At 33.5% G+C, this 72,089-nt stretch overlaps 1 protein-coding gene across 1 annotated transcript; it reads left to right on the plus strand.

Moving 5' to 3' along the window:
• The first annotated feature begins 10,112 nt into the window (after positions 1–10,112).
• LOC150098848 (synaptic vesicle glycoprotein 2C-like) lies at positions 10,113–59,723 on the plus strand. Its single transcript, XM_090405764.1, has 11 exons — positions 10,113–10,304; positions 24,410–24,557; positions 25,168–25,348; positions 26,312–26,463; positions 27,860–27,993; positions 31,071–31,154; positions 42,014–42,112; positions 49,569–49,657; positions 53,968–54,470; positions 55,611–55,770; positions 59,543–59,723. Exons 1-11 carry the CDS (start codon positions 10,113–10,115, stop codon positions 59,721–59,723), a joined length of 1,923 nt encoding a protein of 640 aa, XP_090261890.1.
• The last annotated feature ends 12,366 nt before the right edge of the window (positions 59,724–72,089 follow it).

Below are 72,089 nucleotides of genomic sequence, written 5' to 3' on the forward strand. Positions count from 1 at the left end.
ATAACAATTAAATATGGCAAGTCACTCCATCTATTGTCGAATGTGTCAACTATGTTAATAAAATCCAGTTGGATTCAAATTGTACAATAAAAACATTATATGCTAATTACATACTTTCTCCTCCTACTTCCTACTAAATACTACTACTTCCTGTGGGTTCTATGTGTACCATTAAAGTGTAAAATAAAGGTCGCTTCCCAAGAGAGTTACGTGCAATCTTTCGCAAATTGTTATTAGTGCATGACGCGTCCAAGAAAGGGTGTGGCAGTAAGGCCAAGGACACTAGCATACGTCAAGTAAACGAAAAATTGCAAATAAAATATACAAACAATAAACATTCGCAATTCATAATTTTAACGTTAACAAAATTAAAACTAAAACATTTGGGAATATTTTCTGTTATTCTTATTATAATTGACCTTGACCCTTAATACTTCAATAATTACTCTGAAAACGGCTTTAGCGTGGCTATTATTATAATACAAGGGAAGTCCCGAATATCTACTAAACACGCAACCATTTACGGGCCATCTGCTAGTCGATAACGAAAGTAATGAAAGTGACTCCGTAAATGTCAGATTTTTCAGCCAAGTGAACTGAAACTTTGTTGGCCATAAAGATAGGCCAAATGATATTTTGTACGATCGCGGTTAATTCCCTTTAGCTTGGAACTGCTGCTTTTGCATAACTACCCGAAAAGTTTATTGAGAGAAAGAGAGAGAATGCCAAAGGTTAATTCATTATTCATTTCTTTTCACTCTAAAACTCGTGATAATGTTTGAATAGTTTTATGACAAATCCCTTTGTGAGGAGAGTCTACTCTGTCGTGCATCTGCACACACACACCTGACTTTATTTCCTATCGTTAATTTTTTTTTGTCATTTTCTTCTTCCCAAACAGTAATCATGTGGAGAAAGGATTTTTTCCATCCTTTCAATAATTTCGAAGTTAATGTTGCGGTATATTATGCTCAAAGGCATTATCAAATACTAAAATTAACTCAGTGGTCTGTGGTATTTCCTCTAAAGATAACATTTAGTCAAAATGAACTTATTATAAAAAATGTTCAGCATGATAGAGAAATCAATACTATGAAAAATATACCTAGTTCATACAGAAGGATGTTATCCAGCAAAAAACTCGTCAAGCACCACAGGCCATGTTGTATGTAAGCCATTTCATGAAATGTACAACCTCTACAGTGATATTTTCAGGAAAAAAAAAATAAGAAAAAGAAGTGTATTTGAGAAAGGTAATTTCAACTCGCTAAAGCATCAAGGGAATTAAGCTATGATTTTCAGTCAGATGAATTAAGGCCAATAAATGCGAAACAAGTTCAGTATTGGTTATTAGGTTCTCCAAATGAAATATTTTTTTCTAATATAAGAACCTTCTATCAAAAATAAATTTTCTATAGAACACATAGAGTATATATGATGTATAATACAATATACAACAAAATGTACAGAAGATTAGAACATAAGAATGAAAACAAAATGAAAATATAAGAAATTAAATCATTTTACTAAACTTTCTCTTTAAAGTACACAAAAAAGTCTTCTCGTTAAAATTTTCGCAACTATGCTACTATGTTCAGAGCGATGACCTTATCTCAAGTGCTGCCCTCTAGATAATTTCTAAATTATTTTTAAAACTCTATCAGAACACATCAAGCAGCCTTTTTCTTTTTTTTGTTTTTCAAGTCGCATTACCTTGGACATGACTGTAACTCATTGGTTGTTTAAGGATTTTATTCTCTTTTTTTATTTAAGCTCTTTCGTTTTTTTTTTTTTCGGTTTTTGCTCAGAAGCATTTCAATTATTCTGATTAACAGAGTTGTAATAAATACATTCGCTCATGAAAATTAAAAACTTCATGACAATCTAAATTCTAATTTTTTTCTAAAAGCTAATTTTTGTAGTTGGGTTTTTAATTTGTTCCTAAAATTCCAAAATTAACAAAGAAAAATCGTTTCAACGTACTATATCTCATTCAACGTACTATTCTTAGGTACTACTAAGCTCCCAAAACTTATTAGTGATAGTACACTTAACACTGTATACATATTGATATTGCTGGTTCGTTATAATTAATAAACTTTAGGAAGAGCATCACAGAGCGATACAACGTCATCTATTTCATTCTTGTTTTCTTTTTCTGATCAAAACAGCATTTGTAGTAAGGTGTATAAGTCGTATAGCTGAGTGATCAAAACCAACACCGTTTGAAAACAATAAACGAGGCTTTTATCACTCAGCTACTAAATGCAAAATTATGGCTGGCATGAAACTGTTAAACCACATTCATCTATCTCATCAAACGGAACATATATTATTATTATTATTATTATTATTATTATTATTATTATTATTATTATTATTATTAAAGAGACCTTAGAGATTAAAAAAAAAACTTCCAGGGAGTCAGGGACTCATCGAGAGAGGCCACATACTACACGCACCAGCTATCATACCTGTTCTTGAATTCATTCACACTGCTTGCACTCACAACATCCAATGGCAATCCATTCCAATCACGCACCACACTATGGGATAAAAATCCAGCTAATCCCTCTTTAGCGGCATTCATTCTCAGCTTCCAAGAATGCCCGCTCGTCCTTTTCCCACCCTCCATAAATTGAAAAATTCCATCAATTGAAATCCTGTATGACCCTTTCAGCAGTTTGTAAGTCTCAATCATATCACCCCTCTTTCTCCTGTTTGTTAGTGTCTGCAGCCTACAAATTCTCAATCTGTCTTCATAATCAGTATTCCACAGTTCTGATATCATTTTTAACACTCTCCTTTGCACTCTCTCTCTCTCTCTCTCTCTCTCTCTCTCCCTCCACTGTACCAGAATCACAACGGAAACCAGGAGACCAGACCGGGGCATAATAGTCCAAGTGAAGTCTTATCAAGGCTTTGTAAAGAGGCAAAATAACAAAATATCTAACAGTCTTATCTTTACATGTGAAACTTCATTTCAGCATTGCAATTATATTTGCTGCATGGCCCCTGAACTTCATCTTCCTATCTACTAACACTCTAAGATCAGTTGATCAGTTGCTTGTAGCATAATCCCACCAATATAATACGACACTGGATATATAATCATGCCTAAGTGATTGACTTTACATTTACGGAAATTGAACTGACATCTATTTTCCCATGCCTGCCACCTATTCAAATCATTCTGCAAGTAGTACTGCATATCAGCAGCATTCCTGATTATCCTACCTATCTTTGCATTATCAGCAAATAGCTGTATGGGATTTGATCGCTTGTCAAATCGTTCCCAATATAATTAATGTACAGATTGAATAACAGTGGACCAAGCACTGATTCTTGGTCCACTGTTACTCAATGTTTTTAATTTTCAAGATTTGAGGTACACCACTGGTTACCTCAAATCTTGCAGACTCACATCCCCTGTATACCACTTTTTGATATCTGTCAGTCAGTCATCCTCTTCCTCTTATCCATGCTAATATTCTATTAATCCAATCCCATATTCTCCAATTTATCTAACAGTCTTCCATGCTGTATTCTGTCAAAATCCTTAGCAAAATCCAAGAGTATCATAGTGTATCCTTTCCCCTTGTCTAGTTCAATGGTAACATTATTACAGAATTTATATATACACAAATACAAAATAATTTACCTCTCTTATTCTGACATCCTCACATAATGCTTGTACTACTAAACACCAGATGAACTGCAAATGTCAGAACGCTTTTAGAGTACTTTTCTCAATGCAATACTCCTCATCCTTTAAACAGTATTATCTACTTGTGGATGCGTTGTCACCTCTGATCATGAATACAGAACAGTTCTGAAAATAACAAAGGTTCAGTTACATGAACGTGTGACTGAGATAATTAAATAAGGCACTAAGAAATTATCATCGCCTGACGAATTCATTAGTGCTCTATCCCTTCATTCCTCGCTTCGATAAATAGGGCTTATACAAACACAGTGTACCTTAGATAAACATGGCTAAGATAAACATAGTTTGTACAGATAAAAGTAACGGCCTTCTAAAAATGTATGGTCCCTTGGTTTCAATATGCAAACACTGGTCCATCTATTTATCATTAAGCATATCATTAAATCTATTAACGAGAACAGAAGTCTGCAGATGTTTTATGTAGGAAGACAACGTTTATCGAACAAGCGCTGCTATCAGTTAATTTTAAAAAGTGGAAAGAGAGGCTCGTAGACTATCAAAGCCTGTAAAAGAAGAATGTCGATATTTCTACTCCAGTAACGTGAAGCAAAGTAAAAGTAGTGTAAGATAAAAATTGAACGACGTTTATATTAAAACTAAACCCAGTTCCTCCTGTGGTATTCATCTTAAGTACATAATCTAGTATGTAAAAATAATACGACAGTTCCTGACATAATAGTGGCTTGATATAAAAAATATAACTAGTCAGCCAAAATTCGAAATTGTTCTCATATTTCTTTACAACTGTCAAAAAATGATATTTTAACAGATGATACAAGATATTCCTAACCTGTAAAGATAATTTCACACGGCTAGAACAAACAAAGAGCCTCTGTAGCTCAGTCAGTATAGACGAAGCCCTTTCCGACGTTAGGTCGAAAGACGTGGGTTCGATTCCTTAATTGATTTATTTTGATTAAAGGTGAATTAGCTTGTCTCCTACGAGGTAGTTTTTTTTTTTTTCCCTTCACCCGGAAACTCGAGTTTTTCGTTCATTAGAACAGACAAACCGTCCCTGTGAACACTCACGGATTTAATGAATACTTACAATATGTGAAAGTGATAGGGTTCTCATCACATGTCGTTACGCCCTTAGTTAACCATGAGTCACATGGTTCCTCGGAAAGGACCCGAAAAAAAAAGGAACTGACCCTTTACTTGAAGGACCCTTTTGTTGACAATGAAAAGGAATTTTCATTTTTATAAAAACCCTATAGGATAGACTTTCTAAAGTCGCTGCAAGTCTAGTCCTTTCATATCGAAGGGCGTGAATGTGGTTTATTACAAAATATAATCTTCTTCTAAACGCCACTACATACATTGAATTTATAGCAAATAGTGTACAGAAATCAGCCGCCATTTATGCAGACTCGCTTTTTTTTTTGACGAATTTGTTCAGAGAAATGAGCTACCACTCAACATACCAATTTTTTTAGTGACTCGTTGTTGTCACCGTCTTATCGATTAAGTTGCATACGATGATGTCTAGTCTCCCACAAAATATACAAAGTTGCAATTTTGTCTCTTTAGTTGCTATGGTTCTTAAACAACTATAAATAGCCCAATTAATTACGATAATATACGCCAATATCAACGTTTCTCGTCTAGGAATTCTGGTTTCTGAACACTTCTTGCAACTATTGATTTTTCTTTACTGCTGCTAGGCTACATCCCTAATCGCAGACGCCTGCAGAGATGCACCAAAGATGTCTGAAGGCCACTAATTTGTATACCTGTAGCACTTAAGTTCGCATTCGACTGACAATATATATGCAAATGGCAGATACAGCTGGCTCTACTGAAGAGGAAGCATATTGAAATGAACGATTTTCACTTATGTTTACTTTATGAAACTGGATACTATTTGCGTGCGTGTGTGCGTGCGCTATGAAATCCATTTTTGTTATTCTATCTTTTTGAATTGTCAGGTACACCGAAATGATCTGCAATTTTCAGGCTGAAATATCTGGTTATTCAGTTTAATAATAAATTTTCTTGTGTGCATATGTGTTCATAGAGTCTATATCTATGCCATAAACACTTCTTAAAACCCATTCATGGTACAGTCTATGAGTATTAGGGGGACCCAAAAGATTCCCATGAAAACACATCCCTATACTATAATGCTGCCTTCCTGTTTGCAGAAACAGAGAATTATTGGTTCAGGTTCTCCTGGACCAATAAATCTATACGTATGGGCGACTCTTAGTCGCCCATACGTAGAAAAGTACGTTGGATTGTGATCTGGGAAACACAGCCATTGATCCCTATTATAAATTCCATGGTCAGCAGTCTTACATTTTTTCGTCTACATTCTTGCAGAAGGCGAAACAACCGCCATTTATCAAGAGCACAGATATGGACACCTACAATAGGCCGCAACTCCTTAACCACAGCACTCCACGAACAGCCTATATTAGCAGTACCTTGGATACTGCAACTGCTACCCTACCATCATGATGCACTCACTTTCGAAGTCTGTTAGATCACGCCCCTTGCATATGACGATCCTCAGCTTTGAGTGAATAACACGTCACACACCTCCAATATCATATGCTGGCTTTCACGTGCGAGTGCCACTTGGAGGAGTGGAATAGCCGGTTATGAAATAAGGGGGATGGTAATCATAATATTTAGACTAGACTATTTAGCTAAGTTGGCATATTAATAATTAATTACAATAATTAATTTACTGAAGTATGGTGATCCGACGCCATTTAATTAATAACCTGTACTAACATAGACAATCCTTGCTTCTCTTAGTTGCCAGTGGATTTCTATTTATTCTTCCTTGTTACCATTTTCCATGAAGTTAACAGTTTCCAATGGCATTAAAGAAATTCGCTAAAAGCAATTTATCGAAAAAGCAATGCACCGAAAAAAATATGCGAAGCAAACGTTCCCTAGATAACTCTTCGATGAAAAGAACTCGTTGAAGAATGAACTGAATGCATTTTCATACACGCTGATTGACTGAAACTCAACCTAATAAAGAAGAGGTATCTTGTAAATAACAAGTATTTATATCGCGTTGTGATGCTTGCACCGAAGTTATGCTGTTCTTAATTAAAATTAAGAACAGCATAACGTCGGTGCAAGCATCATCTCATTCGAAAATTTTAAGTTATAACATAGTGATAGCCGAGGAACCAAAAGGGGACAAGTGGAATATCTCGTTAAGAAACATAAATTCTGAAATTGTTTATATACGTAAATGTATTATGCATTTCACAGTGGACATGATATACTACAGTCGTTAGGAGAAATCAGAGCTTTAATATGAAATTTATTCGGTGAGAAATTTTCGGTAATAGGAAAATGAAGTTTACTCCTGGTATTATTTTCTTTCAGATGTATCGCAATAATGTGCTTACGATAGCTGAGCAGCCGATCTACTTCGAAGTTGAAGTAGGATTTTGTTTCCTCTTCCTGAATAAGATTCAATGGCTCTGATGGCTTCCCATCTAAACTATCGGATCTTTCAGTTTCCTTTCGATACATTTATAAAATAAATTATGACAGAAAGAATAATTAACTAATCTTATAATAATTTCATCTTACAGCAGTTTGGGAAAAATAAATGCTGAATATATTATGAAATTATACTGTGTGGTCTGGGAATGAAGCTGGATGGATTGAAACAAGGAAAATGCTAAATCTCCAGAAGGAGGAAATACGAATGGAACTTCGCTCTTTTCTCACCTCGCTACATGGCTGAATGAAATATATTATATAATTATTATTGAAAACGAAAACAAGTATTTCAAAAATGCTCCTGAATTATCATTATGACTGAGTAATACAAAACACACAAAAAATTTTGCAAGAAAAGAAAAACTTTTTCTGCAAGAAAACAAAAACGTTAATTTTAAAATCAACACCTAATCAATATTGTGTGTCTTCACTAATTACTTCATTAAGATCATCACTTCATTAAGACAGATGCTTTCGCAAAAAAGGTGAGGAATACTTATAGATAAACACCAGTTTTTTAGACGGTTACTTTCATTATCGCAAGATAACAGTAAATGGTGGAAGTCAAAACATAACCTCGCTATCAAGTAGTGCGCAAATATTAAAGAACAATATTCTAAAATAAAATAAATACAATTATTAAAACCGCGAGAACCTTATTCATATATATTCCATGTTATGAAAAAATAATAATAATAACAATAATTAATACATACGTTGCGCACCCATTTTTTACCAAAAAAAAACAATAGAGGACGCATGCATCGTTTGAGTGACCAGCTAACTTTTCTGCAGTCAATTCTGCATATCTATGCACATGTAGTTCCTGTAATTAGCACGAACGATATGCAATCAAATTATTTAAAATTACAAATTGTTTTTTTTTATTCTTTCTTATGCCTAATTTCTTCCCAGTTATTTCACATCGCTCGATGTATGATTGTAGCCTTGCATAATTATTGGTGGTCCGTAGTGTTTGGTATACAGAACTGGATTCGGTATACCAAATACACGTTCTTAAAAGTGGCAAAATAATTTTTCTAAGGGCTCGTGGAATAAAAATAAAATGATGCCTAAATGTTCATTTCTTTAAAGTACGTGTCAGATATTTACATCTGTTTTAAATGTGTTTGACAACCGATTAGTTAGCTAAGTTGGCACCCTAGAAATTTCTTTCAATGACAACAAAATGTAAACTGAATCCAAAAGTGGCCTTGCACTTTAACCCCTGTTTTGCTCTAGTCAAAGATTCTTGGCTGGTGTGGAATGAATGACATTCCCAAGCTACTGATGCAGTGGCGTGCCCAAGAGGGAGAGTGTATGTATATGTGGGGAGAGAGGAGGGGGGGATGTAGGTCATAGCACTCCGTCGGAAGGTCTGTGCCACTTCAGTATTCTCCCGTCTTTTAAACTGTTACAAATAAACGACGTCTGCACTTGCTTCACGTCAAGGCTTATTTACGAAACGTGACTACATAGACAAGAATGCCTTCTCTGGATTGAGGACAATTTTAACGAGCTGTGAAAAAAAAAAAAAAAAAAAAATCACAGATGACATCCGCTTGACTATTATTTGGTGAGTACCATTAAGATGCATTTTTTTTCTGAGTTCTATACACTAGCAATAATTGTAGACTAATAAGGTTATACATAACAATTTGCAAATCAACACAAGCATACATTTTTCGTCAAAAAGACTTTTTTTTTTTTGAAAAATGATAATTCGAGGATGACATCACAATGGCTAGTAGCACAGTTTGAAAATATTTTTTCTAGAAGCCTAGAAAGTTTGAAGAGATAGGGTAATTCTTTCAAATGCTGGCACAGACGTTAGATTTGGAAGAGACTGATCGACAAATACTAGGATGGATCATCTAATATCTTACTTAAAGATATTAGATGATAACTGTGAAATATTTAGGATTTTTTAACATTTCTTGGTGTATTAATATAATTTTCTTAAAGATGTCCCAAATAATATTTATTTCGAATATTTATTTTGTGTTATATTTCAAAAAGTATATAGATAAACTAATTTTTATTGCTTAATTAAAATTCACAATATCATTTTGTTATAATTTCGTGAGGAGAGGACAATCTTTCCTTATCATTTTCTCTGGCTAAGTTGTTGCCCAAGTTAGATATCAACATGTCAATGGGAAATGGCGGCCTATTCTTACAATTTAACGTTTTGAAAACAGGGCAGTATTATTCTAAATCTATGATACATTAGTACTTCATTTATTAACAAACTTATTTCATCCTTGATGTGCGGGCTGAAACGAATACTTCATGTTTGTATTTATATAAGTTTTCAAACACAGTGAAATGACTATACCTTCGCTTGCATCCATTACGGAAAACATTAATAAATTGCTCACTAACAACGTCGTTACAGAATGCCACAAATGTATAATTTAACCATTCATGACTACATTATTACAGGAACAACAATTTACGAAAAGCGTATTATTGACATAAAATGTCATTATGTTTAGTAATACGTTACTATTTGATTATAAACTTTTAATATCATTTAAATTAAGGGGATATTAAATCCCACATTGTTTCAAAACCGAATAAGAAACTCAAAGAGTTTCATGCCGAATATAGTAACTATAAAAGTATCGGCGACTACTGGCGTGAGCTAAAGCACATAGTCCAAGTACATAGTACAAACTAGTGCAACCGTAGCAAAGGTGGGAAAATTGAAACAATGTGGGATTTAATATCCCCTTAATTTAAATAATGTTTACATCGCCGAAATGAAGCCTACTGGCTCTTTATTTTAAAAAATATTTTAATATCATTTTACTAGTATCACTCATACCTTAATTTATGAAATAACACAATGATACGCATTTTCTTCAGGTGATTTAGATATTTGAACTGAATCATCTCTACAATAACCATGGCAAACCAAAAAGAGGATTCAGAAAATGTTTCCCTAGTGAAGAGAGAGGCGCCACCTGCTGGTACATATCCAGATGAAAATTCTAAAACGGAACCGGCGGAAGAAGAGGAAGAAACTTCACCAGAAACTGAAATTGAGGACAGCGGAATTCCAGCCCTCTCTCAGTTTCACGAGGATGCTTTGAATAAGGTAAGTTGATATTCCAAACACAAAACTAGGAAGCTAAAAAAGACAGGGAGAGGGAGAGGGAGAGGGAGAGAGAGAGAGAGAGTGTTTACTTCAAACGTGAATACTTCAAACGTAATATGTGGAACTATTTAGCTCTTGACACAGAGATTTGTAATTCGGATTCATAAGGTATAAAGATTTTCTTTATGATATCACGGTTCCCATAACAACGGCATAACATAAAATTTAACAAATAGGTGGGAAAAAGGCACTTGACACGTTAAAAATGCACTCACTGGAATGGGTGGAGTGCACGCTCATAATCTGTGAAAGTGACGGTCTCCTTTCACTACTACACTGAATTTGGAGCTGTTGCCAAGTTACTTTGAAAGTCATTAGATTAAGAACTAATAGGAGTACCAGGAACGCGTAAGTCAAAGTTTTATCTATACTATTTCGTGCGTGGGGAGAAAGTTTTTTTTTTTTTTTTTGAAGTAGATATGTCTTACGAAAGTTCATTATTGTAAAGATCACTAAGGAAGGCTGCAAATACACACACACACACACACACACACACACACACACACACACACACACACACACACACACACACACACACACACACACACACACACACACACACACACACACACACTGTATGTATGTAGCATACCATTCACTTCATTGTATACATGCTTTCCTAATATATCTCCTTTACGATGATCTACTTTTCAACTCTTAAGATAGTCAACATCCACCGCATTCAACCAACATCACTATATTCACTATTATGAAAGTTGGTTCGTTGAACATCACTAGTTACGCCTCACTGTCTGCAGTAATCTGACGGCTCCATATGATTCGCTACTGGATTATCACTTCAGAGCATCGATATCTGTTGGTTTCAGGGAATCTTATGTTGAACCATGTTGCTCTCTCTCTCTCTCTCTCTCTCTCTCTCTCTCTCTCTGGTTGATGATACAAAGGAATTCTGTAAGTGCGTGTTTTTTTTTTTAATCAGTATTTCCTACTTATCATTGGTGATTAACTGGTGACAGCATGACAAGTGACTTTGGTACAAGACTGGTCAGTATGATACCACAAACTAAATCGTTTTTTTTGCACTAATAAAAAATGTATCAGATACGAGCCAAGATATAAACATTGGTAAAAGAGGTTAATAAATTTTATTTACTATTAGATTGCTAGAATATCTCTGGTACAGACTTTTTTGTCGAGAAAAAAATATTTACTGCATAACGTATCGATATAACCCACTAAGAATTTAGTTTCTATATAAGCCAGCATATTTCTCAGGAACCGACACATCTTAAATTAGTCTCCAGACAAATGGTGATTCAATCAGCGTTATGGAATTTGAATTCATTAATTAAATTTAATTAATTATTTTAAAGATGCAAAATATGTACAGAAATTATAAAATCACGTCTTCAATCTCTCTCTCTCTCTCTCTCTCTCTCTTATATGGTAAAAATCGATTTTGAACTACCATCTCTCTCTCTGATATATTTTTCTCTCTTGCGTAATTTTTGCAAAATAGGAAGAACGAATATTAAAAATTCTCCACAAACTTAGTAAGATTCTTTATTTCCAATAACCTTGCAGCACATGAAAGAAGGAAAAAAATTGAAAATACAGAAGTGTTAAACAGTTATAATGAAACCAAAGTGATCTTTGGTTTCATTATGACAATTTATACAAAATAGCAAAATATTTGCAGCATTTTCTGCTGACTACAACGTCACGAGTTTCGCTATAATATCCTCAGATCCACACACACTATTAATTTAAGTAAGATGGACAATTGTTATGCGAGCGTAAAGAAACAGTAACAAGGTATCGCCAGACTCTATTCACTTAATACTGTTTTATAGATTAATTTATCGACAAATTAATACTGTATGCAGTTTGGCTCAACATCAATCAAAAAAAAAAAAAATTTAGTCATAATAAGATTTAAATTAGCTCTTCAGCGTAAATTCATTTATTCATTGCTTTGGATAAATGAAAAGTTAACGGTAAATGGTTATGAAGAAAGCAAAAGCTAAAGATTCTTCGCGTCGTAGAGGGAGATTCGAATCCATATTTCCAATCGAGGGACAACTGTTGTGTCTTCCTGTAAATGAGATAGTATAAGATTAAGTCACGTATTAAGAAACTCTGTTAAATGCTGATTCGGTTTACTGCAAAGTAGCAGTAACTTTAGACGATATCTGAAGGCAGAAATTCACGCGCGGCTGCATAATATGTTTAATATAAAACAGGAATATTAAAAATGAAGGGCAAGTAACTTTATTTTTCAACTTTCAGACTTCAAGTCAAAGTAAATAAAAAGAGTCTAATGGAATATTTATGTATGTGAATAATCAAACTAAGTACTCTGACCTAGATCCAATAATTTAATTTTTAATTTTTAATATACATGAAAAAAAAACAGTTTTCAGCTTTATCTCAGGATAAGACTATTGCACTCAATACTACGTTATTCCGCTATATGCAGGCAGAGTAGAATCTATGGAATCATTAGCCGTTTATTTCAAAGTTGCATATTTTGCGATTTTCCTGTTCCCGTCAAGAAATGGCTGACTTCAAGTTCTGCAAGGAAAAATCTTACAGAAATCCTCAAAATACTAAAAAGTGCTTTGGAAGAAGAAACAGTAAGAAAAATTGTTTCAATTCTTCTATGACCGGTTGTTCAAGTTCAAAAGTGGACTCTTCTGTTGAGGCTAATGAATGTTTGAAATGTCCAGCAAAGACTGCACGAATATTTCCGGCAAAAATGCCCCGAGAAGTTACGCACTACACATTGGTTTCTCCATCATGAATCTTTTCAAATTTCAAATAGCAGCTTCAACATAGAAGACATGTATAATTTAACCCAAGAGCAACAGTTCATCCATGTTACAAAATGTAACAAAGTAAGCGGGTGCACGCCCACACACACACACACACACACACACACACACACACACACACACACACACACACACACACACACACACACACACACACACACACACACACACACACACACACACGATTTAAATATACATACATGATGGCCTATACAACTTTGTTGCACGAGAACTACTAGTTTCTAAATCTATATATTTATTTCAGACGAACAATCAATATTTTACTGCAGAAAACTATCATTTTATTGGAGCTTGAGCTACAGTTTTTTGAGCTGCAGTAAAAAAACTCTCAATTTTTTACTGCAGCTCAATTACTTTTTGGCTGGGTTTTACTTGACCGAATTAGTTCACTTTATTATTAATAGGAATAGGTTTTGAAACATTTGTGGGAAAAATTATATTTCTCTGCTTCTGGGATTGAATATTTTATGCTCACTAATCTGCTGAAATAAGACTTTTTACAAATTTATGATCATATTTCACGACCAGGAGCACTCATTTTAATGCATAAATATCTAAGAGGTGAAACATATTTATCGCTCATTCACTATTCTTATACCTAAGAGTACGCAGTAATTTAATCTATAAGGATTTATGTCAGCTTAAGATGCTATACGGTAGATAGACGGTAGGATGTTCAAAAATCCTTTCAAAAAGAATACTACAGTACTTAATATAACTTTACTTTTTTGGCTGCATTTGTAATATGTGGTTGTTTGTTTTTCAATTGAGTTACTTTCAATTTTTAATTTTGAGTAAGATATAAAATTTACATTTTCAGTCTCCGTGCAATTAACAATTTGAATCATTCTGCAGTTCTAATCATGTACAAATATAAGCATGGAAAAACTGGTTGTATTAGTGGACGCATTTCGTATATAATATATATACACTATGTTAACAAAAGTATTTGGACACCTTACGTGCCATGCAAATTTCAGATCCTACCACATGCAAATATTCAGGGAGTGTTTGCGAGAGTTTGGTAATAAAAGTGGGATGTGCTGAAGTACAGTGCAAAAAGTAATATTTTGCACTGTACTCGATGTCAAGATGCCACGTTCATCTGAATTGACAACGTAGGATGGTAGTTGGGCGTCACATCAGTGGTCTTTCTGTCCATGACATTGCTACCCGTCTCAGTATAATGAAATCCACCGTTGCTTATGTCATTCGTAAATGGAAACTTGATGGTGTTGCCACAGCAGAAAAACTCCCTAGGGAGGCCATCGACATTCACTGACTGAGAGTTCTGTCTAGAAATGTTCGAGTTTTCCGCACGTCATCAGCGGCGGACCTCACAGTCAACCTGGAAAATGTTGCAGGGACAACTTTCAGCACTAGAACTGTCCGCAGAGAATTAGATGCCTTGGGTTACCACGGCCTGAGCTGCTGCGAACAAGCTACACATCATCCGTCAACGCCATACGTTTGGAACTAGTATCTTTCACACCGTTCCTGAACCGTAGATGATTGGAAAAGGGTTCTGTGAAGCGGCGAATCATGCTTCCAAATGTTTCACTCTGATGGACGTGTTTTGATCTGAAGATTATCGGGGGCAACGATTCCTGTAGGACTGCATCATTGCAACTGTCAAGTTTGGTGGAGGCTCGTCAATGGTATGCGGGTGTTTCAGTTGGATGGGACTTGGTCCATTGGTGAACTTGCCCAAAACCATGACGTCTGATGGCTACCTGGACAACACTTCCGACGCCGTGGAAGTACTTCGGCAGTGACCCTTGCAAGTTTCAGCACGACAATGCCCCATACCATACTGCACTGCGTGTCCGAGACTGGTTCCACAAAACAACGTTGAAGTGTTGGACTAGTCAGCTTAGAGTTCAGACCTCGATCCCATCGAAAATCTTTGGGACGAATTAGAACGCCGAATTCGCTCCAGACCACTGAAGTCTCATCAGCATCAGTAATGGGATAGCCTTGTATGAGGCACGAGGAATGAAAGAATATTCCAGTTGCGATGTATCCGAAATTGGTTGAAAGCATGCCCCGAAGGATAATTGCTGTCATTCAGGAAAAAGGTGGGCCCATTCGGTACTAAAAATGTAAGTAAAATGCTTATTTTGATCACAACTAGATGTCCAAATACTTTTGTCAACAACATTGTGTGTATGTGTGCGCGCGCTCGTGCGTGTTTCGGTAGTATCGACACTCAGAAGTTTATCCTCATCAATGTAGTGAAGAATCGCAACGTGACCAGAGTTTTAGACATTGGTTATGGGATCTTGAGTATTCTAATAAACTGGGAATTTTCTAATGTCAAGTGAGAATTGTACTGTTATCAGCAAATCTATAGGCAAGACTTAAAGTGCTGCAACTAAGGGACTGCAAACTGCAACTGAGGAACATTGCAATTTAACTTAAAGAAATTGATGTATTTGTGATTTATTTTTATCGTTTGTGATTTTATCTACAGAGTCCATGGGACACTCTGTCAAAACTTGAGTTTCCCGGAGGGGCAATCCTTCCGTCTGCGTATACGAGACCAATAACTCATCTTCAGTTAGAAAGGTCTTATAAAGGCCACTCGTGTTCTACACGGAATTAGAATGTAGTTCATTCAACAGTGCAATTATCTCGAAGTCCTCGCTAGTGCGCTTATTTTTATTTATTTACTAAATATTGCGAATTTCTCTATTTTTGAAAAACCGATTAAGGGATATTGGACCTCTACTTTCCATCCCATTTTATGTACTGGCAATACCAGTCTTAAATTCTACGGAAAAGGTGTGCTGGTTATCAGAAATGAATTAAAGTAGTAAGAAAATGTTGCAGATACTCATATCGTTAAAAAGGCGCGTTTCATAAGAGCATTCTTGTATAATGACAATGTTCATTATCATATAAATGAAACAATAACCGCTTTTTCAGCTTATGTAGCGTAGACAATTTTGTTTTGCCTAATATGAGAATTAAAATGCTCTAATTAAAAGGAATTGATAAATTTCGAAGCTGATATAATGTGGTATTTCAGTAAAAAAAAAATAATAATAACAATGTGTGAAAAGGTATAGAGCGTTAAGGAAATTTCGACCCGTTTGTGGTTTATGTGCTCTACACATAATTTTGTTTTGGCTAATTTTGTCATTACATGTGCGATTGTAACTAAAAGTGAAAATTCGACAAATTTTGATAGCGATTATAAACACCAAATTTCACTGTTATATCCATCCACTGAAGAATTATTAATATCAGTTCGAATTGGTTTGCCAAATTTTGCCAAAAAAAGAAAAACAAATGGTTGAAATAAACGTACAATTTAACTGCATGTCTTCTTGTGTAAATAAGTAGACAAGTAATTAAACTGTCGTGAAATTGTTGTCATAAATCCCAGCTTATGTTACATTCAACACAACACAATCAACACGATCAGAACGAAGTTGTTCCAATTTGGAGTTATTGAAAAAACAAAAACTGGTATGGCTCAGCAAATTTTTGAAAGGATTCCAAATATAAAAGATTAATAAAATCAATCCAACCAGAGTGAAATAACTCCCGCGCAGATGAACAGCGAATCTGTGGGTTTTTGCATTTTACAAAAAAGCAGTTAAAATTTAAAGGATCCAAGCTAGTAAATAAATTAGCACTCGCTCACAATCCTGATATTTGTACCATTAATAAAAAAATAAATAAAACCTACTTAGTAGTGTTATTTATTAATAGGGTATTAACATTATGTAGAAGTTTACTACTCGTTATAACATGGGATTCGAATCCACGAAGACCTGGTGTTAGAGAATGGATAAGCAATCTACTCGATTCTATAGTTCTACATAACGTTCTAAAAAGAAAGAAAGAAAGAATTTTTTCAAATAATTATGCAGCTGAAAAAAGAAAAAAAAAGTGGTTGTTGTTGCAGATCTAAACAACAGAGTAGGAAATAGACATTAGACATATCGATACTTGTTGGCAAAATTTGGAGAGAAGGACAAAGCTAATAATAATGGCAAGCATCTGCCAGATTTCTGTTCAAGATATAGACTAGTCATTACTAATATAAAATTCCAATATAAAAAATATACATAAATTCATATGGAGAAAGCAGTCTTACTATTTATGTTAATTTTGAAAATTGGTAACTGCAATCTGGTTTAGTATTCAAGCAGCTTTCAGAGTAGAATACAAACTCAAATATTCAAATAATATTGAAGTTCTTGGAGTGATTGGAATAATAGTACAACAGAAGCAATTAAGTCTATGAAATCAGTGAATCCTGTTTTGCGGTATGAAAAAAATAGAATTTTCGAAGAAAACCCACGCTATCTCCGTGTAATGCCAGCTAACTTGCTATGGAGATACTTATCATTGGACCTCTAAAAAAAATTGAAAACAAGAAACAAATAAACAGAGACCTAACAAAATCTGAAAGGAAAAAAACTAACAGGTTCCGATAGGGAGTGACATGGTGAAGCTGTTTGTATGGATAGAAAAATTAACTTCATTATAAACTAAAGAATTAAAAAGATACAGTCCTAAAGGAAGAAGAATAAGAAGTCATATCTGAAGAAACTAGCAAGTAAGTCAGCATGCCGTGATAAAATACAGATTAATTCTGTATTTTATCACGGTTAAGTTGTAACAACTGATTATAACTTAATCTTACATTAAGTTGTAAATTGAATTCTGTACAAGTTTCAGGACTATTTAAATAAACTGGATAATTACTGAATCAAAATTTAGAATCAATTGGATTCTCAATGAAGAACCTGTAAAACAAGTAAAACATGTCAGCTATTATTTAGGCTGTGTGTGTGTGTGTGTGTGTGTGTGTGTGTGTGTGTGTGTGTGTGTGTGTGTGTGTGTGTGTGTGTGTGTGTGTGTGTGTGTGTGTGTGTGTGTTAGATAGTAACTTGGATCATCTGAATTCAAAAACGTTTTGCAGGCCTGGTTGACTGAGTGATTAGCATTCGAATCTGCATCATGTATATAATGCAGATTCGAATACCACTGTGGGCATGGATGTTTGTGATTACACTGGCCAACAAAAAAAAAATGTTTCTGCTGATTATGATCTGACACTTGTTTTTTACTAATTTGGGTGCGCTGATTTCCAATATCAAACCTATTTTTCTCTATCACGTCAGGTTTTTCCTCTATGGCATTTTCTTTTTGCTAATTTGTAAGTTTTTGATAGTTTTAAGGAGGCAGTACTATTTAGAGGATAAAAAAAAAATAGATTTTTTAATATTATTTTCTGAAAGTATGTACTTTTAAAAATCTGTTCCTAACTTTTTATCAAGAAATTCGAAAAATTCCAGAAGATATAGCCTATTATTCAAAGCGGTGCGCAGATCAGAATCGAAGTGCTCACCGCTCTCGCTTGTTAGTAAACGAATAAATGCGTAAGAACCTGCAACGGTACGTACTGGCGCTTTGAATGCGAGAGAGGCCGATAACCAACCTAATACATTTAGGCGATGAAAAGTAGGTGATGACAACTGCCTCAAACAAATGAATGCTATATGCTTCATAGCGGACAAAGAACGATCGAAATCAGTCGATCTTTAATCGATCGTGAAAGTATGATGAGCGCTTATAACGTTTCAATAAAGTCTCAGGGTTTTTTGTCTTGTTAATTGCATGTTAGTCGGCAGTGAAGAAAATACATCATGTCTACTACTCGAAATTGTGTCAATAGTGTAGATTCCTTCTGCTACATTTGTGGCAGCTTTACTGTTACCAGTCAAAGGACAAATATCACTGATTTCGTTAAGAAAGTGTACTTTGCATACTTTGACGTAAAAATTGCAGATTAGGACAAGTCATGGGCTCCAAATAAAGTGTGTAAGTCATGTGTAGAAAATTTACGACAGTGGAGCAAGGGAAAACGCCAAAAATTAGCTTTTGGCATTCCAATGATTTGGCGTGAACCGAAAAATCGCGTAGATGATTGCTATTTTTGTTTAGTTCAGACTTCTGGTTATAATAAGAAGCATAAGAAAAAAATTGTGTATCCAAATTTTATAAAGGACTTCCTTTACTTGAGAACGAGCATGATCGGGATATGCCAGATATTCTTGAGGAGCAAGACCCGGACGTTGATTTAGACAATGAAAATTTAATTTCTAGTTCTGGACCGCAACGTTTTACTCAAGCGGAATTGAATGACTTAGTAGGAGAATTGGGCCTATCAAAGGAATCATCGGAATTGTTAGCTTCAAGATTAAATGAAAAAAACTTACTGGAGTAAGATACGAAGATAACTTTTTATCGTAGCAGGGAAAGTAATCTTGTACAATATTTTAAACACGAGTGTGGGTTTGTTTACTGTAACAATATGTCAGGTTTACTAACTGAAATGAGTATTGTACAATATCATCCAAATGAGTGGCGTTTATTTATCGACAGTTCAAGCAGAAGTCTCAAGTGTGTCTTACTACACAATGGGAATGTATATGGCTCAATTCCTATTGGCTATTCAGTCCACTTAAAGGAAACATATGAGGACATTAAAAAGGCTCTGAAGTTATTAAAATATACAGACCATAACTGGATCATCTGTGTGGATCTTAAAATGGTGAACTTTTTTACTTGGCTTTCAAAGAGGATATACAAAGTTTCCGTGTTTTCTATACTTTTGGGATAGTCGAGCTAGAAACCAACACTGGAGTCAGAAACATTGGCCTCTTAGAATATCCTTAAATGTTGGAGAACAGAATGTTATAAATCAACCTTTGATCGACAGAGAAAAAATCATTTTTCCACCTCTACACATCAAACTAGGTCTTATGAAGCAGTATGTTAAAGCTTTAGATTTACAAGGTGACTGTTTCCAATACATATGTGAAAAATTTCCACGACTTAGTTATGAAAAAATTAAAGCCGGTGTATTTGATGGACCGCAAATTAGAACTTTAATGAGAGACCCAAATTTCATCAACTCTATGAACGAAATTGAGAAAGAGGATTGGACTTCATTTACGATGGTTGCGAATAATTTTCTTGGAAACAAAAAAGCGTGCAATTACAAAGATCAGTGGAAACAATGCTTGAAAATTTTCAGCGCCTAGGTTGCAACATGAGCATAAAGCTTCATTTCCTATACAGTCATCTTGATAGATTTCCCGAGAATTTAGGTGCTGTAAGCGATGAACAAGGTGAAAGATTTCATCAAGACTTAAAAACTATGGAAGATCGGTACCAAGGAAGATGGGATTCTCACATGGTGGCCGACTACTGTTGGAGTATTCAAAGGGATTGCCAAATCAGAACAGAACACACAGCAGAAATTGCTACAAACAAAAATTTATTCCCTGAAACTCATGTGTAAGTAAAATTGTTACTTTTTTATAAATATTCTTGTAATTTTTAATGAATATTGTTAAGCAGTTATGTATCTAATTATCGGCCTCTCTCGCATTCAAAGCGCCAGTACGTACCGTTGCAGGTTCTTACGCATTTATTCGTTTACTAACAAGCGAGAGCGGTGAGCGCTTCGATTCTGATCTGCGCACCGCTTTGAATAATAGGCTATAGCTTCGGGAATTTTTCGAATTTCTTGATAAAAAGTTAGGAACAGATTTTTAAAAGTATACTTTCAGAAAATAATATTAAAAAAAATCGATTTTTTTGATCCTCTAAATAGTACTGCCTCCTTAAAACTATCAAAAACTTACAAATTAGCAAAAAGAAAATGTCATAGAGGAAACACCTGACGTGATAGAGAAAAACGGGTTGGATATTTGAAATCAGTGCACCCAAATTAGTAAAAAAACAAGTCTCATATAAAAGTCAGCAAAAATTGTGTTGGACTGTGTTATCTTTAGATTGGAGTTGAATTTCTTCATTCAGTGCAAGACCATCTTCCCACTTACTGGAAGCCTGAAGCCGTTTGAAAAGGTTTCGTGTCTAGTTGTCTCTAGATCAGGTCTTCCGGATTTTGTGAAATATATATAACATAAAAATAAATAAAATAATAATAATAAAAAAAAAAAACGTTTAGCATGTAACTGTAGTAGTGTGCTAAAAATTTACAATCTTTTGTGATGCAAGTCAATAAAAGAAAACAGGATTAGCACAGAACGACAAGCAAACTCTAACGATAGTCATAAATACAATGGGTAGAGGGAAGGTTAGCAAAGCAGGTGTTTCAATGGAGGTTGATAAGAAAAGCCCCGGAGCTAGGTGGATTGATGCGGTTATTAGTATCTTAGATGACCGAAAACATAAGATCTGACAATAGTGGAGACCTCATAAATGACATTAATTACGTAAACTTATTGATGTAATACTACCATTGTATAGTGCAGTGTTTCTCAAAGTGTGGTACGCGTACCCCCGGGGATACGCGAAAGGGCTTTAGGGGGGTACGTGGCAATTTTCGGCTATGCATCATTAACGCATGGAATCAATATCAAGAAAAAAAAGAATTCTTTTAAACGTATATATTTCTCAATAAATTATATATTATGTATGAATTCTCCTACTCAAAATTAGAGTTACTGTCACCACAACGTTCACGTCCTGGCGAGAGTACACGCTCCCTGCGGTAAACAACACGCCCTCCCTAACAGCGTTACTGAAGACACAAGAAAGACACGTAGTTTTATTGTATCACTGAATAAGGTACAGAGACATTTGCAGTCTGTGTAATATATTTCTCAATAAATAGTGCAATTAGAAACAACTGGGATTAAAAACGGCAATAACTAATGAATCACATGTCCCCTCCCACAGAAACTGTTGTATACACTCAAGCAAAATCATATGTTGCACTGGCAAACATATGGTTTTGCTTGACACCACTTCGTTCAGAACGTGTTAAAACTAAGAAATATATTGTGAATGTGTTTCCGATATTATGGAATTAGGTTGAAGACAATTACCATTTCAAATCAACCGTCGGCTTGCCTTTGTCTTTGGGCAGCGCGATCTTTTGTTAATACCGCGCCAATCATATTCACGTCTTCATAGTTGCTCTATCTCTACTGGCCTATCATTGCTGTTGTTTCGCAATGATAGGCCAGTATTACTTCTCATTAGTCATTTGTGAAGGATTGTTCATTACGTTTCCTCAAGTCTTGTAAATTACTGGTAATTTTTGCTTGAAATAATGGGAAAGAAGATGAAGCTATTTGGGTAGATGACTTTGACTATGCACACAAGGAAACTATTCTCGAAGCGAAAAGCAAAAGTAGGATAGCGAATAGGAGCTTCTTGGTAAATCACAGCATTTTCAGTTTTTTTCTGTAAACTTTATTTTCCGAAAATCCCCACATATATCTCTAACCCCACATATATCTCTAACCACGATTTTTTAGCTTTAATTTTGGGAAAAAAGTGCGAGTTATATTCGAGTAAATACGGTAATTAATCTTTTTAGCTTTCGAATTCTTAAGTATGGATCGTTGGTTAAAGACTGGATTTATAAAACGCACAAAAGAGAGCAATATATCAAATACAAGTAGCTGTAAGCAACAAGAAAACGTTGATATAGACATTTACAATGAAATATACTTTATTTATTTATTTATTATTTTGATTAGGGGTACTTGGTAATAATGAAATTTTAAGAAAGGGTACGCGAATATCTGAAGTTTGAGAAACACTGGTATAGTGCATGCCCCATGAAGGTAAGATATCAGGAACTGATTGTGATAATTTAGAGTGAAAATTATCATATTTCGAAAAAAACTTCCGCATACATATCGGGGTAATTTCCAAATTAAAATAAAATCTCCAAGAGAATAATAAAAGTTCATTCCTCTCAGTATATGACATCACCTCATAATAATATTTAAAGCGCTAAACTCTAGCTGGTACTTTTTGAGCGTGAAAATGGAGTTAGACATGCGCCATTGTCTGCTACGTGATATATTGTCAATAATCACGCACAGATCAACTGACATCTCCGTATGTGCTAGACCGAATACCTGACAATCTTATCAGATCAATGCGCACGATTAATACAATCTACGTGAGGTGCAGATCCAGAGCACTTAGAAGTAATCTATCCGAAGTCAATTTACATATTACGTGCACTACACTGTTGACAGGGAAAGTTAAAATTTGCGGCGCTGTCTGGAGGAAGTAAGCAAAACGCAAAATGGACATTAGGCACCTGGTGAAAAATAAAAAATAAAAAATAATATATATATTGCAGATGAAATCAACTTCACTTTTTTGTTGCATGTATTTCGTCGTGTCTAATAATACTGACTGAATGATCGATTGCTTATATCACGTGGTTCCCAACTATTCTTCGCTTAAAGCAGTAGCCTAGGTAGCTAGCTCAATCGATATCGAAGATACCGTTAAGGTGAAAAAACCAGGGTTCGAATTCCACCTAAGAGTTTAAATTTTTAGGGCCTTTCAAATGTAGGCGAGTTAGTCTATTTTACAGAGGGATGGTAGAGTTTTTTTTATCCCACAAAACAGATAAGCCGGTATGAAGAACATCCGCTATTAAGTCATAATAACAGCCATTGTTACTTCGGCAGTCATTTCAAACATCTAGAGTTGATAAAACAGCTGACAGACTGATATGACGAAGTTGAAATTGGTTCGTCCGTTATTGGAGCGTTTCTTGCTGACGGATTCAGCAAGAAACGCTTAAGTACTATCATTATTATAGTCTCCATTCACCACTTCAGGTGAAGATTAAAATACATTTTTCACTGAACTAGTGATACAAATAATTTCAGAGCACCACTAACGCACGCAATGGAGCTATTCTTGGGAGTCCATGATTTTAACCGTTTCCCTCGGATTATTAATCACGTCGCATGATCGTTAATTTGCACTATCTTCTTAATTAGTAGTATTAATTAATTACTTAACATCGCGAACGAGTCCTGTGTGACGTTATACTTATATTTTCTAACTTGTTTTTTGTCTACAAGCACCCGTTTAATATTTGCATAAAACAGAGGAGTGAATGATTATGTTAAGCTATTAAAAACTATTCTAAAATTGTGTTAGTTTGGGTTATTTTGAATTACAATCAATTCAAGAAAGCTACGAGACCAGTATACTGCATCTGTTTTTGGGATAGGTGACACACTACCAACTCCATATGAGATCGTATCGACAGAAAAGTTGTAGAACACAAAGTCCAATGTTAATTAAATAGCAGTGCATTCTTGATATTTAGAAAAGGAAAAAAGAGTTACGTTTTTTTGGATGAAGTACTAGTTAACATTTCTGAATAGCAAACACCATTTTTCCCTATAGGCTGGTTTTGGAATTTTTCAATGGATTGTGTTCCTCATTGCTGGGATTGGACTGGCTTCAGATTCCATTGAGGTGTTCGTAATAGCATACGTGTTGCCTAGTGCTGAGCAAGAACTATGTATGGAAGATTACCAGAAAGGATGGCTAGGTAATATTCTTTTCATTTTACCTCTTCATCTAATGGTTATATACTTGCGTCATATAGTAAATAAGTCATAAAATACGAACACCATCTGCGCGCGTCATATGAATATAAATTAACTCATTTATATCTATTCTTCTCTTCTTTGTTTAACTTGCAGCTCCTACCAGATCCAAATTAGTAAACATGTTAACATAATTAGCAATTTGCTTAGTTAATGAATTCCACTATGACAGAAGAGCAATTCAAATAGTGATCGCATGAGAAGCATCGCGAATTCATTGTGGAGATGGTTGTATAAAGTCGAATTTAGCGTATGCTTAAATTCGACTTAGGGATGTCTATATTACTTAAACAGAAATTACTGTAATTTGACTTATTTGTAGTTGGCCTAATAATTGAAGTTAATTTTCCTTGAGGAAGAAATGCGTCAAACCCAGACGAAATATTATACAATGGACTTGACGGCATAGTAAAATGTATTTCGCGGAATGCTCTCATTACTCAGCATATGAGAGGTAGCCAAGCGAAACTTTTCGTAAACGTATGCATTTTTTTTTATTTAAAAAGTAAATAAATATTCTGTATATTCTAATTCTTCAACCATACCTTCTAGGAGGAATATCTTTCGTTGGCATGCTCATCGGTGGTTTAGTCTGGGGTACCGTGGCAGATCGACTTGGAAGGAGGCGAACGCTTGTTTCTTCACTAGCTACCAATGGTGTTTTTTCTGTCATCACTGCATTTATGCCAACTTACAGTCTGTTTATGATCACTAGATTCTGCAGTGGAGTGGGGTAGGTTACACATCTGATTTTTCAATTTTGTCGTTACGCATTTACTGTTTTCAATTGTTTGCATTATTCATAAACTACTGACGCCATTTAACATGCGAGAACTTATTCTTCTTAGCCTTAAAGCAAAAGAAATTGATATTTGATTTTTTAATCTGAATTTTCATTATTAAAATATAGAATATAAATAAAATAAAAGCCTATGAATTTTTCAAGAGAAAGTTCAAGGCTGCGTTCCATTTAATATAACAAAACTTTCTTAATTCCATCAAAAACTCTTCTAGCATTGCATCTTATCATTTAATTATACATCTTAATTTCAAATGCATTATTTAAAACATTTTATCTTTAAATAAAATTAGCGCTATATTAATCAAGAGTATTAACTTTAATAAATTCACTTATAAATATATAATATATAATTATAAATTTGATATTAAACATTTAATTATAAACTTATAACTTAAAAATTATCGCTAAAAAGAAATATTAAATGAAAGATTAATAAATGAAATGAATTAAATAAGCAAGAAAATACTATTATTTTATTTTATTTCTACTCAGTAAGCGTGCATTTTTGATAGCTAAAAAATCGCTTTGGTACCTGTTTTGATCGCTAGGGTGTTTAACCAATCTGCGATATATTCGCTATTATATGCTCATAACAAAACATTATTATAGAATTCCTAGCTGGATAAGTGCTAATCGATACTTTTACAAAATACTGTGCTTAGTTTTTCCCATCGAAACATAAAGGTTACTTGCACGCACTTTAGTACGTTTTAGATAAATAAAAAAGTAAACTAAACAATAAGTGGTGTAAATTATCTAGCAGTTATTGGTGTTACAAAAATGTGACACGATATTATTTTGTTATCGATGTGTGAACCGTTTCTTTGTCTGTCAGTATGGAACAATTAACGAGAATAAAAAGAGCAATCATAAATAATTTCATTTCAATTTCAGCATAGGTGGCTCCCTGCCAATAGTATTCACTTACTACGCAGAATTTCTAACGAGGAAACACAGAGGACGTCACTTGAGTTTGCTTCTCATATTTTGGGCAGTAGGTGGAGTCTTTGTAGCAGTATTGGCTTGGGGAATAATTCCAAAAACAGGTAAGCAGCTTGATTTTATTCCATAAAGTTTTATAATAGAGCATATATTCCTTACAATGTTAAAAAAAATAGAGTATATTCCATGATATAATTATGCGAAACTGCTATCCATAATTGTGTTACAAGCTTTTAAGAATCATACATACTCTTGCCTTAACTGTTCATCATATATTATTTTCTTTCATTAAATTTTCTCTAGAACACTTTAATTTCGTAATTTCGCGAAGAATTTATATCTTAATGAACGCAGTTTGAAAACTATTTGAAATCAGTCCTAAAATTTTAACTTTTAATTTTAAAATACTAATGATTCGGTGTCCTACAACAAAAATCAGACTGACTATGGAAAACAAATAATCAGAAAGCATTACAAACACTAGGAAACAAAATAAATTTTAATTTTGACAAAAGAGTGCCTTTCGTTGAATGTAGTTTGCAAAACAGTTGTAAAGAACAACCAGGCACAAGTAAATAACATAGTATGTAAATTATTAATGACAATGCTCGGCTATATGCGATGGTATTTTCCTAAATGGAAAGTATCAAAGCATGTTTTAATAGCAACACCGTTTCTTTTCCCTTTTATTTTTTTTTTCTCTGCTATCCTTTATGGTCATGGGAGGTTACAAATATTAATAGTATCTGTTGAGCTAAAGTGAACCTAAAAAATAACCTAGCGAACGTCAATGAAAATGTCTTTTTCTTGCAACTAAACAGCCTTTTACATGTAGATTTTTCCCCCCAATTTCGGTGTTTTTTAAACATCGTAACAATTTTAATACCGAGGACAGATACGTAATTTATAGTTAGAACATAGTTACTAACAGCTTAGAAACTTTTATCTGTGGTCTAGCTGATAAAATAGCCTGAATCTTAATAATAACGGTAGTAAGTATCCCCATTAAAACTTGCGAGACAAGAAACTCGATCATAACTTCAGTTTATGTCCAGACAAAGCAGTTAGTGAGTGAACTTCCTAACAGTGCGTACCGGAAAACGTGTTCTTATCAGCAAGAACGGTTGAAACATCTAAAATGTTTATGATAGAGATAATACATTAACGGTAAAGAGAGATGTAGGAAAAAAGAACGTAGTATTAGTCACTATATTAACAACTTTTTGAGATTGTTTTCTTAGCAAGAAATTGAAAGGCGGTGAAGACATAAATAGCTTTTTTATAAGTAGTTATTATAGTGTTTTGTTTTCTAAAATAACATCATTTATGATTCTAATTTTTGCAGTGTTTTTGAAACTTGGGACTCTGTTTGCTGCTTACAACCGCGGAAATAAAGTACTTGAGCACATTTTATTGAACCACGATGAATGATATTATAAGTGAATTCTTAGTATTAATTGTGATTATTTTATTGCATTAATGTTGGTTCATTTCATACAGGAATAAGCGTAATGGATTCCAAGCGTCTTCATTTTGGAAGTTGGAGAGTATTTCTACTAGTGTGTTCCATCCCTGCAGTTGTAGCTGCTGCAGGGCTTGCATTCCTGCCCGAAAGTCCTCGTTTCCTTTTGGAGGTTAGCATATTAGAATTGTTTTTGGAATTTTCACTGACTCAAAACCTATGTAACAAACTTTGATATCTTTACACACTTAATAAATAATAACGACGTTCATAGTTAGAAAAAAGCGATAGTAATAATGACGAGAAGAGCAGAATTTTAGTGGTAGAAATTAATGTTCACGTTTCTAAAAACAAACATATGTAAACGTTTTTCTTTTGATATCTCTTTTGAACAACTTCGGCACCTGAATATTGCTTATTAGGCGTTCTTTGGATGCTACCGGTCCCTATGAGAACGGTCTCTTTCCATCTAGGCACAAAGTAATAATAATTATAATTATAAACACAAGGTTCTTTTCTTTTATTAAAGCGTTTGATGTATTTTTAAAATTATTTATTCAACTACCACTTTAGTATTAAATTATGACTATACAAGACTACTTCGAAGCGTCTCCATAGATTTACATAGCTCAACATGTCGTAAGTGTTTTCAAAGTGCATTACGGTGATCAGAAATTTAATGAAACTGTATATCCCTCTCTACATATAATAAAATAGCGGTCCGAATCTCTTATCCTATATAATATAGAAAAAGAAATGCCACCGAAAACTATATGTGTTTTATTTACATCGATATACCTTAAAACGCCACTCTTCCTCCTCTCATCAAGGCGTCGCCACAACGAATGTTTTGTGGAAAACTTCAAGAATGACTTCACCTAAAGTCTCTATATAGGCCTGGTCAGAGCTCTTGCTTCTGGAGCATGTAACCCATTTCAGAGGTGGGGGAACCTTTTAATCGCTCCCATTTTAGAGAGCTTTCATAAGGCGTATTAATAATTATATAATAATAATTTTAAATTAATATGTATAGAATAACAGTATTACGCGTATTTAATTACATGCTAACTGAAAAGTGAAGAAAACTGGTGCATCAGGCCGCATGTGGCCGGAAGGCTGCTGGTTCCCCACATCTGACTTACTTCTCTAAAAAGCAGCTGCTTCAACTAACGAAGTATCAAGCAGCCAAGTGTAAAATCAATATATGTTTGTAGGTAAGCGCGTCGCCACACCCAACTCTCATGTCTTGTACAAGCGTTGAAGTTGGTTGGTTGGTTGGTTCATCGAAATTACACCCCTTGCTCGTTCAGGTTCACACCGATAATTTTATTTATTAATACTATAGAATGAAATGTGTGAATCTCTGAAAGATTTAATTCGGATTTCAGGATCATTCAGTTACCTTTAAATAAAATTATTTATCTACTAGTTACAAACAACAGTTGACAAGGAAGCAATGGAAGTTAAGTCTTTCAACGATGCGGCAAATCATGTAATGCTTCTAAGTCTACAATTTTCACCGGTAAGTTTATAAGGAAAACAAATTTGTAATTCAGTCGATCGATATCTCTCTCTCTCACGCATGACTGATATCGATCTCACAGTCTGCCACAATGGTGCTAATATAATAGCAACCAAAATTATAAAAATGTAGATTGTATTATATTATACAGCTGAATTTAGAATTTGTGGAATGAAAAAAAGAAAAAAAAGGCAGCGTTTCTTGTTGATATACTGAAAACATTTCGAATCTTTCAATATTTTTTTTAAATTGAAACTACTGATTCATATAATAAGCTCTTTCAAAGGCTATGTTATCTGTGTTTATTGTTGCTTTGCTAACATTAAAATTAGTAAAAAATATCCGTACATAAAAATGCGTAAAAAGTCAGTTAGGTAGAATTCCTGAATATGCACATGTATGTTCTGAGGTGTGTGTGTGGGGGGGGTAAATATAATGTATTTAACGTATCTTTCCTTTTCAACTTATTTCTTATCTCAATTGCTAAGAGATAATTGCAGTGTATTTCCATATAAACATAACGTTATGCAGTTTCCGAATTCCTGCATGCTTTTATTTGCCAATATTTCAATTTATAACATTCTTTATTAGTTTACATACATTCTTTGAATGATTTGTCCCTCCAGAAATCAGCACACCTTTCACAAATGCCTGTCGAAACTGCTCTTTGTCTAACACCTTCGTATTTCACGTTTGACTAAATACTGAAGCGGATTACTTCAAGATTAACAAAAAAAACTGAACGTAGAGTATAATAATGAAAGAAGTATTTCTTTATAATATTATTGAATATTTATTGAATGTGCAGTAATTTGTTATAGCGGTATTATGTGAATAATTTTCTGTTTTTCCTTTATATAAACAAAAATGCCATTTAAAAAAAAAAAAAACATGAACACATCGCGATGAGTATTTTAATAAAAGGAAAGGTGAGGAGGGGGGGGGGGGGTAGTATCGTTCGATAATAACATTTCTGTATGTTTACATGCCACGTTAAGCTAAAGGAACTTGCAATTTGTAAAAATCTAAATTGCGTAACAAAGAATTATATTAGAAAGTATTTTATACATAGTGGAGTATATTTAAAAATTTAGAAAAAAATAAAATAAAAAATACAACACACACACGCACACACACACATACACACATATATGTAATCCTTAGCCCGCCCATAGTACTAAATGTACTATAGCTTAGCAAATAATCTTTTGTAAGTGAGAGCAACATAATAAAAAAAAATACAAGAATTTCAAAGGATTAATACTGATCTTAATTGTAGCTATTTTTATAATCCTAAAATGAAACTATTAAATCCAATAAAATTATCTTATTCCATATATATATTGAAAAATGAATTAAATACATGTGGAATGTGTCACTTTATTAGAGATAATGTAATAATATGTTTTCGTTATTGTTTTGTATTTGGTCACTTAACATTAAAACTTGAGTTTTTTCTTGGTTTTATTCGTTGACCATGTATTAATAAATGATATACACATTCTTCTTTTTTTACTAGCAAACGTTATTGTATCGTCATACTTGTCCTGAAGAAGCCAGACAGAATAGCTGGTGAAACTTGTTGACAATTTGTGTATATCATTTATTAATATATGGTCAACGAATAAAACCAAGAAAAAACTCAAGTTTTAATACGTTTTCGTTTTATGTGCGCTGACACCAGTTTGTTTTAGTTTCTAAAAGCATAATGTATTGTTCTATCATAGGTTGGCAGAGACATGGAAGCGTTATTTGTCTACAAGCAGATATTTACAACGAATCATTCCAATAAGACTGGAGCAGATTATCAGGTTAGTAGATGGAGCTTTTTTTTTTTAATAAAATAAAAAAAAAACTTGTCAAAAGTTTAGAATACTGATACGCAATCTTTTTAATAAAAATTCCCAAAAGACAGAGATTCCATAGGATCGCAGTTGCCCTTGGATTATGCTAAGGATCTTATATGCTTGGAATCACGAGAGAGAAAGAGAGAGAGAGAGAGGGGGGGGGGGCATGTTTATATTCATGCTACTTCAGGTACCCAATAAGCAAAGTTCGGAAGCAACTACGCCTATGAGCCATGCGTTATATTTGTAAATAAATTGCATGTATTCTTCTGGCCCGTTTGCCTGTTTTTCAGGGAATAAAAAAACAACATTCCGGGAAAACCCTCCTATTTCCGTTATGAAACTAGCTAACTCATCTTTAGCTTAAAAGTTCGTATAAAGACTCTTCGACGGGATGCATACCACGGTCTTTCCGACCAAATTACATTGTTTATACCGGCTCAGCTACAAAATGGTGGTGATACTGCCCTGGAGGTTGAAAAGTATGTACCACTAAAAGACTTTTTTTCGCACAAGCTATACTAAGATAGGACTGGCGAAACCACTGATAAAGCTTTGTGTAGAAAAACGGAGGCCTTATATGTTCTGTAAATAATAATGTCAAGTTTGTATTGATGTGAAATTTTCGACCTGAAGTTGGCTTCGAAATATTTTAACGAAACAAGTAAAACATTTGCCTACGAACAACTTGCATATTTTTCTGAAGAACAAATAAAACTCACCTCATAATACTACTTATTTTAATAAGAAGGTTGATAGAACTGCTTATGGAAATTTTATTTAAATCATGATTTTATTGCAAACGATATTTTGTAAATGAATTCAGAATGCCTCATAATAATACATTTACTTCAAAATCTACACTGCTGATAGTAGGCACTGTGTTATGAAAGTAGATCTGAACTAGAATTGAAACAAGATGCTTTTTCAACTATCCTATTTAAATTATCTTTAACAATGTTGTAGATTAGCAATATATTATATTAGAAATTATGAAAGATAACACACGTAGAATAGATAACAAATTAGGATATTTAGATGAATGATATTTGCCTATTTGGAGAAAATGCTGAAGATATCAGATTAACATTCAGAAAACTCGAAACTTCTGCTGAAAAAGTATGATTACAAATCAGCCATTATAAAGCCGAACATATAAAAGCTGTCGAAATAACATGAGGGGAAAATGACCAGTTTATAATGTGTACAATGAAATTAGTATGGAAAAATAACCTGGAATACATGTCTCCAATGGATATCGCCATTCATTATATCATTTTACATTTATTATCTTCAAAACTTCTCTCATGAAGAGTTAAATTAGAAAGACACAAGTTGTAATCATTAGATCTATTGTTTTATATGAAGCAGAAACATAACAGACCAAGATGCAAAAGCTTTGCATATCTTTGGAAATAAAATACATAGAAAAAAAGTCTTTGGACCTGTAAGAGATAGCAGGTAAATAGAGAAGACAAAAATAAGAACTTGAAGATTGACTTGGTCATGTGAGAAGAATGAATGAGGACAGAGAGAAGCTAAATGAGCGTTCATAATAAAGCGTAATGGAAAGCGTCCTAGAGAAAGACCACGGCGACTTTGAGAGGATAACATCCAAAAAGATTTAATTCGAATAGGAGTCCTGATTTGACTGAACGAGCTTAAGACAGAAAAGAGTGGAAGTAAATGGTACTTTTTTTCTCCTTAGGTTGAGCCCATACACGTGAGGTTGCTTAAATCAACCTATAGTACATTAGTATCGTATATGCGTAATGGGTTGGGAAAGGAGAAACTTGTTTACATTTGATTTAAAAGACTATATATTGTATTCCTTGGGAAACACATTAGGGGGAAGACTGTTCTCTCAAGTACAGCGGTAGCAGGGATGAAGGAGGAGGAAAAGAAACTTGTTCTGTGGGTTTCAAGGATATTGGGGGACAGCTGAATGTGCTCCTACGAACTTAGAACTGAGTATGGAAATTATTGGTACTATTTCAGATGAACATTTGCCATTGAAATATGCATAGAATACACAAATTGCAGAAACCAAACACCTGTGCAAAAGTGAGAGGAGTGAGTTGGCAAGATATGGGTTATTTATCAATCTAATTGCCTTCCTCTGTATTGAGTCAAGCATTTTAAGGCAGGAAAGAATCATAGAGGTTTAGTATGATTGAAGAAGAGAAAGAAATGATAATAATTTTTTACTTAATACTCCAAATTAAGTAACACGTACTTATTTATATTCATTTTTGCACGCTAGCATTGCCAATTCAAGATTTTGCAGAACCAGAGCTCCATTGTTATTAGGGAAATCCTTATTATCAGTTTTGGGACCCATTTAAATTCAGGATTTAGATTCTGTGGAAAAAGAGACGACACTGAATTATTAATCTTAATACTTCTAAATGGATATAAATTGGTCATAAAATAATTAGGACAAGGCCCAGGAGAAGGAGAAAAATACTTCTTTTTAGGTAAATATAAACGTTTACCCACACAACTTTGTTTTGTTTCTTCTAATCTGACCTCTTTTTATTATTCTTTAATCCCGAGGTTTACTTTTTTTTTTTTCATTTTTATGCTGTTCTTGTTCCCCCGATCTGTTACATTAAAGCACGCATTCTAATTTAAACTAAAAGAATGAACCGGGCAAAATTTATTTCAGCGCTAACTCTGAAGCGTGAATATCCCACATTATGAGTATTTCCGCACCACTAAACAGCAGGTTGTTCCATTATGAGATAAACAATAAATAAAAAAGAAACATTTTTCTTCATTAACCATGCAGAAAATTATGGGACTTAATATTACGCAGGCTGCTTGGCTTCACTTAGCATTGGTAGTTCAATTGTTGAACTACCGATGAACTGTTGAGACAAATTTCGGATTAAATAAAATCCAGCAATCATTAAAATACTGAAAGTATTGAATGTATAAAAATCAAAATCTTTATTTCTTTATTTATATTCTACTAAACATTCTAAAATTTGAGCATATGTGTAGACATGCTCAAATTATAAATAATAGTCAAATAAGAATAATAATATTATTATTATTGTTATCAATCATAACCCCCCTCGGAATCAAAGCTTCATTGAGGGGAGAAGACGTACTTAATATGAAAAATAACTTCTTATTGCACCTAATTCATTCACTGCTTATGCATTCTCTGTCTCCTCAGTCAATGCATTCCATTCACTCATGCAAAAAAGAAAAACTTCCTTACTATACGAGGGTGGTGAGAAAAGTTCTCAGCTTAACAATGAAAAAACGAATTTATAATTTCAAAATTATTTTTAATTTTCAACATAATTTCCCTTAAGACTAATATATTTATTCCAGCGATGCTCCAGCGCCATTACCCCGTCCCTGTAGTGGTTCTCAGTAAGATCTGCAAAATATCCCTCTACAGCTGCAATCACCTTTTGATTCGAAGAAAAACGCTGACCAGCCAGGAAGAGTTTTAGTTTTGGGAAGAGATAGAAGTCAGAAGGAGCCAAATCTGGGGAAATAGGATGGATCCTTTAATTTTCCCATTGCCAAACCACTTTTGTGGGCAGGTGCAGTGTCCTAATGAAAGATGATTTTGTTCTTCTGCAAATCGGGTCTTTTCTTGCTAATTTTTTCATCTGGTCTGATTAAAAGACCGGAATAATATTCCCCGGTTATTGTTTTACCCTTTTCAAGATAATTAATAAACAAAATGCCTTTAACATCCCAAAACACCGATGCCATGACCATTCCTGCTGATGGAACTGACTTTGTCTTCTTTGGCTTCTGCCCACTGTTTTGACTGCTGTTTGGATTCTGGTATGTAATGGTGAATCCAAGTCTCATCCAAAGTAATAAATCGACGCACAAAATCAGTTTTATTCTTGTTAAAATGTTCCAAGCACTGTTTAGAGATTTTCATGTGAGTGCGTTTTTGATCTGCTGTGAGCAAGCGTGGCACCCATCTTGCACAAAGCTTTTTCATTTGCAATTTTTCATGCAAAATATATCCTACAAGTTCTTTAGAAATGCCTATAGTCTCAGCAATTTCACGCACTTTGACTCACCGGTCATCCAATACCATATCGTGCACTTGATCGATGATTTTGGTATTGTTACACTTTTTGGACGTCCTTCACGTGAATCATTTTCAAGGCTGGTACGGTCACGTTTAAACCCCATTTCTTTATTGTCGAAAACGAAGGAAAAGAGTGCTGATAAACTTTTATGAACTTCGAATGAATTTCTGTTGGCATTAAACCTTCTTTTACAAAGGATTTTATAACCGCACGATACTCAATTTTATCCATTTCAAGGGATGCAGACAACACTTTTGCTTCAGACAGTTGTATAAAACAAACTACTTGATAGAATAACTTGCAATTTCACATGGATGCTTATGACAGATATACCAATTTAGAAAAAAAAATCCTGCCGATAGTGTTGCCATCTATGGTCGAGCCCGAGAACTTTTCTGATCACCCTCGTATGTGCATACATCGTAGGTTGAGAGCTTTTGTCCATGTCTTTCCACTTTCTTTATCCTTTAAAACTCTACAGAATATGTATCTATTAAGTTTCTGTCAAAATCTTGTATGTTCAATCACAGCGTCCACTTTTATTCCTATTTTCCAGACTCGCCAAGATTACATTCCTTTAATCATTGCTAACAGCTTTTGATATCCTAACTGACACTCCGAATAATATCACAACAGCTATAGAAATGACTATTAGAGCTGCGACTTCTCCTGGGAAACTGAAATTTCTCGGAAATTTGTTAGCAGTACATTTATTACTATATTTACCTCTGATTCTCACGGTAGATGGAACTTGAAACCACTGAAAGGAAATATAAAATGTCGGAAATATAAAGGTAGCATGATTAAGCAGACCAAATGTTTCGTAAACACAAATAAAAGTAAACATTTTCATATCAGATTTCACATCAATCGATTCAAAGGAAAATTAAATAATAAAAGTAGTGCTTACAAATTTCCAAAAGATTTCGGTTTCCCAGTAGAGGTGACAACTCTGAAAGTTGCTCTATTCTTCTTCTTCCTATGCATCTTTTTCTCAGTGTCAAAGGTAGAATGTTAGGGATGAAATGTTACCTACGATGATCATGAAAATTAATGTAAAGTTTGTATCTTCGAGTTGTGGTATTATTATATATCTGAGAAATAGTTTGCTTCCTAGAAGTAAAAAAAGTTATCAGAATCTCAGTGTTGTCTATAAATTACCTAACATTTTTCTAGAGAGGAGAAGGTCAGTCTTTTATGATTGGTTAGAAGTATATTATATTAGAGTATGTCACACTTCTTGAGAGTAAAAAGAGGTGGAGTGACGAAATATAAAATTTGTAAAACAGCATTACATCATTATTGACGAGAAACTCCAGGAATCGCGAAGAAGAAATAGCAAATTGATCTCCCTATCTGAATATTCCAAGTGTACTAACTATAATTGTCGCTCATAAGAATGAAATTTGTACAGGTGATAACACAAGCTAGGTATTTTGGACCATTCTTCCTTTAATATTACAACCGCCACTACGTGTGTCGTTTAAGACCTTAGCACTAAGCTTATTTCTTGCCAAAGGTAGCATTGACACCGGAACTCAGTTGTAGGCGAGTCAAGTTTTTATTTTGACATAATTTCCGTCAGCGATGTTGCAAAAGCACTAGCAGTAAGATATGAATCTGCTCCGTAAATGAAACTGCCAAGTACATGAAGAACTGCATTAAGCGGAAGTATTGCGCGTCCATCTACATTCATCCTTCCAGGCACTATAACTAAATGACAGAATCCAAACGAAGAGTGGGGGGGGGGAATACCTCTACGTTACATTTGAGCGCCATACTTCACGCTGGGACGAGGCACTCTAGTGTAGGATATAATCCAGGCATTCATCACATTCATACACCCAACGAATCAGGAAAAGGTGTACTGTTGGCCAATTCATAGAAACTTTGAAAATGTTCTAGGGGTCAAACACAACTTTTTTTTCAACGGCATAGTTAATTGCCATGATTAATGTTCATGTTAAGTGCAGCCACCTTTCGCAAAAAACGAGACGATATAGTTCATTTCATTGTGTGTTACTAATTAAAACCATATAGACCTCTTGGAACATTCAGTTGACTATTTTCCAATCGGCACGTGTAATGATCTTGACCTGTTTCTCCTGGTATGGTCTCGAACCTTTGGTGTACAACATTTCCGAATGGTGCAATGTTTTGTACACTGTGGCAATTCTGCAAAGTACTCTTGTTGAAAGTATTTCTTTACAACAAGCGCCTCCCTATTTCAGTCGGTATAAAAGAAGCCCTTTGGTCGGAAAGACCTGAGTTCGATTCCGTCCATGACGTGAGGAAACTTTATCTGATCTCTTTAGACGAAAGGTGAGTTAGCCGGTCTCATACGGAGGTCGAGGGTTTTTTCTCCCTGAAACTCGGGTTTCCTGTCCCCCAGAACAGGCAAACCGGCCCTGTGAACACACACTTCTACAGACATAAAATACCCCCACCCCAAAAGTCAGGCTCTGCGACGAGTCGGTTGGGATATCGCGCGCGTAAAGTCGCATCATGTAAAAAGGCCAACCCCATGTAGATGGGATGAGGCACAAGAGGAAGAACACGTTCCTTCAACACAATAGATAATGCACCATGTCATAGCGCAAGTGCTATTGCGACATACTTTGACGAACATGGTGTGGAAGACTAGATTTGTAAAAGTGAAATACGTGTTTCACTTTTACGATCTCAATGCAATGTAATGCCTCGCATCCAGCTAGAAGGTTGAGTGCGAAGAAGACAAGTCCGATAACGGTACATGGAGTGATTATATTAAAGGAGGAAAAAAATTCAAAATACTTGCTTCGTATTACTATAGAGAGTGGGAAAATGTGTGCCTAGAAAAATGAAAAGCTTGATCAGGGGGGGGGGGGCTAAAGGAACCGACATGATATTTAGACGCGCGCGCGCGCGTGTGTGTGTGTGTATGTGCGTGTGAAAGAGAGGGGGGGGAGATCTTTGAAAAATAGTGCTATCCAAATACTTATTTTAACATTGCACAACAGTGTAACTGCACTACATCTAACGACGGAATAGGAATATACGTATTTCCATTTTTCAAGGGGTCTCAATACTTATTTCAATATAGTGTACATCCGGGAGGAGGAGGAAATAAATTCGAAAATGATGTGAACAGTTAAGAGGTTTTGAAAATTCTTTCTGAATAAGAAACGAACACATTAATATATCATTTATGCCTAGTTATTTCAGATTCTGATAACAGCACTGTCGTTCAGAGATCATTTCGGCAGTAATATCGCAAATGATCGACAGATGTTTCTAAATCTTTTCTAATAAACTCGGAGATTTTGCATCGATCTTCCCTCACAACTGGAACAGTCACTTCATGAAAGATTCAACCAGTAATATCAAAAGGAAGACATTTTAATCACTAGATATGAATTTTTTTCCCCTGTACGAATAGAAAAATTCGGTTATCTGATTAACGTACACTTTAATCAGGTAACCGAATGTCGATTTTTATGGAGTTTAATATTCTCTTTGAAGGCAAAGAGGAATGCATTTAGATTAAATGATGAAGTAGAAAATAAAAATCAATAAGAAAATTGCAGCAAATAAGGTCTCTCTAAGTTGCAGGGTTAATAAAGCGTACAAGGCAGTTGTATAGTGTGGGGAGAAGTGGGGGTGTAGCTTTTCAGTTATTTTTAATGCCGACATTTCTTTGGATATAAGAGTATTGACCTGTAAAAAACCTTAAAATCGCTGTAATGGTTGCTAATACCTGAAATAAGAGAGCCAAAAGGCTTTACTTCGGCGATGCACAATTATTCAAATTAAGTGGATATTAAATTCAATTATTTCAAAGCCGAATAGAGAAACTACAAGAGTTTCGTGCCGAATTACTACGTGCCACCTTTACTACGAGTTGCCCCTGTCATGAAAGGTTTGCTTACGCTTGGATCCGCTGAAACTTTTATAGTTTCTATATTCGGCACGAAACTCTTGTAGTTTCTCTATTTCAAAGCCGAATAGAGAAACTACAAGAGTTTCGTGCCGAATTACTACGTGCCACCTTTACTACGAGTTGCCCCTGTCATGAAAGGTTTGCTTACGCTTGGATCCGCTGAAATTTTTATAGTTTCTATATTCGGCACGAAACTCTTGTAGTTTCTCTATTCGGCTTTGAAATAATGTTGGATTCAATATCCACTTAATTTGAATAATTGTGCATCGGCGAAGTGAAGCTTTTTGGCTCTCTTATTTCAGTAATTCTTGGTGCCTTTTGTGATGTGACACCTTTTTTTGGCAACTCGTATGTAAAGTATAAGCTCCTGCTGCTGTGCTTTTGTGCAGAAGTGGTACCTTTCCGTAAGGTATGAGAGGCTCTACTTGGGGTAGGTTTTTGCCTGTCTCTGAGTGGGACCACCGCTGAGATTATGGCTCTGTCTGGTGGTGGGGTGAACCTGCCACTGGGTAGAGCTAATGTTGAGAAGTTCTTCTCGGTGACGGGGTGAGCCTGTCACTGAGTGGAAAAACGCTGAGTTGAACGGTCCTTCGGTCATTCATAGAGCCGCCTAATTTTTAGAGAGGTCTTTACTTAAACACCTCAAAAAAGGTCGAAACCGGTCTGGGTAGTGACCCCCCCCCCATAATGTATAACATCATACATGTCCGCTAGGAGATGTGTTTTACATTATGGGAAATACTAAGGATAGTGATGGGGGCTTGCTCCACCTTTACTGCGAGTTTCCCCTGTCATGAAAGGTTTGCTTACGCCTGGATCCGCTGAAATAATGCTGTATTCAATATCCACTTAATTTGAATAGTTGCTAATACCTTTTTAGATAAGTTGCAGACGTAAATTACATCTGTAATATTGAATAACGTAAATAAACTGATTTTTCTAAAAGTAGCAAAACGGGCCAAGTGGCAAAAAAAGTGAAAATTAAAATATTTTGACATAAATGTAATAATAAAAGTCCGTTAAAACAAAAAAAAATGCAAAGATCAGGAAAATATTGTCATAACGCATTTTGGTTATAAGTGTTTCGATAATTCGAAAGGCTTTGAAATACTCGAAAGGCAAACGTGGTGACGGAATCAAATAGCATATAAATTATTATTATTGCAAGACACCTCCAAGAGCCCAAAGACTCATCCTGCGAGGGCACACCATTCCACACAACCCACTCTTTCCACTACTTACTACACACAACAGCATTATCCACCATCCATACACTACGCCACTGTCCACTACTGCACGCAGCGACATCTGCCAATAGTATTTGTCTGTAAAATGCATGTGTTTATTTGTCCAATTTGCCTGTATGCGAGATGAAAACCCAAGTATCCGGCACAACATTCCTGTTACTTCTATATGAAATCGACTAATAAAGTGTTAAAGTATTAACTATTGTATTAAATTTTTCAGCGCGCCATTTACAGAAATACATTAATTTTAATGACATTAAACACATAATATCTAATCTCATTGACAATTTACAGTCCATCCATAAAAGAACGACATTTATGAGAGTTTAAAAACAGGAATTCATACTCCAGACATATTACAGGGAATCAACTTTCTTATAACAAACAGGGTACTACGTCTACAACACCGATTCGCTCCAACACGGTCAGAGAAAAACAGAAATACATTAATTTTAATGACATTTAACATAATATATAATTTTATTGATAATTTACAATCGATCCATAAAACTAAGGAAATTCGTGCGTGGAATATACTACAGGAAACTCCTCGTATAACATACTACTTTTACAACAAGATTTGCTCTTACACAGGGAATTACGCAAACCTTCTCAACTCAAAAGCACGGTGTTTTTGAGTTTGTTTTGCGGAGAAACCCCCACTATTATGTTGGATATAAGTTTTCCATATTTCCCTTTTTTCTTTTTCTTTTTCGTTTCTCTTCTTTTTTTTCTTTTTTGTGAATTCCCGCTGTTGATTCTTGATACAGGCACTTGGTTCAAATTTGGTGCATGATACTTGTCGGAGAGTCATATTAGAGGACAGTGTTATAATTTCGCCATAATTCACATTTACATCTACAAAATGTTTTTTTCTATTGATTTTTAATATCACGAAAATAGCTCATTTTTTCTATTTAATTAACTCGAATCATCTTATCCTTAAATCAGTAAAGGAGCTGATTAAAGAAGCACTACATAAACGAAATATGACATTTAACTGTTGTTTGGACTCATCAATAAGCATTTTAATAATAACAGTTCTGCTTCTCTTAAAGTTTAGAATGTTTATTTACAAGAGACTTTGAAAGGAGCATATGCTCAATCACTGTGCACAATTCAAGTAACAACAGATACTATAATCTTTGCAGAAATAGCACCTATGTATCAAATCAACATTACAAAGTTTTACAATTCCATGTTGCAAGTACATTTCAATCCAACTAAGCCATATTTGTAGTAAGCGCTTTATTAGTTTATTAGATTCTAACCTACCGAAATCGAAAATACTATTGTGCTAATATTTATTTTTAATACAATCAGTACGCCTATTGAAAGTATCATGTGTGGTTCAGAAAACTGAAGTAATTCATTCAAAATAAGGAAAATTTTTAAATGTAAATTTTTCTTCCTAATTACTTTCCCCATCCCCGCCGTTCCCAATATCATGAACCTCTTCGCCGTTTTGAGTATGGTTCCTTGTATCAGTTTTTAGAAGTGTCTCATTTCATTATTATTTTTGGGTAAGTTTGAAGTTATACAAATAAATCATGCCCTTATTATACTCTTTATACTCTTCAACAGGTAACAGAAATGGAACTTCCAAGTAAAAGACCAATCCACACTATTCCAGTGCCATCAAACAGAGGTCTGTGGATGGATGTTCTTGTATCTATCGAAATGGTAAGTTATTGAGGAGTAGAACTTTCCATTAATTTATAGTAACTGATGATCATGTAATCAAATATGCAATAATTGCAGAAGAGTGTTACAAAAATAATTTGCTCACGAAGTTCGTTTGTTGTTCATTTTCATGTCAGCAACATTTTTTGCGCTCCTCAGATTAAAAATCTAGAGTTCTTGTTCTGTAAATAGCGAATACATTTTACTTTATTTACGCAATGGTGGAATATCGCTTCAACTCAATGGCAGATCCAGAACTCTTCAGCAGTGATAGGGATGAATCAGAAATATGTATTAAGTATTGTTAACATCTCATTTTATCAATATAATTTACTTCATATTTCACTAATAATATTTCACATTCCTTTTATTATATTTCAACAAAGCAGACAGGTTCCTTATGCTATTTAACTGCAAAGTCATATATTTTTTTCTCTAATTGTATGAAAAAGAGGAGCAAAACGAAACTACTCTGTAGCTTCGTCAATAGCAAGAACTCCCTAAAAGACCATACTCGAGTTCAGTCATATTAATAATGTTTATAAGGGCTTTTCAACTAAAACATGTTTCTTGGTCTCATAATAGCATGAAAATGGTTCAGAGTACATGCACGTTTTAGATTTATAATATACTTGTCAGCGCAATCTTAAAAAAAAACTGAATTAAGAATGATAAGCTGGTAATTTGAGACCGAGCTGATGACACTGAAGTCTGCATTAACACACACACGCACGCACACACAAATTTTCTGTTAAAAACCTGAAAATAAAAACTGAAAGTGTTCACGTATTACGTTTCGACAAAAAAAGAAAGAAAAGAAAAAGAAATCTGGCTATTCTGCGAATCTGCAGATACCGTGAATCTTTAACATGTCAAGACTGCATGTTACAATGTAGCCCAAATTAAGTTAGATCCTTCTCAGGGTACTTCTGGAGAGGTCTTCAGGGAGCCGCGACATTTTCCCCTTTGACAAGACCTGTGGAATATCTTTTATTGATAACTATAAGTTTATTTAGTCACAATTAAAAAAACGCTTGTGTAACTCAGTGGAAGTAGTGTTTGCACCCACGACGCTAGGCCACCCGAAGAAAAACTCATGTCCAATTCTAGTCTCCGACAATTGTTCACGAACAAGCGGAACAAGCGATTTTTTTCTCCCAGAATAAGTTAATATGATGTAACCGACGGTATGGTTCAATTCGTGACACTAAGAAGGAAGAATAAAATGAATTATTTGAATCATTGAAAAGAGAGAAAAATAAAAAATAAATGAATTCTGGCGAAAATGTACAGAAAATGACAGAGCTAAGAGTAATGAAAAAAATTCTGCTGTATTCCGATCTACTATATTCGATGAACTTAATATTCGAGATTTTCATCTCGAATATTAAGTTCCAGCATAAAGACAGATATAAATATATGAAGAGAACACAAGAAGAATTCCAAATATTATTAATTATATTACTGTGATTAATGATATCTTAAAAACAGTCCAACATACAGTAGTCTACAGGATATATGAAACAAGAAGTGACCGTCATGTAATTAATACGAACATGAACAAAATGAACAAAACAATAAAACGTGCACATTTTTAAATGGAATCAAAGAGATTTCAAAGGACACCTTGCGATGGGAACTACGACCCGAATGTAAATATGACTTGAGAAAAATTTAAAGTAGTTTTTGAAAAAGAAGTAGATAGCTTTAACAAAGGAGGCATATGATGCGGTTGTCTGCGGAGACAAAAAGAAATTCTCCAAAGTAAGGCCCAGACAAAGAAGAGCATAAAACGTTATTAGCAAGAAATATGGCATATTCTACTAAAGAATACCACAAAAAAGTTATAGGAAACTAATTAATTAAATAATTTAGATCATTTATATGTAAATAATCTCGCAGAGGAAAGTAGACCACCATCTGGAAATTCGCCCCTATTTATTCCTTCTTTCAACACTCGAACTCTGTCTTCCGACTTCCATATTGATTTCCTGTTTCAAGAACTGCAAAATGTAAAGTTTGATGTCCTTGCTATTTGTGAAACCCGAAGAAGCTCTGAATTAACAGAGAAATGGAACAATGGCAACCAGATTTTCCTGGGAGCTTCAGATAACGCTACAAGGGCTAGAGGAGTTGGCTTCATCATAAATGAAAAGCTAACTAAAAATATTATTTCTTGCACAATCCATTCTGAATGACTAGGAACACTAAAATTAAAAATAGGAGAATCAGTAACAATAAAAATAATAGTAGCCTATTTACTCACCTCAACAGCTGACAAAGAAGAAATAGAAAACTTCTATGAACATCTACGAGAAACATTACAGAAAAAAAACAACCTACACAGTAGTGTGTGGGGATTTCAATGCAAAGATTAGTACAGGATTTATTGAAGAAAAATACATTGGACCGTGGGGGAAAGGGGAAATAAATGAACGAGGTGAAGTCCTGGTAGAATTTATAGAAGCAGAAAGGCTGTACATTATGAATAGTTTTTTTTTGAAAAGAGAACTGGAAAAAGATGGACTTGGCAATCTCCAAATGGAGAGACAAGAAATGAAATTGATTTCATTCTAACAGATTGCAAAAGAATAATAAAAAATATCGAAGTCATTGGGAAAACCTACTGCGGCATTGATTCAGACCACCGTCCAATAAGAGCCACCCTCAAAATACATAGAAAAAATGAAGAACGCATACGAGCACAGTCCAACCATAAAAAAATCTCAAAACAGATAAACCCAGAAGAATTTAGAAAAATGTGGACGAAACCGACTGGAAATTAAAAAATGACAGCGACGAAGACTGATTATTAACAAACTTTAATAATCAGTCAATGAACTGCAAAGAAAGAACCTCCTATGAACTTCCTCCTAAACCAGGGAACGCCTATTAGCAAGAACGATAGAACTATTGAAGAGAAAAAGAATACTGAAAGATACAAGAAAAGATCGTTTAGAATATAAAATTATCTGTAAACAACTGAGGCAGAATATCAAAGACGACTATAACATATATAGAACTATAAAATTGGCAGTAGCAGCTAGACTCCGTAGTAGCCTTAAAAAAGTAGAAAAAGAAATAAATCTAAAGCAACCACTACCGTCAGCCTTCATAGACAATGAAGGAAACAGACACACAAACAGAGATGAAATGGGAAAAAATAGTAAAATTGTTTTATGAGAACCTTTACTCATCTAAACAAGTAATCACAGCTCCAGTACCAGACGAAAATTTGGAAATACCATCTGTCCTACCTGAAGAAGTGAAGATGGCTATCCACCATAAAAAATGACCGATCACCAGGAATTCACGGTATAAAATCTGATGAATTAAAAATGGATAGACAAGTACTCTTTAAAGCTCTAGCAGAAAGATTTACCCGATATATTCAATTAAGAAAAACACCTACTGAATAGAAAACATCAAAGTCCATAATTCTGCATAAAAAGGGTAATAAAGAAGACATCAGTAACTACAGACCCGTCTGTCTATTACCACACACATATAAAATATTCGCTAGAGTCATCCTAAACAGAATACAAACCTCCATCAACGAAAATAGCTGCAAAGAACAGGCCGGTTTCAAAAAAGGCTTTTCAACAATAGATCACGTTCAAACTATTACTCAGCTAACAGAAAGATGCAAAGAATACCAGATTCCACTTTGTCTTCTTTTTATAGATTTTAAAAAGGCATTTGACACTGCTGAACATTACGCAGTATTCCAAGCTTTAATAGAACAAGGCATAGAAAAAAAGCATACATCCAACTCATAAAAGATATCTACAAAGAAGACACAACAAATATCACCATTTTCAATCACCCGATTAAAATTAACTTAAGTAGAGGAGTACGTCAGGACGATGTCTTATCACCTAATATCTTCACATCTACTCCGGACAGCATCATTCGAAATAGCTGACATGAAAGGTGGAATAGACATTGATGATGAAATGTTAAATATCCTATTATTCGGCGATGATGTGGTATTAATATCCCTCTCACCTAAACTCTTAGAATCAACGCTGAATAACATAAGCCAAAACTGCCAAAAAATTGGATTGGAAATACATCCGTACAAAACAAGATGGATGAAAAACAAATACTGTAAATTATACAATAACTCTGGAATCCCACACCATTGAAAAAGTTGAAGATTACATCTACCTCGGCCAGTCCATAAAAATGAATAATGACATATCAAATGAAATAGCAAGGAGAAAAAGAGCTGCTTGGATAGCCTTCAACGAAATAAAATCAACAATTACCAACCAAAACATAGATACAGAAATAATAGCTCATCATTTCAATAGTCACATCTTACCAGCATTAACTTATGGCAGTGAAACATGGAACACAACTTTAAAAGAAGAACAAAGCTTAATAACAACTCAACGTGCAATAGAAAGAAGAATGGGCAATGTAAATAAAATAGACCACGTAAGACACACAGAAATCAGGAAGAAGTCTGGACTCAAAGATGTAATAAAAGCAATCTACAACAGCAAAAGAAGATAGGCAGGACATCTCGCCAGAATGAGAGACAACAGATGGACAATCACGTTTTTTTTAATAGATCAAAAACGGCTGTGTACTCAAAAAGATTGCCGATCAATGTCTCAAGACTTCCCGGATGTAAATTACAACCAGCATTCTGGTGGCATATGAATAAACGAATAACTGCGACAGAAATTATTATATAAATCTATATTAATAGGCATCATAAATAATTAAATGATGGTTTATTCTAGAAATAATAAAATCGTATTTATAAGAAAAATCAATAAGTGAGAAAAAGAATTTACGTAAGACGAATTAAACAGAAGTACCCATCTAATAACTGGGATTCAAGATGATACTTATCTTATAGTTGCGTAGATGTAAAATAAAAATTTAATTTTTTTTTATTTTACAAATGATTACTTGGATGCTGAAAAAAACACTGACAAGTATACAGATAGAGAAGTTATCATTCTTCATAAGTTTATGATACAGCCGTATCTTGACTACTGTGCACAGATTCAGCTGAATCTGTGCACAGAGATAACTAGACTTTGCGACCCACGAGTGGCCAAGCTGGTGACAGGTCTGTGAAATGTTTACTATGAGGACAGACTAAAAATGCGTGGGTCGCAAAGTCTACTTAACAGGTGGAAAAGAAGGACATGATGGACATGATAGAAACTTATAAGTTACTGAAGGGGGTTTTATAGGATTGACACGAAAGAATTTTTTAAGACATGACGAGTAGAGAGAGAGAGAGAGAGAGAGAGAGAGACAGAGAAAGCTAGGACCATTCCTGGAAGTTGTGTACGAGTATGTAACAGTGTGCTGACTATTTTTTTTTTTCTTGGAGGATGGTGAATGAGAGGATAGAGTGCCAGCGATAGATAGTTGTGTCTATTTAGTGAATGAGTTTAAGGAGAGATACGATAGGTATTGTGTGAATAATAGTTAGTGTAGATCTCCCGATGAGCCTTATACTACTAATTTTGATTACTATTACTACTACTACTACTAATAATAATAATAATAATAACTTGAGAGAGAAATAGAGTTATGAATTGATAACAAAAAGTTAAAGAAAACTATATTTTAAAGTAATTTTTATTGCCATCATGTACCAGTTTCAACCAAAAATTTTATCTGTACTTCTAGGAATGCTACGAATATGTGTACAAAATTTCATGAAAATCGTAGTAGCAGCAGCACAATGTCCTCGATCGACATTGTGCTGCTGAAACGCATCAACACGAATAAAAGAAATTATTATGCAGTTTTACAAAGCATATTATAACTGTACATAAATACTAAAATATTTATGAATAACTTGAGTAAAATAGCACCTAAGATGCATATCTATAACACATGCCTCCATATCGAAAATCTTCGAATGGGATTTTATATTCGTATAATTTTCTTGGCTACGCAGTTTTCAAAACTGAATCCGTTATTTTTATTTCTGTGAAGTAAGGGTTTCTGAACAGTCAGAAGATACCAAATGAAGAAAGTTTGTAATGTTTCTAATTATCCAACATAATATCCCATTCGAAGATTTTCGATATGGAGGCATGTGTTATAGATATGCATCTTAGGTGCTACTTTGCTGGATACGCATGCGCATATAATAGTTACTCTATTCGCTGGATTATATGCGCATGCGTATCCATTTCCAATCACTCAATAAGAATATGGAAACTTCAAATTTTGTGCGTCATAAAACACATTGAAGACACGCAAAATTTGACTCAATGATTCGTATGAGGAATTTATCAGGCTTAATCCTCAAGTAGTGACAACTACTTGAAGGGACTGTATAACCGATTTAATGAACGCGGCAATGTCCAACGAGTCCGTGAAGAACCGCGAACTTTTTGGAGTCCCATTTCCCAAATTAGTAGCTGCTGTGTAGTTTTTTTTTTTTTTTTTTGTGGATAATGTATACAACAAAATGGAGTTTATTATAAGCGAAGAGACGCTCCCCACAGTACTTTGAAAACAGTGAAGCGCCTATGATTGATCATCAACAAAGGCCATGAGAGAAGGTATTACGTCAGTTGCATGCATTTTTGTCACTCGTTTGCCTGTTTTTCCGGGAATGAAAAACCCTAGAAATGGAGTTCGCGCAGCTAAAGTTTTTTCACCTAATTTTTTTTTTAAATCTTACACTCCAACTTGCAAAATAATAAAAACTTGATTCGAAATAAATAACATTAAGAGGATATATACGATGCATACTTTCCTGTGTATTTATATTCAAAATAACGCTTTCTCCACGAATATCCTAACATTATAATAAGCAAGGCACAGGTTAACAAAATATTTTGCATAATCACAATCTTCCCTCACACCTTAAAGAAATGGTTCCATCCAAGAACTATTACTATAGAGAGAGAGAGAGAGAGAGAGAGAGAGAGAGAGAGAGAGAGAGAGAGAGCGTGGAGAGAGAGGAGAATGCGCAAAGAAATATGTTAACAAAGCATCATATTCTGGTTTATCGTATTCCGGTATATACTGTACGTATTCCTGAATATGATAAATTAACTCGCATGTATCATTCTATGGATGTTTAATTGTGTAAATTGCCCTTCCTCTTGTAAACTCTTAATGTACCCCTCCCTTGATGTAAAATCAAGCTCCCTTGATGTTAATTCAACAAAACGGTGGCTTCAGTCACTGTAATTTATATGAGAATAAATATTGCTATTAGTGTTAGTCGGTGCCGTTGAAGTCCATTGTTCAATATAACATTTGAGTAGTCCGGATGGAACTTTCCAAATATAAATTAAAAAAAAAAAAATTAAAGAATGTCTTAGATTTGTAAATTAAACAGTTCAAAATATAATAAAATAAAAATTCACTTTTTTCAATGTCAAGAAATAACTGAAGCAATTTACCTTCATAGATATGCTAATTTTATAATTGCCGTGCAATAATCCACTTTTACTTTCAGTTCTGGGAATCGTTCTCTCAAATATTCGGCCCACCTTATAGAAAAATCACTGTGTGTCTTTTATTAATATGGACAACAGCATCATTTGGGTAGGTGTTTTTCTCTTAAAATTTATTTGAAACAAATATATAAAAAGTTTTTTCTGACCGGTATGTGAAAGTCTTTCTATTCAATCGATGAACAACATAACATATTTTTATTCACTGTCTCTTTAGAAAATTTCTGTTTCTTCTGAAATTAATATTGTTGCTTGATCACTGAAGATCATTATAGAGATATCATACAAAATACAGAAACCATCTTTTTTTCCCTTTTTCATGGCCCGCACAGAGCATCTACGAAATCTGGGACGTACATTCAGAAGGTATACATGTTAAAGTTCAATCCTATATCGATATACTTTCAATCTCTATGAGAACAGAAATATATTAAAATGAAGCTAAAATGTGAAGATAATATGAACATAAAATACCATTTCATCTTCTGTTAATGTACAATACCAAACATGCCAAATGGCCTACTGAACCCAATTAATCTTGCTATAATAAACCTAATATCCGTTAAAGATGCCAAGCTATTTAAAACCTGGTTTTACTCCATTTCCCAAGTAAGCAAACAGACAATAAGTCAAGTTTGCGCCTGCATATATTGCAAGTCTAGGTGACCCGTAAAGTAGCACAAGTCTAGGCAACTCGTGGTAAAGGTGGAATAAGCTCTGATCACTATTCTTAATATTTACCGTTAAGGCAAAGCCTATCTCCTTGATGAGATGTATGATGCTATGCATTAAAGGCAAGGGGCCTTTAATATAAGTTACCACAAGGTGCTTTGAACTTGTTTTGGTAAAATACTTATAAGCTCTGTATTACATAACCTTGGTATTTCTAAGCCTGGCTCCCACTGATGAGACCTCATTAAAGGTCAAAACTGGTCTGGGTAGTGGCCCCTTGCTTTTAATGCATAGCATCATACATCTCCTCAAGGAGATGAGCTTTGCATTAAGGGTAAATATTAAAAATAGTGATCAGAGCTTATTCCACCTTTACCACGAGTTGCCTGGACTTGTTCTACTTTACGGGTCACCTAGACTTGCAATACATGCAGGCGCAAACTTGACTTATTTGTCTGTTTGCTTACTTGGGAAATGGAGTAAAACCAGGTTTAAAATAGCTTGGCATCTTTAACATATATTATACTCAAGGTAAAAAACTTTCTAAACCTAATATCTGTTAAGTTAGGACGGTAATCTTGTCACCATGAACTTCGTAAGTTGTCAACTCTATTAGGTTTGTCTACTTTGCAGATGAAAATCCTTTCGTCCTCTACATGAGACAGACTAATTCGTCTGTTGTTGCAAAGTTCTTAATAATGTTCCTCTCGCCTTGAATGAGATTCTAATAATCGAATAATCACTTTGCCAACCAAGAGATACATGTAGTTCTTACTAGCTATGGTAACGCTGCTCACAAATGCTTCAACATATTACACCACAACTCAAACCAATAATCTTTTGTATCAAACCGGTTACGCGAAAAATAATATACTTCTTCTTTCAATCCTTTTTGTAGTAATTTTTTGTTACAGGCCTCCCTATATGTCTCCGTCTTTCTCTGTTGAAAGCTTTTCGATGTCTAAAATGACCAAAGAGAAGATGGAAGGATGACCTAATGGAGGTGGTTATCCTTCCATCTTTTCTTTGGTCGTCTAGGCATTCGTCTTCCTTCATATATGGATACCACTGGGTGATTGTCTTTGTCCATCTATCGCTTTTCATCGGTGCAACATGTCTTGCCCATCTGCATTTCAATTTTAAAATCCCTTCCCTTATTTCCAATACTTTTATTTCTTTTCTTGTATCTTCATTCCTTACTTAGTTTTGTAGTCTGATGCTTAGTGGCTCTTTCCATTCTGTTCAAGCAAGATTGGAGTGACAAAGGGATTAATATCAATGGTAAAAAAAAAAAAAACTTAAATGATTTACGAGATATGCTGATGATATTGGAGTAATAGCAAACAAGAAAAAAGAAAAAGTGATGAATGAATTGAATTAAATGAAATATTGTATCAAATAAAGTAGGATAATAACAAATATCGAAGGAAAAAAGATAACAGAAGAACAAATAACAATAAACAATAGCAAAATAGAGCAAGTATAAGAATATGCATTCCTTGGAAGAACTTTTACATAAGGAAAAAAGGAAAAAGAAGAATTCAACTTGGTTGCTAAAAACCAACTTTAAAAAATTCTGTACAGTAAAATAAAATCAAAAATAGGGCCAAACATTTCAACCAGTGCATCATCTCCGTTATAACATATTTATCAGAGACATGGCTAATAACCAAACAAATACTAAACATTAAATATATACACAGAATATTAAATAAAATGGTTCAAATTTATGGCCACATTCGATGAACACAAATGGGATATGAATGAATGAAAAACTGACCAAATAAATCAACAAATCAATCAATAATATTGCATTCATCTGTCTTTCAAAATACAAATATATCATACTGAGATAATGAAGTGCAATTCAGAAAATAAATAAATAAATAAAACCTGTTCTTTCGGCTTCATTAATTAATAACATAATGAGTACTACTAATGACTGCTGACAGATACAAATACATATATGTTATCTCTAATAGAAGGATAACTTGAACAAAAATATGTGCACATTAAATGTTTACATATATTTGCTTTTTATCTGTAGAATAAGGCATGCCTGTACTTTTTCCTTGGAGATATATAAATTTATGTATAATCAAGAGAATTAATCGCTCTTGATAAAAAAAAAGCAGTATAAACAGCAAGCAATTTATATCCTAATATTGACTGTGTATACATTGAGTAATAGATATTTATTACACTTCTCGAAGCTTCTTTATTTAATGAGCTAATATTTCGCTTTTGTTCTCGACAAGCATCATTCAGAACGAATTGATTATGTTTATATATACTATATCGAAATAAATATATTAAGATATTCCTGTTTTAGAATGAAATCTACTGATATGTGCGGTATATAGCTGTCATCAAATGTACCTTATACTGCTATATAAGTAAAACATGAAATCTACAGGACGTCTATGTATTGTCAATGGAATGGGAAAAAAACATACAAGTATTTTCATAGGATGTCATATCAATTGTTTCTCTGTTTTTGTTTTTGTTTTTTTTTCGAAAAGGCTGCGCCACCTCAATCACCTGCATGTAACAATTTCTAGTCAGTGGAAATGTGAAAGCTACCTCAGTCCCAAAACACACAGGACGATCCAGAAAGCAAATCTAGATAGGACGCTACGAAATGTAGAAAGAAATCTGGACAGTTCGAGTGGAAACGATCAACAGGGATTTATTTTTATTGTTTTAATGTTAATCCAACCCACGAAATGTTACAAAGCAATAGGGCATTAGCGTAGAGGGTGGACTAAGTGTAAAATAATCCGAAAACTATTTTAGAGACCAAATGAATGTTCTTTAAGCCACTTCGAGCCTCCAATAAGCAGCATGATGGTCTCCCACCTGGCAATGAACATCATCTGCCACTTAGGAGTAAGAGTAAGATAATACGTAAAGAGCCACACAGTCTCTGGTATTCAGAAATAGCAAGGCATATACCAAACATCAACCATGGGCAATCAACAGAGCTAACTAGACTACTATAAATAGCATTGGGACTAGTCATAGACCTTGAAAATCCATAATATGATCTATAAATCACGTTACACTGTTATCGTTGCACTTTATTTGGACACTTTTCGTCTCAAAATATATGATACTATACGCATTTATTTCAAAAAACGGCGATTTATAAGTTCAGTTCGCATTATAAATGGTATTAGCTTTATTGTACAACAATGGTGTTAAAAGACGCATCTCTTCTGACTACGATCATTCGCTTACTTGTTAACATATTTTTCATTTCTGCTACGAATAAGTTTTTCATACATCTGAATTATCACTAAAGTTTGAAATATGCATATATTATTTTTTTGCAACAGTGGTATTAAATGTAATTAATGATACGTTTCTCAAGACCAAAGTATTGCTAAATTGAAGACTTATTTGACCGTAAGTCGCTTAAAAAAAAGACATGTTTGGTCTCTAGAGCGGGATTTTCAGACTATAAAAAATAAATAATATAATGAAAAAATATATGTAAAATGAATAAAATATATAAAAAATCATTAATCCACCACCTGTATAATGTACTATAAGTTTATAAGTAAACCTTTCGTGAGAGAGAGCCACATAAAAAAAAAACAGAGTATTTTTTTAAAAACATTGTTTCTCGATAGCATCATAGCTGTGTTGTTGCAACACAAAAGAAAAATAATGTGGTCATTTTCAAGTTTAGTATTTCATACTTGACATTTTCTAATTATTTTGCAGGTTCTACGGACTATCCATTTGGTTTCCCGAATATGCGAATCGTCTTGACAACGATCACTACAATAGCAGAGCTATAAAGAAAGCCAATCTTCATATACGTGATATAATCTATAATAGCAGCCTGGAGAATACTCACTTCTACAACAGTATGTTTACTCATGTGAAATTCTCACGTATGCTGTTAAACCACTGCTCCTTTCATAACTGCACTTTCACCAACTGCACTTTCAGTGACGTCAGATCCAGTAGAACCTTCTTCAGCGAATCAAATTTTTATCATGTTCTCTTCATTGACACCGATTTTTACAGATATAAATTTCAGCGATGCAAATTCACCAACTGTAATTTTTTCAGCACAAAAGGAGGATGTGATATTGACTTCGATATAAATTTCAAACTGTCCGAACTGTTTCTTGAGAATCTCATTGCTCAGCTTGCAATAATACCAGGTACAGTGATATCATCTTTCATCCTGGATCATGTTGGACGTGTTAAAACTATGGGTATGTATTTATAGGACAGCTATTATGTATCTTCCAGAGCACATATTTTATTTTAATAATGCATTTTAAGTTGCAAATTCACCACGTTATTTCCACTGATAATACATCAGAAATGAATGTACTAACTAGTTTTCTTAAAATAATATAGACTTAAAAAAAATTCTTATTATCATCTGTGATGAAATCGAAAAGCTAGAGGCCTTTGAAATCAATAAATGAAATCAGAAGAATTAAACTAGTAACACTTGAAAACAGACAAAACAATCTTTAATAATCAAAATTATTATTATTATTATTATTATTATTATTATTATTATTATAATTAAGTGACACCCCCAAGGACTCATCGCAGGAGGGTACTCCACTCCGTCACACACACATATCCATCTCCCTACTACTTAATTCTCCTACTATACACTACTATCAACGCTATCTATCGTCCATCGCCACCACCAACAGTATTTATTGTCTTAAATTGCGGGTTCTGATGGCCGATTTGCTTGTATACGGGATGAAAAACCCGAGTTTCCGGGAGAAAAGGCTTTGCTATCTTCAATTGAAAAAGTCCATATAAAGAAAAAAAAATTAGTGACATAATGAAACTTTAAGAAAATTCGAACTAATATCATTAGGGAAAAAATAATAAAACAGACAACTCTATTGGAAGTAAATGAGTGTGAAAGGATTCCTGTTTTACATTCATTTGACTTTGTATGCTTACTAAGCAAAAAAACTCTTGGGAAAGAAACATAATTTTCCAAACTTTCTTGCATTTTGACAAATAAATGAGTTGTCCTGTGAAATTGGGAAACTCTTATAATGAAAATGAGTGACGTTCCCGAATACCTTGCTCACTTGTAATATAAACAACTAAACTCCTTCAAGCAACACTTATAATTTTCTGTCTAAAATTATAAATATAATTAAATTTAAAACCCAATGTCTTAAACAGCGTGCATAGGAACAAAATTCACCACTCTCCCTTGGAATTAAAAAAAAATTGTTTAATGTCATTAACTGTTTAAGTAGAGTAGTAGAGTTACAGTTCCTTGTTGTTGTTTAATATGCTAAACTCTTAGATTTTAGCTTCCTTAAAAAATTGAAACCAACTGTTCATTTATTTATTTATTTATTTTGCAGGTGTTTCATTTTTCATGGCTAGTTTAAGTACTTTGTTCCTTTGGATGGTACAAAGTCGTACTTCAGTGATAGCGTTTGAAGCAATCTTTAATTTTGTGGCGGTAGCAGGATGGAATGCTTTAGACGTAATTACGACCGAAACATATCCTGTTACTGTAAGGTAAATATTTTAAAATGTTATTCAGATTCAGAAGTGAATATTATTCAAAAACTTGACACGTGTGAATCACCATTTTGTAAAGCCGGTGACAATTAATCATAAAAACATATGCACTATATAGGAAAAATTATGTACATCGTTACTCAGTACATGGTTGGCTTGCCTTTCGTAGAAATTGCAGATGCTATTCATCTAGACCGACCTTCTAGTGAACTGATAAACGGATTTGGGAATTGGGTCCCATTCCTCCTCCAAGATGGCATCAATTTTTGCAGCCAAATTAGACTGTTAGCCTCGCTCTCAACCGATGTTCTAGACATTTTCCGGTGCTTTATAAGATTCAGATTGCAACTCTGTGTGGCTAACTAATCATTTGTTTTCTCAAATTGTATCGCCATAGTCTTTGTAGTATGACTGGTACATTATATTCTGTTACAGAGAGTTCTCTATCATGCAGTTGGAACTGCAGTACTGCTTGGAGTAATATTTGGCTTACACGCAGCAATTATTTCACAGAAACAGCGATAAGCAAATCAGCATATCATGTTCTGCCCTCTGTCTTGGTGGATGTTCTAACTTTGCAGCACTACTTGATGACTTTTGATCATTTCATGAGATCAGCTGACTTTTTCTTGGATTTCTTTTCGTCACAGTTCCATCTTTTGTGTACTTAATTTTGAGTGGTAGGATCGTGCTGCAATCATGCAAAGTGACTGATAATTAACATGAAAATCTATGCTAACATTTGCGTTAGCATCGGTGTGGTTTCGCGGGAATTAACTCGGAACTGAACAAATTTCCATGATTACAGAAAACTTAAACTAATCATTTAACTATTCCTTGCCTTTATACCCTTTTCTATAATTTTTGTAACGGCATTTTAGGACAAAAATTTGGTATTTTATATCAATCCCATACGATTCAAATATATACAAGTTAAAGGCTAGGAAAGTAAAATAAAGTTATTGATATCTGACTTGATTTAACTGAGCAGTCCTTGGAGAATGCAGACTTTCATAAATAGATGCTGGACGGATTAAAAAAAATAAAAAAAAAGAAAGAAAGAAAGACTAATTTGGTAGGTTTGAAGTAAAACTGTGCGCTAGAGAGAGGTGGAGTAAATCTGAGGAGGAATAAAGGAAGAAGGTACTTTTATAGACTTACTTTCTTCTAAGCAGACTGAAAGATTTTAGAAAAGTTTTTGTAGCCTACAGTTGAGGTTTGTATCGAAAAATTTGCTTGGTAGAGAAATTCCACTCGCCATGGAAAAGGTCAGACTTTCTAATTGTAGCAGGCTATTATTCTAATTATTTGAAAGCAGTGGATAAACAAAAGTACTATTATCAGCGCTATTACTTAGTTTAAAATCATAATATTTTTTAAAGTCTTAAATTGTTACAACTTGATAATTAAATCATTATAAAAGGGGAAGAATAAATATATACTCTTCGCAAAGTACGTAAGCTGTTTGTGCTAAGAAATTTCTAAACATTTCGAAGTGGTGGAATGGCGGTAATAAACTGTACATTGCCATCACTTTCAAATCGTGTGAAGCGGTCTTCTCCAGTTGAGGGCTCATGTACGAGCCACATAAGATTTAAGTCATAATACTACGAGATATTAAGGCTCTTCTGTGTTTCCCCTTCAACCACAGAGAAGAGACGAGACTGTTTAAGATTACGCCGCAGCCGTTAAGGCTTTTAGCATGTGTTCTCCTCCGATCTTCATGTATTGCAGGATAAAGAATTCAATATTCCAGAAAGAGAAATCTATCCAGCTAACTCCTTCAGAAAGAAAAGAAGAAGAAATAAAAACATAAATATTCCTCTCATAGAACGGAATTAAGCGATGTCTTCCCTGATCAGAGATTTATGAAGTGTTAGAAGTTGAGCAAGAAGCGGTGTTTTTGAACAGAAAAAATACGGTTTTTAGAGGCTGAAGGATATTGGAACATTACCAAAAATAAGAGGGGAAGTTAAGGATTTTTAAGAACGTTCTTGCTGTAATAAGACAGGAATGTATTTTAATAGAATAGAAATTCATTAAACTGCCTTCATCCCTTGAGAATGGAGAGAAGATCAGTGTTTAAGACACTGGTAATGTTAATTGAACACATTATTCAGCTAATTGAACTTTCAATTAACTGAATAATGTGTTTGTCGAATGAAGAAGAGGAATAGAGAATACTGCCATGAGCAAAACTGTGAATAGGATTTATAGTTAGAGAGAGAGAGGGAATATCACTGATATGTAAAGGAGGAAGAGCATGAGTGAGAATAATGGGATACATCTGTTTGATAAAGAAATCTGATTAGCAGAAGCTGTCCACTATGACACACAATGAACGACTAGAGAGGAAGCTGTCAATGCAATCATAGAGATTGGAGGAAGACCGAGATGGTAGCTGGTTGAGAAGGCCTCGGTTGCAAACACAATCAAATGCCAAGAGAAGCCACGTGGGTTTCTCCATATCGTTCCACTGTTTGAATTCAAATATGTGTAAGTTAGGGAAGTTTTGTTTATGCCAATTCCACCCACGAAAGGTTGCAAACCCTATAGCATATTTTGTAACGTTAGTGGAATAAGGATTAGATATTCCGAGACTTCTGTTCTAGACACTAAATGGAAAACAATTTACAGTCACTTCCGGCTTCCAATAAGTAAAGAAATGGCCTCACATTGGTGATGTGATACCATTAGAGTCTGAAGATGATCAGAGACATGCAATAGCGGATTGGAACCAACTGTGAGCCTGTTGGTTGGAGCGCCATTATGCTGAAACCTCATATATATTTGTATGAATTACTGTATGAAGGTTAAAACAATCACAAACATCCATCCTCTAGGCGGGATTCGAAACCGCAGCCTTTTGGCTGGAGAGGGGATACCTCTCCAAGTATCCGCTCGGTCAACCAGGATGGCACAGAGAGGGGTACCGCAGAGTTATAATTTAATCTAGCTATGAAGATGAAAACAAATATTTATTTTAATATTTCTTCTTATTATTATTGTTGTTGATCTTCCTCTAGCAAAACAAGTCAATCTAGGATGGCAATAGCATGAACTCCCCGAATTATCCAATTTCGTATTTAAACCTAGATATGTAACTACTAAATGTGCTCAAGGTGTATTTTATGTTTGTGAGAGGAAAACCGAAGCAGGGCGAAAAACCAATCCCAATACTGGGGGGGGGGGGAAGAATATCACGAATAGCTGGTGAACCATATACGAAGTAATCACTATTATAGTGAAATTGGCATACATAGTATCCTTGTTATCCTTGTATAGAACGGCTTGTTTATATTTACTCAGTTTATCTTCTCACTCTCATTCATTCTATCATCTTTATTTTTATTTAATTAATTTTCCCCATACATATTTATGCACAAACGCTAACAATATCACATGTTCAACTACCAAATTAGATCATCATTATGTATAAATTTTAATGAACCTATACTCCAGCCATAACTGCTACTAATTATGCCAATATATGCCAATATGTGTGTGTGTGTGTGTGTGTGTGTGTGTGTGAGTGTGTGTGTGTGTGTGTGTGTGTGTGTGTGTGTGTGAGTGTGTAGCCAATATGACTTTCAAATTTACATATACAGTAGTTTTATGCATATATCATTGTTATAGAAAATGTTGTTTCAATATAAGATAATATTTGAATATTGATTATTGTCTTCTATAGCGTGCAGGTTTTGTGACATATTAAGTCGTTCTTTTCTGCTTGCTGATATATTTTAATGAAAATGTTATCATCTTTCAGAACCACAAGCTACGGATTTCTAAGTGCTGTTAGCCGGCTCTCTGCAATACTCGGAAATTTCACCTTTGGAAACTTAATCACAACTAGTAAAACAGCTCCAGTCTTCACTTCAGCATTAGTGCTCCTCATAGGAGCGGTATGCTCATTCAAAGTAACAGAAACAAGAGAATTTCTAATGTAATAATAATAATATTAATAATATTTCAAATGCAAGATAATAATAATTTGCAAAAAAAATTGCCCTGTGATATTTTTTTATTGATCATTACCTGATAGCACTAGACTGGAACAAAATTTCTTACTAATTTATAAAAAGAAAACGCTTATTCAAAGTACTCCGTGTATATTTAAACCTCTTTTATTTTATTCTTCGTTTTATTCATTTTAATTTTATTTTAAGCGTATACATCACGCATATATTTTCTGCAGCAATGTTTCGTGACATTTCAAATGCGTCTGCATTGTGCTAGTATTTCAAATTATGCACTTTAATAACCATTAGATTCTCAGATGTAACTTATTTTTGTTTTATAAATAATCGAGCTATTTTTGTAAAACCAAATTATTTCACAGAACATTTTTAAAATGTGTCAGTATATGAATAGTCTCATCATTACCATATGATGTTAGATTGAACATAATAATGACATAGCTCGATTTTAGATATGTCATGGATCATGTCAGGAGTTAGAATCACTTCTTCTCGATGCTTTTTTTCAATCTTTTTCTGAGTTCATTGTCAATATTCGAGAAAGGATTTTTCTCCCAGAAGACTGACTTTTTTTTTTAACTCGCAACTCAGTAATCTCGACAGTAAAAGATACAAGATACATACATTAACAGTTACGATGAAGAAAACAAGCTGACGACAAACGTCTACCATATTCTTGTCATCTCTCGTCTGGTACAACGCGATGACAAAAGGAAGAATTAGAACTGCTCAAATACAAACAGTTGAGCTATAAAAAGACCGACTATTTCCTTTGTAAAATAAAAAAGTGGTTAAGGGATTTAATATTATATGTTTCATTTTCAAAACTTCTTGCAATAGTTCTCTGATAAAATTAATTATTAATTTTATCAGAGTAAATTAGATGAGTAAATTAAATATTAACTTTTCAGCAAATTATTAAAAGCTGACTAACTACATAAATAGATGTGAATCCCATTTTTCTTTTTTCGAATCAAACTCACTTGATAATTACGAATGAATAAATAAATTAATGTTGGAGTACATCCTAATATAATGTTATAAGATTATTCAATATGCATACGTACATTAGATAATAATAGTTATCACTATGAGATCTTGTAAAGATTTTGGTGGAGAGTCGAGAATCATAGCAATAAAAAGAAAGCTGAATATATTTAGAAAAAGAAATTGGCTTGAAATTTTGGCTCTGAGGAGAGCCTCCGTAGCCGTCAGTAAAGATGAAGCCTTTTGGTTGGAAAAACTTCAGTTCGAATCCCATTTAGGACGCGAAGAACGTTTATCAGGCCTTTTCAACTGAAGGTGAATTACTCGGATTTTTCGACTCACAAACCGGTCAGTAGAACACACGCAATTTCTAAATAAAGAATACTTTATAGGCATAGGACTAACCATCTTATTCTGGACTTATGGTCACGAAGTTCAAATGTTCTTGGAAAGTCGTGGTCGCTTAAGTGCCAGTTAGAGCCACTACTGATGGTGTTTGGCTATGAGAGCTCCTCTTGACGACTGTACGAGAAACGCTTCATTTGACAAGGATATAACAAAAAAAAAAAATTACGTTGGAGGACTGGAATTCATTGCGTAGACTGTACAATATTCAATATATGTTAATGAAAAATCGTTATCAAAGCCGAATTGTGGATTATGAAGAAGAAGAAGAAAACAAATACGCGAAGAATTTCAGACTGTGAAGACTGGAATGTTAAAAATAAACAAAACTTTGATTTATTAAAACTTGGCTAAAAAGGAATAACATAAGAACATTATAACTGCAAACAAAAAATTCAAAATTAAAATAATTGTAAACAAAAGAAAGCTAAAGTTGAAAAATTAAAGAATTAAATGTTTTTGATAATGAACAGAAATGAAGTAACAAAAGGTATTTTTGTTTCCATTTAATAAAATGTGTGGTTCGTTTGTTAAGACGGAGTGACGTGATGTTCTCATGGTAACAACAAATGAATGAAATAGTCTAGCGTTTACAGCTCAGCTGAAAAATTAGTTGCTGTTTTAATTATTTCGCATTTTGACAAAAGGAATCATTTGCATCTTAGGTGCATTATCATTCCTATAATATGCAGATAATTTGCTTCATCAAATTTTATTAATATTTTTTCTTTATAAACGTCAATATACTTAGCTACTTTGTTTTACTTGTTTCTAATGATCTTCTGATGAGATCTGTATTCTTTTTTATAAGTGAATCCCATCCATAAAAGGCTATTAGCCTGTAGCACATTAGTATTAGAACCGTCAGTAGATGAAGGGTTACATAATACGGAAACTCTGCTCTAGAAACCGGACATGAATTTTATTTTTCATACTACTTCACGCTTCCAATAAGCAATAAGTCACACCAGGCCACGGACTTCATCTCCCACCTAAAGATATTCACAAAATACCCACACCCAGGATAGGTTTCATACCCACAGCCTGCTGGGGAGCAGATACGCTAACCACGCTGGTATGTGTTCAGCGGATAGCAGAAGCGATTCTTGATAGAAGCGATTCTGCGTATTCCTTAAATACTGTATAGGTGTAATCATGACCCACCAGATCACTAAATACGTTAAATTTGTGAATGTCAGTAACGATATCTGAAATCAAAACATACAAAAATTCTAACAATTTGTGCATGTTTTGATTTATTATTCGGTTTTCTAACATTTTCGCAAGACTTCCACATTAGCTGCAAGAGCGAATAATTTGTTCTATTCATTAATTGCAGGACTTTTCATCATTGTTGGCGAGAGCTATTAAACACATTTCTCTTGTTTACAATAAGGTAAGATAACATGTATCTTGGAATTTAATTACATCTCAAAATGTTACGAAACATTCGCTAATACTCTAATTCTTATTCACATTTCCAGTTTATTTACCATTGCTTTGATATTAAAAAAAAAGGTTTAAATATCCTCTGATCATCTTCACCTGCGACTAGTAAAAAGTTGCCTTATGAAGAACAAATAAATTACGTGAAATTAATATTTTCCAGTTAAGAAACAAAAGGGAAAAGAAAAGTCGCCAAAGTAAGTTCATTCGTCCAGAATAAAAACACTGCACTGTAGATAATAGTATTGCAGATCTGTAACAATTATTGCAGTTATGTAACTGCTCCAATGCTGTAATATCTAACACAGATGGAGTTTTTAGAGTTATAAAAAATATCTTCGAAACTCGAAAGGAGTTATTTGTTAAACGAATTTTATTTTCTTGGAGACGGATATTTTAAGATGGTATTTTAATCAAATTTATGTTTGATTTGTCCAAATAATTCATGAACATAAATTATTACATGAATAGGAACATTCTATGAATAACATTTTTTAACAGCACTTCTCTTTTGATTGTTGCTGTAGCAAAGAATATACCAAGAACATACAGATGAATTATGAGATGAACGTATATTATAATGAATATATCATCGAGGGGAAAACACATTCCAAATAACACATACACAAATTGCTTAGAATTTCTGTATATATTGTACATTTATCAATAGTATAATTAAGATTAAGAGCACATGCATTAAGAGCACGAAACTGTATATACATATTAATATTCCATCAGTGTTTGTTAATTACTTCAGTATAAATTTCTGTTGGTTTTTAATTTAGCAGTTAAATATATATTGTTTATTTAGCTTGTGGATATTTGCTGGAAGATTTTTATTAGTAATGAAGGTTTCATTAGCTTAGGATTCTGTGCTGAGGTATTAATTTTGATATTGAGTTATTGCCTTAATCGATTATTTATTCATTTGTATTGTATTGTGTTGTGTTGTATTATGTTTTATTTTGTGAATTTGATGTCGACATTCTTTAGGCATATCAGAACTTACTGAATCTCTTAATCTCTTATTAATGTATATACTACCTATTACTACCTACTGGCGGGTTAAAGTAAATAATGTATACATATTTAAGAATGGATTATATCTCATTAAATGTGTTTTAAGTGCATCTGAAATATATATATATCATACGAATGCTTAAAACTAAATATTTTTTCATAGATTTTATTCAGAATTTAAACTGGAATTCGAGATCTAAATTCAGTATTAAAAATTTCCTTTGTCTGATATTTTTATTTTCATGAAATTACTCTTAAAGACAGATGCAACAAATACAGAATGTTCAATTAGAAGAAAACCTCATATAAATGTCCTTTTTTGTTTTTCATTAGATGAACTCATTTCAAAATTTGTTTAATTTTGAATTCAACTAGATCAATTTAGTAAACAAATCACATAGATTGTAGATTTTATTTATTTCACCTCAATTAACATTTTCTTTATCAATGACTATATTAGCAGTCATGGATATTGGGGATAAACTCAAACAAAATTATTGAAATAAGATTTCTTCATGAACAAGTAATTCATGATATCAGTGAAGTAAAATAGAGAATTGAAATACTTTGAAATTTAAAAAAAAATGATTTTTCACTTCGTTAAACAGTCTGACTCAGTATAAATAAGCTTATTTTGTATTCCTAATGTTCATTATTATGATGTCTGTGCATAACAGTTATTCACATATGTATATATACTAAATATAAAAGTTCTCAGTTAATGTTTTAGAAATTAAACTTAATTAGGTATTAAAATTTGTAGTGATTTAATAGAGTGGAATCTGATGTACATATAAGTAATTCACTGCTTCTCACAGTGCAAGTTGTTTTAAATACTTGTTATTACGAAAAAAAAATTCAATTAATGTAAATATATATATACACATATATGACCCTATAGATACTGTACAGCTTATTATCCTGTACATACACCATCACTTGTAGCAACGCACACGTAATAGCTCAAAGACTTCATATAATTTGTATTTCATGATCTGTGAATTTATAATTTTCTATTTGCATGTACTGTATGTTTCCTGATTTAGGCTCACGCGTAGACCTACACGTTTTACGGTGTAGGCATTCGGAACCGAAATCCTACGGAATAGGTTGGTTACTCCTTATTCCTGTACTGTATGTATGTGTATTAAATCATCTCATGTGACACTTTATCTTATGACACAATTTTAGCTATATTGTTAACTGTTGCGCAGAAATAAATAAAAAAATTCACATACAAAGTAATAAAATATTCGCTATAGGTAATTAATGAAAAATATTTTTATTAACAGTGTATTAGTCTTGTAGTCTTTTCGTATCAGTTTTAACACCTAATAATAATATGGAAATGCAAAATTTTATTTTAAAATGTACTTGTAAAAATCAAATTCAAAATCTTCAGTGGATTATTCGAATATACAAAAATACACCCAACGATTTCAAATTAAATTAATAATTTATGCATGATAACTGAAGTTTATATTTCAAAAATATTTAAAATTAAACAAAATACGGTTATTAAATTCGCAATTGTAATTAAATGCTTTATTCGCATAGTGGCTTATTTTTTTTTAAATGACTGTAGTAATAAACGAAAAGAAAACTTTTAAAAAAAGATTATGTATCTTCGTTATTTTCCTTTTTTTAATTATATTTAGGAACTTTTTTTCTAAATGCCTCAAAACTTTTTGCTTATTTTTATAAGGAAAATTTTTAAATATTTCCTTCTTTTTTTATTTTAAATGTTATTCCATTTTAGATCAAGCATTATAAGCCTACTTCTTGATTTATTCTCATAACATCTAAATTCATCCAGCGATTGTTGTGTGAGAAAACAATATGCTGCACAATGTATACGAGAACCATTACAAAAGTAATAAAATAAGCAGTTTTTAAATAATCTTGAAAACTTAAATGGATTTTTACATTTTACCTTTTGTTTTCACCATTAACCAAACGACTTGTGTAATAGTATTTTCTACCAGAACATGCATTAGTGGTGCCCACTGGCGTCTTTTTTTTTCTTCTCAATTGAAAAATAAATAAGTGAAAAATAATCAATAAATCTTCGATTAATATTGACCACGTTTGTAAATTATATATTTTCATATTTGACAGTCATTAATTATAAACACAATTATATTGTTTTGAAAATGCTCTTACTAATTAGGATCGTACAAATGAGGGTTTATACTAATAATAATAATAATAAGAAGAAGAAGAAGAATAACAATAATAAATTACGATCGCTCTAAACATTTAGTTGATATTGTTATATTATATGAAACTAAAAAAAAACAAGTAATGCTAAATATTTTCTATTATCTTAATATGCTTATTACGATCATCATTTAAGGATATCTTCTTCTGGTCTCACTTGCTTGATAGCCAATTTTAGTGTCCAGCTACTGTTAAGAAAAGTGGGAAATACTATCTTAAATTATTAACTCATATTCTTGATTTATGTTGTACGGTAAATTAATATCTAAATCATGATAAGAAACCGATTTCAGGTCTTTGAAGTATATAATTTTAATAAGAACTGTTGAGATGTTAATTCCATTCATTATAATATATTCATTAGTTCACAGTTTTTTAAAGATTCCAACACATAATATTTTATCAAAGATTCCAGATGCAGCGACGGCAGCCATAATGGTGTCTCCCCGCTATTATCTTGCTTCAAATTTTCAAAATATTTCCTTAATTTCCTATGAAACTGCTTCAATATTTTTACATATCATGAAGCTCTTCAGCTCAAATATAGATTAAAAGAAAATTTTAAAAAAAAATATACTATAGGTTAGAACTTATTTTAAATAAAATAATTACTGTACAATAGTAAGATATTATTAAGTATATTTCGACGCTAGAATAGATGTACAGTACTCTTTGTTCTATAGTGTACCTAGTATACCGTAATGTCCACAAAGTTTTCTTAAGAATAAAACTTCCACGAATGCATATCCATAAAGCTATACTGTGAACTTGGCTAGTAGATTAATTAGATGCTCGATATAAACATCGTAAATTCGGTTCAGTGTGTGTGATGGCATGTTTTTCCATTCTATGTCTTGGCTGTCCAAAAAGAGAAGATGCAGGCAACTGAAAAGAAAGAGTTAGTTCTACAGTCTTAACTGCCAGACTTCTGAACTATGTTTGAATGTAAAAAAGAGTACGTCCATACTCAGATAAATCCCGGTGGCTTAGCTTTTGCTACTAATTACATTGCCTGTTGACTGCTTTTCTCAATTATATAAACGATCAAGATCGACCCGGCGTGAATACTTAACACAATAAGTATTTTCACAATAATGAATTTCAAGAGGCAAGAAAATAACTATAATGAGAGATCAAATAAACTGACCATTTCTAGAACAGGAGTTACTTTAGTAAAATTCGTTTTTAAAAAAGAAGACTTGGTCATGCAAAATAACAAAAAAGAGTATTACATATACCATGACATCTACTATTAGTAATAAATTAAAAAAAAAAACAGTTTTTGCACTTACTGAATAAATGATTATTAAGCTAAAATAAAAATAAAAATATTATTTTTCTTTTATGACCAAGTACACCACCTTTTTCACATGTTTTTCTATCACAAAGTTCAAGTTTTTTAAGAAGTTCGACTAAGTGAATGAAGCAGTCCCCTAAAAACGATTCTATTACTGACATTTCTATAATGTGCGCTTTATACACTATTTAGAAGTCGATCTCTAGATGCCAATTTTGTGAACCACTGAATTTTGGTTAACCAGCAGAGCATTTTACTATAGTTATGCCAATTAACAGACAGTGGCAAAGCAGTATACAGATCTACCACTCATAGCAGTTCTCTTTATAGTAAACTGCCTACATTTATATTGCGAATGTAGGAATCACTTGTTACATTTGTATAAAAATGATTTGTGACGTGTTAGTATTTTTTATTCTATTGAATTTGTTTATTCAGATAAACTTAGAGTTACTTAATGGGATTTTGCTAGCCGATGTTCTTACTTAATGCTAGGTAAGCAACTTAGCCACTGTTGAAAGTGAAACATCAGTGTACTAAAAATAAAAAAAAGTGACATTTTGGTGTTTTAATATTAATATCCTGTATGTTAGGAAATAGTTATCTCTTATGTGGCTGCCATTTACAGTAATTAGTATTTTAATCCTGCATGAGGCAGATAAACCCGTCCCCTTATCTTTCTATAAAATGCTATGTAGTAGAGATGTAGCATATAACATCACTACACGTATTTATAATTACTTTTTGAAGTATGGGTGAATTGTTATAGATAAGTATACATTGCTTAACATCTTGCTCTTCTACAATCAAAAGCATCTTTATTTAAGGTGCCGTATTTTACCGTCCGCGCTATTGTAAATAGAGAGAGATTACCTTCTGAAGTAGCATGTATAATTAGTGTTGTGCTACATATGTTTCTGTTACAGTCTTGTGTATATGAGTATGTCAGGTAATTTAAAAAAAGTAACAATAGTGTATATAAGACTTTGTTGTATATCTGGATGTCATATCACCCACTGAAAAAAGTAATGTTGAATACCTGGATATATTTATTTTAGAGTGTATTGTTCAAATGTACAGTGAAATAATAATGAATGAATGATGTGTATAAAGTAAAGCAGAGTTCATGATAATAAGGTTTTTCAAATTTTGCTGACTTTTCCTCATTAACTCCCCCCCCTTCAATAAGTCATTTAAAAATAATTGCAGTTTTATTTTATTATTTTTAAATGACCAGGAATGATTATGTATAACGGTAGGGAGCGCATCATTTTTGAAAATGTTTCACTTCAGAGATAAACTTAAATAATTTTGACTGCATGCTCCGTACCATACGTATTTTCTTTCTTTCTCTCTTTCTTTCTTTTATATAGAACAACGATAATTAATTGCTACTTGAAATTGTTTGATTTTGATTTCTGCTAATAGCTAAGTTGCAGTTAGTGTTCACTGTGACTTCTATTACTTGTTTTATGCTCCAAGCATATGTATGGTATTTTTCTAGATGGAATTATGAAAGACAATGAAAAAAAAACTATTAATTAATCTCTAAGCAGTGCCCAATTAAATGGAATGGGCGAATTGTTTCAGACTGCCTCCAGACCGGGTCTTGTACAAAAACTGCGAGAATACAACAGTTGTTCCCTATTGATTATAATCAGAAACTCTTCTCAGCCTCTGTGCTATAAATACTATTCAACCAGCTCTCGTAAAAGTTACATCAAAACCAGAAAGTTTCTAGACAAGTCGAGAAACATTTCTTACGAGTATTTATGTAATGGAAAAGCAGCTTTTTTGCTTATAGGTTAAAGTGTTCTTATTTAAAATCGACTAGTACAGTCGTTCTATTATTTTATTGATTTGACAGTATTTCTCTGTGGAACGACAGATAAAAATTAAGATCTTCTGATTGTTGAGGACTAACTTTAATCATAATTTTTATAATTTAATAAGTTGAGCTTATTTAATAGTCTTATATAGATTCAAGAGCATGTAGAAGTTCTAATTTATTCTAAATTCGTACAGCTTAGTGTAGCAAAGAAGGTTTTATTAAATTGACTTTTTAATATTCAAATAATACTCATTAATCGACCCATTTATATATTTATTCCCTTAAAATAGATTCGTAACGTTTAAATATTGGGAATGAATTCTAAACTGAATTTAAATTGATTAAGCCATTTCATACTAAATAGTCAAGTTGTCAAACATATTCAAACTAATTCCTTCAAAACAAAGTTCTTCAGATCTACTTTATATTGCACCAGCTTCATACTCGTAAGTAGCCACTGCTATGGTTTGATATAATATTCAACTCTTTGTAATATATAATGTGTTGAAGTTTTGTTAATTACTGAAATAATTAGTCAAATTGATGGCTAACACAATAAGATAAGCAGCTTGTAATATGATTTTCTATTATGGCTGACATTTTCTATGACAAACTATGAACGCACAAATTACCATTTTTGTTTAATTATTATTGCATATACAACATACGTATTAATAAATGATTAGTAGAGAATAAATTTGTAAACAAAACTTGAAATTTATATTAGTAGACTTTTTTAATCAATTTTCCCAAATTTTGACAATTAAAAAAAAAACAGTACTAAAGAGATTTTAAATTCAGGAAATTATTTGTCGTACAAATAAAAGATAGCAGACATTTTATAATACACCTATTTGTTATCATTTGTAGAGGGCGTATTTATTTTGTTCCTTATATACGAGAAGTAGATAATTTGTAGATTTCCAGTTTGTAATAATTACCTGTGTATAAAATAAATTTATCAAATAATAACATTCTTAATATTTAGTAAAAGTGCAGTACTATTTCCTGAACTCAGAATTACACATGATTTTAATTATATTTGAAAGAAATGGATTTGACTAATTGGAATAAAGAACATCGGCAATATTTCATTTTGTTTGGTCTTTGAGTATATTATTCCCTTATTAGCGTTAGTCTTACTACTCATCTTGTTTTGATACTGAATGTAGTTGTAGTCAGCATTTATTAAAACATAGCATTTACGAATTTTTCAGACAAAAGAAGCTTCATACTTTTGCACATCATTATGAACTTTGAGCTATAAACTACAATAAATATTTTCTAATTTTTCTAAGACCGTGAAAAATATGTGCATAGTGAATTTTCCACCAATTTCATTTTTTTTTCTTTTTAATATCAAGTTCCCAAAATATTATCTAAAATTATTATTCTGAAGCATTGCGGAGATTATAATGTCTTCAATAAATACATATTTCGCTACTTCGAAATGCACTAATAGTATTTGAAATGTAAAGTTTTTTTAATTATTATTTCTGCGAAAAAGTTGCTTGAATAATAATTCTAAAATCGAATTGTACCTTCCCATGAACCTTTGCTTTCCTTTATTGTTGAATAATATCTTGCACTATGCAATGCATCTAGCACAATTTGAAATGTTTTTATGCAAAAAAAAAAGCCAGTTTGTATATGGCACAGTGGATATCATTCTGTCCATCAAATCATTATATAGCCAAGATAATGCAACTACGTGTGTACATAAAGAAATCTATATGCATTTTGTACATTAGGATATATCAGTATATATTTCTTTATGCACTCTTTTGATCTAATTTAGCAATGTGTTAGTTCTACCAATTCTGTTATGCAAAAGGTGAATGATGAAAATAAAGACTGTTAAAGAATGACTATGTGATATTGATTTTATTATTCTCAAGAGAATGCACTAGCATATAACGCAATAACCAATAAATTGAAAAGCGCAGACTATTTGATTGTATTTCATTGCACATTCAAAAATTTGTTTTGAATTATAAATATACAGTCGCGTAAATTAATGTAACGGATTAAAGTTTTAAGTTTAATATGAAAATTTTATTTTATTTCTCTGAAAATTGCTTTACTTATTTTTTATTTTTATTTTATTAGTTGGAAATAAAGTTGCTTGCCCTATTTAATACTTACTAGGTTACGAATTTAGTATCAGATACTTTACCGTAATTGATACTAAACTGCAATTTCCTATAGTACCATCATCTAAAAAGTTAAGGAGCATCTATATAACAAGCGAATGTTATTACTGTGTAGAAGAGGAAAATACGACGCTAACACTCAGTATGGCGATTAGGGTACGTGGAGGGAATTGGGGTTATTCCTGGGAACTGTAGGATGTGTTCGGGAGGCGTGTAGGCTCTGAGTTCTTCTCGGAGCGTACAGTGGTTGCAGTGAAGGGGACCGACGTTAGATGGTTAAAGATATCCTTTGGTGGATTCGTTTGGAAAGATATATGAAAGGTATTGGGCACTAAGTAACATGGGAGGAGGCATAACCTCATTGAGTCTTTGAACTCCCTGGAGGAGGCCTACATCAAAGTATGACTTTTATGATATGACTTTTCACTGCGAACGTTTACTTTTGTTCTCATGAACAGCAGCAATGTGAAAGCTATATAGCTCCTTATGTGTTTCTCTTCAAATAGCACTACGGCTGGTTGACTGTATGCCGAGCTGGTTGGCTTGGTAATTAGCGTATCCACTCTCTGACCGACAGGCTCGGTGTTTGAATCCCACCGTGAAAAAGGGTGTTTTCTGAATGTCTTCCCTCGGGAAATGAAGTTCATACTTGTGAGAAAACTATCCTGCTTATTAATGTCCTGAAGAATGGTGAACAAAATATAGTAAGCGTTTTGACTGTTAACTTGTAATCGGTACTAATACCGTTCACATAACAAATTAATAAGCAATTTTGAAACATGGAAACTATCATTAACAAACCTTCGTGAAGTCAAAAATTCATCGAGAAAGGTCTCATTGCCACACGCAAAACTCATCGAACCATGCTTCAAATTGTTTCCACACTCACTACACTCTGAGGCAGTGCACCATGTCGCTCTGCAAAAAAGCCTGGTCTCAGCAGTAAATCTCGTGCCTCCTAATACAACTTCTAGAAC

Source organism: Typopeltis vanoorti, chromosome 15, assembly GCF_054136105.1.
Source record: "Typopeltis vanoorti isolate ZY-2024b chromosome 15, IOZ_Tvanoo_1.0, whole genome shotgun sequence".
Lineage (NCBI taxonomy): Eukaryota > Metazoa > Arthropoda > Arachnida > Uropygi > Thelyphonidae > Typopeltis > Typopeltis vanoorti.

What these genes read in the sequence shown, in the direction of transcription:
- LOC150098848 (XM_090405764.1), top strand. Translation starts at nt 10,113, where the DNA reads ATGGCAAACCAAAAAGAGGATTCAGAAAATGTTTCCCTAGTGAAGAGA. An exon ending in AGATTCTGCAGTGGAGTGGG is followed by an intron (nt 25,349 to 26,311) that starts GTAGGTTACACA and finishes TTTCAATTTCAG; the next exon opens with CATAGGTGGCTCCCTGCCAA. An exon ending in AGACTGGAGCAGATTATCAG is followed by an intron (nt 31,155 to 42,013) that starts GTTAGTAGATGG and finishes ACTCTTCAACAG; the next exon opens with GTAACAGAAATGGAACTTCC.